The sequence below is a fragment of the Dromiciops gliroides genome, chromosome 3 (assembly GCF_019393635.1).
Source record: "Dromiciops gliroides isolate mDroGli1 chromosome 3, mDroGli1.pri, whole genome shotgun sequence".
In the NCBI taxonomy this organism is placed as follows: domain Eukaryota; kingdom Metazoa; phylum Chordata; class Mammalia; order Microbiotheria; family Microbiotheriidae; genus Dromiciops; species Dromiciops gliroides.
In genome coordinates this window covers 656,128,742-656,191,592 of record NC_057863.1, presented here as the reverse complement: position 1 = coordinate 656,191,592, position 62,851 = coordinate 656,128,742, and the positions used below count along the sequence as shown (strand labels likewise).

The 62,851-nt window shown below is 37.9% G+C and overlaps 1 protein-coding gene across 1 annotated transcript; it reads right to left on the bottom strand.

Moving 5' to 3' along the window:
* Positions 1–7,687: 7,687 nt before the first annotated feature.
* LOC122748332 (vomeronasal type-2 receptor 26-like) lies at positions 7,688–51,044 on the bottom strand. The gene is made up of 6 exons (XM_043993991.1): positions 50,863–51,044; positions 40,643–40,934; positions 36,250–37,056; positions 25,491–25,718; positions 18,585–18,708; positions 7,688–8,631 (listed from the first exon to the last, which is right to left on the bottom strand). Exons 1-6 carry the CDS (start codon positions 51,039–51,041, stop codon positions 7,688–7,690), a joined length of 2,574 nt encoding a protein of 857 aa, XP_043849926.1. The 5' UTR covers positions 51,042–51,044.
* Between the last annotated feature and the right edge of the window lie 11,807 nt (positions 51,045–62,851).

The following is a 62,851-nucleotide window of genomic DNA, read 5'->3' as shown; positions in this document are numbered from 1 at the left end:
AGGTAGGAAGAAGCCAGTTTAAGCTTGATGGAAGATGGGGAACCCTTTTTAACCATCATAACTATTCAACTTAGTGTGGTATGCTTCAGGTGGCAGTAGATTCCTACTCCTTGGAGGTCTCTATGCAGATACTGGATGGCCATTTTGGGGAAGAGTATAGAGAAAATTCTTGTCATAGTCCGAGTTTGATAAGATGGCTTCAGGTGTCCTAACTCTGAGAGATTCTGTAAAAACTGAATCCTCAGTAAGATAATTGTCTCTAGTCTCAAGGTGGAATTCACAAAGTACACTTATTTATACAGCTTTTCCAAGAAGTTTCCTCAGCCCCCATTTTTTCACAGAGTAAAACTTACCATGGTCAGAAAATTCTAAGTTTGACAAAATTTCAGACGATGACACTTCAGAAGGTAACAATTTAGCTTTGACTAACCACAGCATAACCATTTCAATATAAAAGAGAACCTTTAACCAGAAGGACACTCTGCAAAGGTCCCCAAAGCATAAAAGCTCAAAGCTCTAAAGTAGCAGTATTTCTTATACAATGGTTTCTCAAAATTACAATGGGAGAAATAAGTTTATACGGCAAACATAAAACAGTACCATGGATTTAAAACATTGATCCCAAACAAAACTTTTTGCTAATCCAGTGATATTAATCCAGCAGAATGCATTTCTTATTTATTTTACATGGAAAAGTAATTTCATCTACCAATTTTTGCATCTCATTGAGAGGCCAGTGTAAAGTAATGAAAAAGAAGATTGTTACTTTTTAAAAGTTTACTTTTGGGGTAGCTAGGTGGCACAGTGGATAAAGCACTGGCTTTATCAGGAGTACCCGAGTTCAAATCCGACCTCAGACACTTAACACTTCCTAGCTATGTGACCCTGGTCAAGTCACTTAACCCCAATTGCCTCAACCTCCCCCCCCAAAAAAAAAACCAAGATAAAAAAAAGTTTACTTTTACTTTCTTTTAGCTTTAACTTTCTGAGGAAGAAATAGAATTGCTACAAGCCATGGTCACAAATTTTCAGACTTGGAAATCTTTCTATTCTCCGGTTATCTAAATCTAAAGCATCATTAAACTTTTTTGGCAACACTCTACTAAAGTTTAGTCTTTTATTTTGGCCTATTCTAGATATTTTGTTGTGAGCAAAAAAACCAGGGTTTTATTACTCCAATTAGATTAAAATTATTAATTCTATATTTTTTCCTTGATCAAGATTGGAATTACCAAGGTGTACATATATTTTGTCATCTTTTCAAGTAAAACACGACCAATCTGATTTCTTTAGAGCTTACAAATTCATGGTCTATTCATATTCCTTAAGGTGACATTTTCTAATTCACCAAAAAGTTCTAAATCATTTACAACAGATACACCTACATGGCTAATAAGCTTCAGTCTTCAAACTGAAAAACCACTTGCCTTGTTTGGAAGATAGAAATTTTATACTTGTTTCAGTTTTATTTAAGGATGAAATATTTTCTGCCTTTCTTGGGGGAAGGGTTAAAGTGACAGGAGTATACTATTTTTGTGAAAATTTGAGAAAGTTAATCCTAGGAAGCTATCACCCCTAAAATCTGCTAGGATATTGCCTCATTTTAAAAAATCATCTTATCTGTCTATTTGCCTTCCTAATTTGGCTAGAAATGTTAGTTAAAACATATTGTTGTTCAGTAGTGTCTGACTTTTTGTGAGTCCCCATTTGGAGTTTTCTTTTTTTTTTTTTTTTTTTTTAGGTCAGGCAATTGGGGTTAAGTGACTTGCCCAGGGTCACACAGCTAGTAAGTGTTAAGTGTCTGAGGCCGGATTTGAACTCAGGTACTCCTGACTCCAGGGCCGGTGCTTATCCACTGCGCCACCTAGCTGCCCTGGAGTTTTCTTAGCAAAGAAAAATGGAGTGTTGCTATTTCCTTGTTCAGCTTGTAGAAATAGAGATACCCTAAATCTCTTGAGCACCCCAGTTATCCAGCTAACCAGAGTACTGTATGAGGACATACCAATAATCCATTGAGGTGGCCAGAAGACCCTCTGAAGCAGTTCAAGCTCATATCAGCTTATCCACAGACCTTCCCTGCCTCTCTCTCACTATTTATATCCAGGCTTGAACTGGCAGATTGGGGATGTAATAAGTTACCCAAGTGTTTCTTGTTATCAGCACAGGTGGCAGATTCCTGATTGAATAGACATTTTGCTTACCAGGAAAAAAAAAAAAAAAACAAGGTCATAAATCTTAACTATATCCCCTAAAACCATGACCTGATATTTAAATGTCCCCTTCTCCAAGTGAATGTGGAGGGGTCTCTCTCAAAATTCCCCCATTCATGCATGTCCATCTTCCTGAGGAGAAATAAAATGGGTGCATATCTATATAATTGTGCTTCACTCTGTTTTTCTTTTCTGTGGAGGACAGGTTTCTGTTGTTAACAAGTTCATTTTATAAATGAGGAACCTGAAGCAAATGTGCCCAGGATCACACAACTAGTAAGTTACTGAAGCCTAATTTGAACTTAGGTCTTCACGAATCTAGACCTGGCACTCTGGCTACTTCACAACCCAGCTTATCCCTAATAAAAATATAATCAATAACTAATAAACTTACTAAGCAACTACTGTGTACATTGGGGCATCCAGATGCCTCAGGGATAGAGAACTTAGTCTGGAATCAGGAAGATCTGAGTTCAAATCCATCTCACTATGTAACACAGGGTAAGTCACATAACCACTTTTGGCTTTAATCCACTGAGAAGAAAATGTTGCATTTTTTCAATTTCTAATTTACTCTCAGACCCTGGGATATCAAAGAGTTTTTCCTGATAATTTTTGGAAGTATGATGTGTAGGCTCTTTTTTTGACCATGGCTTTCAGTTAGTCCAAAAATTCTTAAATTTTGCCTCCCAAACATATTTTCCAGATTAGTTGTTTTTCAGTGAAACACTTCACATTTTCTTCTAATTTTCCATTCTTTTGATTTTGTTTTATTTCCTTTTTTGCTAATGTGCTCTTTTTTAATCTTAATATTATTTTATTTTTTCCAGTTATATGTAAAGATAGTTTTCAACATTTTTATCATAAAAGTATTTTCTTATTTTCTAGTTACATGTGGAGATAGTTTTCAACATTTGTTTTTGTAAGATTTCTAGTTCCAAATTTTTCTCCCTCCCTCCCTTCCTTCCCCCCTCCCCAAGACAGTAAGCAATCTGATATAGGTTATATATGTACAATCACGTTAAACATATTTATGGATTAGTCATGCTGTGAAAGAAGAATCAGAGCAAAAGGGAAAAACCTAAAAAAACAAAAACAAAAAAAGTAGAAATAGTATGGTTCAATCTGCATCTAGATTACACATTTCTTTTTTTCTGGATTTAGAAAGCATTTTCCATCATGAGTCCTTTGGAACAATCTTGGACCATTGTATTTCTAAGAAGAGTCAAGTTTATCACAGTTGATCAACACTCAATGTTGTTGATACTGTGTACAATGTTCTCCTGGTTCTGCTCATTTCACTTAGCATCAATTCATGTAAATCCTTCCAGGTTTCTCTGAAATCCACCTGCTCATAATTTCTTTTCTTTCTTTTCTTTTTTTTCTGCTAGTTTCTTTTCTGCTCATCATTTCTTACAGAACAACAGTATTCCATTACATTCATATACCACAGCTTCTTTAGCCATTCCCCAGTTGATGGGCATCCCCATAATTTCCAATTCTCAACATTTGTGTTTATAAGATTTTGAGTTCCAAATTTTTCTCCTTACCTCCCTTCTTTCCCTTCTTCCCAAGACAGAATGCAATCTGATATAGGTGTACAATCATATTAAACATATTTCTGCATTAATCTTGGTGTGAAAGAAGAATCAGAACAAAAGGGAAAAAACTCAAAAGGAAAAAATAAAACAAAAAAGAGTAGAAACAGTATGATTGAATCTGCATTCAGATTCCACAGTCCTTTTTCCTGGATGAGGAGAGCATTTTCCATCATAAGTCCTTTGACATTTTCTTGGATCATTGTATTGTGGAGAGGTGCCAAGTCTATCGCAATTTATCATTGCATAATGTTGCTGTTACTGTGTATGATGTTCTCCTGGTTCTGCTCACTTCACACAGGATCAGTCCACTTAAATCTCTCCAGGTTTTTCTGAAATCTGCCTGTTCATCATTTCTTATAGCACAAGAGTATTCCATTACATGCATATACCACAACGTGTTCAATCATTTACCAATTGATGGGCATCCCCTCAATTTCTAATTTTTTGCTACCACAAAGAGAGTTACTATAAATATGCGAGTTTTTCCCCTTTTATGATATCTTTAGGATACGGACATAGTAGTGGTATTACTGCATCAAATGGTATGAATAGCCCCAAAGCCCTTTGGGCATAGTTCCAAATGGCTATCTAGAATGGTTCACTACTCTGCCAACAATGCATCAGTGTTCCAATTTTTCTGTGGCTTCTTCATTATTTATTAATTTCCCTTTTGTCATATTAGCCAATCTGATAGCTGTGAGGTGGTACCTCAGAGTTGTTTTAATTTGCATTTCTCTAATCAATAGTGATTTAGAGCATTTTTTTCATATGGCAATAGATAGCTTCGTTTTCTTCACCTGAAAACTGCCTGTTCATATCCTGTCACCATTTCTCAATTGGAGAATGACTTGTATTCTTATAAATTTGATTTGGTTCCTTACATATTTTAGAAATGAAGCCTTTATCAGAAACAGTGGTTGTAAAACTTTTTTCCAGCTTTCTGCTTTCCTTCTAATCTTGGCTGCATTGCTTCTGTTTTTACAAAACCTTTTTAATTTAATGTAATCAAAATGATCCATTTTGGGGCAGCTAGGTGGCACAGTGGATAAAGCACTGGCCCTGGATTCAGGAGGACCTAAGTTCAAATCCGGCCTCAGACACTTGACACTTACTAGCTGTGTGACCCTGGGCAAGTCCTTAACCCCCACTGCCCTAAAAAAAAAAGATCCATTTTACATTTCATAATGTTCTCTATCTCTTGTTTGATCATAAATTTTTCTCCTCTCCATAAATCTGAGAAGTAAACTATTCCTTCCTCTCCTAATTTGCCTGTGATATCACCCTTTATGTCTAAATCATGTGCCCATTTTGACCTTATTTTGGAATACTGTGTAAGATGTTGTTCTATGGCTAGTTTCTGTCATACTATCTTTCAGTTTTCTCAGCAGTTTTCGTCAAATAACAAGTTCTTTTCCAAGAAGCTGGAGTTTTGGGGTTTATTAAATAGTAGATTACTATAGTCATTTACTATTATGTCTCCTGTGCCTAGCCTATTCCACTGATCTACCACTCTATTTCTTAGGCAGTACCAAATAGTTTTAATGACTGCTACTTTATAGAATAGATTTGGATTTGGTACTGCTAGCCCACCTTCCTGTGCATTTTTTCATTAGTCCCCTTGATATTCTTGAACTTGTTCTTCCAGATGAATTTTGTTATGATTTTTTCTAGGTCTATAAAATAATTTTAGGTATGTTTTACTGTTTCTTAATGTCTCATGGAGTCATTATCTTCCATGTACCCAATTCTAATTTTTAAAAAAAATTATATTCTTGACTGAGTTTTTGTAATTCCTTTTCCATTTGGCCAATTCTACTTTTTAAGGAGTTATTTTCTTCAATGAACTTTTTTTCCATTTTTTGTGCTATTGACTCTTTTTTCATGAGTGTCTTTCATCACTCTCATTCCCCCCAATTTTTTCTACCTCATTTATTTGATTTTTTAAATCTTTTTTGTGCTCTTCCAGGAATTCTTTTTGGTCCTAAGACCAATTTACATTTTTCTTTGAGATTTTTTATGTAGCTATTTTGACATTGTTGGTCTCAAAACCCAAAAGAATGGTGAATCAGTGGAATAGAACATTGAGCAAAGGCCATAATTAGTATGAGATAAATGAGACTTTGGCCTAGCAAAACAAAATGGGATGAAAGATGTACTTCCTTTGGGGAAATGGGGTGGAAAGGATGTTTTTGCTTTAACATACTGCCATCTTCAGTATTCAGTTTGTGGAACTCAGCCAGATACTGGGTGTCATAACTTCCCCAAGCAATCCCCAGTGTCCTATTCTGGCAAACCCATCCCAGTTTATCCCTTACTCCTTCTCCTAATATAGTTCTACTTAAGTTCAGGTTATCTTATCAGAGGATGACCACTACGCTATCCCTAATAATAGCTATTTTTCACCCATGTTGAAAAATTCCTAGTAATCCCTTGGGCCCAAATTATATATGAACCCTGGTTTTGGTCACAAGAATCAAACCTTTAGCCTCTCTGGTTTATCTTGACTGCTACTGAATATAGAATGAATGGCATGTGAGGAGGAGAATGTCCATGAATACTTGACCTCATGCCTCATGCCTCATGCCTCATTTCTCATTGTGGGAGCTAGTCCTCATGTGGTCCCCACCAGCAATGAGACAATGGGTAAGAAAAAACAGCAGATTTAGTTTGCAAGTATGTGATATTGAACAGAGTATGAGAGCTAATATAAAGCTCATTTTGGAAAATGAGATAAAGAATTAACAATGAAAGCACTGGCCCTGGATTCAGGAGTACCTGAGTTCAAATCCAGCCTCAGACACTTGACACTTACTAGCTGTGTGACCCTGGGCAAGTCACTTAACCCCCATTGCCCCACCAAAAAAACAAACAAAAGAATTAACAATGCAGCTCAGTGTCAAGGAGACACAAAATGCAAGCCATTCTCATTTCTCATTATAATACTAGGACTATGCATTCATAGGATTCATATAAAGAAATAAGTTAGAGTGTAGTGACATAGCACACTGAAAAGAGTGATGACTTTGTAGTAATGGGAACTGCATTAAAACTCTGCTTTTGCCTTTTACTTATATGACCTTAGGCAAAAACACTTCACCTCTCTGGGATTCAGTTTCCACATTGGTCAAATGAGAATGTTGTACTAGATGACCCCTCTGGTCCATTCCAGTTCTATGATCCTATGAAAGAAATAAAATTCATATCTATTCATAAAATATTTGGTAAATGCCCATTAGGAGAAAGACACTGCATGGTGCTAGGGAGGGAAAGACAAAGAAAAAAAAATGGACTTTTTCTTCAAGAAGTTAACACTATAATAGGGAACATAAGTGAAGTGTAAATTAAGTGTGAAAAAGAGTCATCTATGGTAAGCTTCTTGTTTCAGGGCAGGGCCTTCCCCTAAGGTAGGTTCTGTAAGGAGTGACACTTGCCATCTGTCTTAGGTAGAGGTGACTGGGCTACTACTGGGATAAGGACAGTGAGGAATTGTGGTGGCATTGAGAGCAAGGGAGCTGAATAGAAAAACTACTTTGGGGTGGAATTGAACCAGTAAAATTAAGACAGAGGGAGGAGAGATGGAATCTCTATAGGCCAGAAACTCAGACAAGAGGTGATGAAGAAATTGGGTTGGGGAAGGGGTGATTAGCTAGCAATCATTAAGCCCTGGAAGGTCTGAAGGATGTCCAGAATCTGGGGAGTGAAGGGTTATTACATTTTGAAATTTAAGGGTTATACCTAAAGGTCCCGATTCCATTAAAAGCACTGGCAAAGGTTGGAAAGCGTTCCTAACTAGTAAAAGTGAATAAGGGGCAGGTATCACCAAGATATTATATTAGAGTTATTTGCTGTTAATAGAGGTATTTTATTAAGTATTTATCATGCCTCTGAAGGAGCCTCTGGGGCCAAGTTCCTGGCTCTGAAATCTGCTTTATTCCTTAACCATTCTATAGTGTTTCTATCTGGCTTTACTAGGATCACATAGCACTTGGGAGAAAAAATGCAGCCCAGTAACCCAGCACTGGAGGCCAAGATAGCGAAGACCTCCACGGCCACCATGGCCTTCCCCTTGGAACTCTGGTATGTGGGGAGGAAAGAGATCCACACACTGCAGAAGATCAGCATGCTAAAGGTGATGAACTTGGCTTCATTGAAGGTATCAGGAAGGTTCCTGACCAGGAAAGCCACCATGAAAGTGCCAAGGGCCAGGATGCCCATGTAGCCCAGGACACAGTAGAAGGCAGTTACTGAGCCTGCCTTACACTCAAGGATGATGTGGCCAGGTTCAGATTGAGTGTCTGTACCTAGGAAGGGAGGTGAGGTCCCCAGCCAGATTCCACACAGAATCACTTGGATCATGGAGCAGAGCAGGACAAGAGAATTGAACACCTTAGGCTTCACCCATATCCTCATTCTGCTCCCTGGTCTTGTGGACTTGAAGGCCAGAACCACCATGATGGTTTTGGCCAAAATAGAGGAAACTGCCACCGTGAACACGACCGCAAATGTTGTTTGCTGAAGAAGGCAGGTGGCTGTGGTGGGACGACTAATGAAAAGCAAAGAACAGAGGAAGCAAAAGGTGAGAGAGATGAGAAGAGTGTAGCTGAGAACCCTGTTGTTAGCCTTGACAATGGGAGTTTCTTTGTGCTTCACAAAAATAACGAGGATAAGAACAGTGAGGAGAGAGAAGGAGAGAGCCATGCAGGTCAATGTCCATCCCAAAGGTTCTTGAACACTGAGGAAAGTTATGACCTTTTGGAGGCACTGGTCTTTCTCCTTGTTTGGATATTGATCTTCTGGGCACTTCACACAATTGTCCATATCTGCAATTTAGCAACCAAAAAAGCATGTATTAAGAATATGCTATGGGGGTGGCTAGGTGGTGCAGTGGATAAAGCACTGGCCCTGGATTCAGGAGTACCTGAGTTCAAATCTGGTCTCAGATACTTGACACTTACTAGCTGTGTGACCCTGGGCAAGTCATTTAACCCCCACTGCCCCGCAAAAAAAAAAAAAAGAATATGCTATATCCTGGTTCAGACTTAATGAAAAAGTATTCAGTAAAGAGTATGCTATACCTAAGGCCTTGTCATAGGCAGTGGGGAAACAAAGTCCAAAAATACAACAGTCCCTGTCCTCAATAATCTTCTGCTCATTCTCCTTGTGAGATGGGACATATAGAAAAATAAGTAAATTCAAGGAGATAAAATGAGGGCAGGTGAACAAACTGGGCAAGGTGTAGTAAAAGGAAGGTTACATGGACAGTGAAGGAAGATGAAGATATCAATAAAAATGGGAAGCTTTGTGTTGTAGCATGAAGCACAACCTGTGCAAAGTCATAGAGGCCAGTGATAGAAAGTGGAATTTGGGGCCAGGCCAATATTCTAATTTGGATGGAAAGGAGATTTCAAGAAGAGGACTAATATAAGGTAAGGTTTAAGGAGTAGGTAGGCTCTGAGTTATAAGAGAACTTTGAACATTAAGCAGCTAAGTATGATTTGCTTAGCAGCTTTGGAGGGGATGAAATAAAAGAGAGAAAAAGGAAAACCAGTGATCACAAGTTATCAAGATAAGGGAAGAGTTGAGAAAAGCCTGAAGTAGAATCATGGCCATGTCTATTGAGAGAAGGGGATGGACAAGAAAACAAGAGACCATAAAAAGATTTCTTTTTAAAAGTACACAGGAGCGCAGCTAGGTGGCACAGTGGAGAAAGCACTGGCCCTGGATTCATGAGGACCTGAGTTCAAATCCGGCCTCAGACACTTGACACTTACTAGCTATGTGACCCTGGGCAAGTCACTTAACTCTCATTGCCCCACCAAAAAAAAGAAATCAAATGGAAGCTGGTTCTCTTGTCCTCATTAAACCACAATTGGTTGACTCAATTTTATATCTTTTACATCTCATAAGTAGCATGATTATAAGACCTTTTTTGCTAAAAAAAAGAACCAAAACCTTACAAAGTATAGGCTGAGAATGATCTTTTATTAATGTGTGTGTGTGTGTGTGTGTGTGTGTGTGTGTGTGTGTGTGTGTGTGTGTGTGTGTATAAAACCAAAAGCAAGAATCATATGGAATGGGGTTATGCTATCACTTTTCCCAAAAAATATAGGAGTAAAGCAAGGATACCCACTCTCTCCATTATTGTTTGTTATACTTCCAGCAACACTAGCAATAGCAATATGATGAGAAACTAAAATTAAAGGTATAAAAAGAGGTAAAGAGAAAATAAAACTCCCTATTTTCTAATAACATGATTTCCTTAGACCATCCTAGGGAATCATCAAGCATAGTGGAAAAAATTAAGAATAACTTTAAAAGGTAGAGAAATTTTCAGTATTCATGTCTCGGCCATGCTATGATAATGAAAATGACAACCAAAGTGAATTTATATTTGTCATGTTATGACAATCAAATTATCAAAAGAATATTAAACAGAGCTTGATAAAATAATAAAATGCAAAAATCCAAGATCTAGAATATCAAGGTAAAAAATGGAAAGAGGTGAAATTGAAGGGGCATAGTGGAAATATGCAAGTTAATTTAGCATGAGCACCTATAATTTGTTTTAAGTGTCCATTTTGTGAACAATTAGTTGTTATATAAACTACTTTTCTCTAATAAGGTAAGTACCCAAAGGATATAGTTTGGCAATGTTATGTGTGTGTGTCCCCAGATCTGGTAAATAACTACGATTGAATATCTTTCTTTTTATTAATAGTATTCACAACACAGTGCCTGGCACATTACAGTTGCTTAATAAATGTTTCTCAGATTCTTTGTGTGTCTCCCCAAACCAAGAAGTACCTGTTAATAACATGAGTGTCCCAAATCTTGTTAACAACTGATAAACAATTGCTAATGATGTTAACTGTGATCATTTACTTAAATTGTAAGATTAGATAATCAATCACTGATCAGAACTTAGATATAACTTATAAATGCTCTTAGATAGCATTATTAAAAACCACAAGAAACCACTAATATCAGCCTGCTCGTGTCTGGTGTCTTGAACAGATTCCTCTGTTCCTTACATTTGAAAATTTGAGATCCCATGTCTACCATGGAAGAAAAAAATATGTATGCACACATATAACCAGAATACACACACCTATATACATATATACATATATACATTATATATATATATATACACAAGTGTGTGTGCATATGTCTATATGTGCATTATTTATACACACCCTCACACTCACACACACATATCAAAAAACCATTGCCAAAAAATTGAATAGTCAAAGGATATGAACACTCATTGGTCACAATCTCATAGGAATGTTTGACAACAGTGTAGCTCTGAGCCCAGGAGGAAAGCAAAATCATACTTTCTAGCCAAGTCTGAAGCCCACAAAGAAATAAACAGGGCAACAACCCTAGACCAAAGGGTAACTGGTAATTCTGTTACTCAGGACCATCAGTGGTTCCCAGCTTACTGATTTGGGCTATGTTGAACTGCAATCTTCTCTTGCTTAGATTCAAAGGCAGATCAAGGGCTTTTGGAGTTCAGACTGTGGACAGCAATCAGCCTTGGATACAATCACTTTGGGAGCACTGAAAGCTTACAGGTCCTCAGGCTGAGCTCTCCCTGTGAATCTGGAAAAACATAGCACTCAATACCCCAAGAACACAGCAATAGGATGTTCCCAGACATGCTCTCCTGAAGAGTGGAGAGTCTAATCTTAACATCAAGTCAGAGGTCAGAAGATAGTCTAGAAGAATGAACAAAAAACCCAAAAGGAACCCCATATAAACTGGCAAGAAAAAGAAGGGCAGCTGATAAAAGGGAGGGCAGATTGAGGGAGGCAGTGGTCAGAAGCAAAGAACTGGTCAAGTAGAATGGGGGAAAGAAGGGGAAAAAAGGGTACAAAGGGGAAAAGAAGATGGAGGGAAATAAACAGTTAATAATTTTAACTGTGAATGTGAATGGGATGAATGCTTCCATAAAACAGAAGTGAATTGCAGAGTGTATTAAAAACCAGAATCCAATAATATGCTGTTTACAAGAAACACATTTGAAGCAGAGAGATACATACAGAGTAAAGGTAAAAGGCTGGAGCAGAATATATTATGCTTCAGCTAAAGTCAAAAAAGCAGGGGTAGCAATCCTTATCTCAGACAAAGCAAAGGCAAAAATAGATCTAATTTAAAAAGATAAGGAAGGAAACTACATCTTGCTAAAAGGTACTATAGATAATGAAGTGAAAGTAATATTAAACATGGATGCACCAAGTAGTATAGCACCCAAATTCTTAGAGGAGAAGTTAAATGAGTTACAAGAGGAAATAGTAATACTATACTAGTGGAGGATCTGAATCTTCCCCTCTCAGAATTAGATAAATCTAGCCACAAAACAAATAAGAAAGAAGTGAAAGGGGTGAATGGAATACTAGAAAAGTTAGACATGATACATGTCTGGAGAAAATTGAATGGGAATAGAAAGGAATATACAGTTTTCTCAGCAGTACATGGCACATTTTCAAAAATTGACCATGTATTAGGGCATAAAAACAGCATAGTCAAATGTAGAAAGGCAGAAATAGTAAATGCATCCTTCTCAGATCATGATGCAATAAAAATTACATGTAAGAAAGAACCATGGAAAGGTAGACTGAAAATCAATTGCAAATGAAATAATTTCACTCTAAAGAATGAGTGAGTCGAACAACAAATCATAGAAACAATCAATAATTTTATCCAAGAGAATGACAATGACACAACATACCAAAATCTATGGGATGCAACCAAAGGAGTGCTTAGGGGAAATTTTATAGCTCTAACTGCTTATATGAATAAAAAAGAAAGAGGAGATCAATGAATTGGGCATGCAATTTAAAAAGCTAGAAAAAGAAGAAATTAGAAATTCCCAAGTAAATACTAAATTAGAAATCCTGAAAATTAAAGGAGAAATTAATAAAATTGAAAGCAAGAAAACTATAGAATTCATCAATAAAACTAAGAGCTGGTTTTATGAAAAAAAAAACAATAAAATAGATAAACCACTGGTTAATTTGATTTAAAAAAAAGAAAGAAGAAAACCAAATTACCAGTATCAAAAATGAAAGGGGTGATCTTACCACCAATGAATTAAAGCAATAATTAGGAACTGTTTTGCCCAACTGTATGCCAATAAATTTAACAATCTAAATGAAATGGATAAATATTTACAAAAATACAAACTGTCCAGGTTAACTGAAGAGGAAATAAAATCCTTAAATAAGCCCATCTTAGAAAAAAATTGAACAAGCCATTAATGAACTCCCTAAGAAAAATCCCCAGGGCCAGATGGGTTTACAGGTGAATTCTACCAAACATTTAAAGAACAATTAATTCCAATATTATACAAATTATTTGGGAAAATAGGTGAAGAAGGAGTTCTACCAAATTCATTTTATGACACAAATATGGTGGTGATACCAAAACCAGGAAGAGCAAAAACAAAGAAAGAAAATTATAGACCAATTTCCCTAGTGAATATTGATGCTAAAATCTTAAATAAGGTATTAGCAAGGAAATTACAGCAAGTGATCGCCAGGATGCTATACTATGACCAGGTGGGATTTATACCAGGAACGCAGGGCTGGTTCAACATTAGGAAAACTATTAACATAATCAACCACATCGATAAGAAAACTGACCAAAATCATATGATTATCTCAATAGATGCAGAGAAAGTTTTTGACAAAATACAGCATCCATTCCCAATAAAAACACTAGAGAGTTTAGGAATAGGTAGCGCTTTCCTTAAAATAATAAGCAATATCTATGTAAAACCATCCACAAACATTATATGTAATGGAGATAAGTTAGAGGCCTTCCCAATAAGATCAGGGGGAAAACAGGAAGGTCCATTATCACCTCTATTATTTAATATTGTACTAGAATTGTTAGCTTTAGCAATCAGAGAAGAAAAAGGAATTAAGGGAATTAGAATAGGCAAGGAGGAAACAAAACTATCACTCTTTGCAGATGATATAATGGTATACTTAGAGAATCCTAGAGAATCAACAAAAAAATTACTTGAAACAATTAACAACTTTAGCAAAGTAGCAGGATATAAAATAAATCCACATAAATCATCAGCATTTCTTTACATGACCAACAAAGCCCGGCAGCAAGAGATAGAAAGAGAAATTCCATTTAAAGTAATGGTAGATAATATAAAATACTTGGGAGTCTACTTGCCAAGACAAATCCAGGAAGTCTATGAACACAATTACCAAACACTTTTCACACAAATCAAATCAGATCTAAATAATTGGAAAGATATCAAGTACTCATGGATAGGCAGAGCTAATATAATAAAAATGACAATTCTACCTAAATTAATTTACTTATTCAATGCCATACCAATCAGACTACCTAAAATTTATTTTATAGAGCTAGAAAAAATAATAACAAAATTCATCTGGAAAAACAAAAAGTCAAGATATCAAGGGAAATAATGAAAAAAATGCACAGGAAGGTGGGTTAGCTGTACAAAATCTGGAGCTCTATTATAAAGTGGCAGTCATCAAAACCATCTGGTACTGGCTGAGAAATAGAGTGGAGGACCAACAGAATAGGCTAGGCACAGGAGACACAGTAATAAATGACATTAGTAATGTACTGTTTGATAAACCCAAGGACCCCAGCTTCTGGGATACGAATTCAGTATTTGACAAAAACTGCTGGGAAAACTGGAAGATAGTATGGCAGAAATTAGGCATAGACCAACATCTTACACCTTATACTAAAATAAGGTCAAAATGGGTACATGATTTAGGCATAAGAGGTAATACCATAGGTAAATTGGGAGAAGAAGGAATAGTCTGCCTTTCAGATCTTTAGAAAGAAGAGCAGTTTATGACCAAACAAGAGATAGAGAATATTATGAAATGCAAAATAGATTATTTTGATTACATTAAATTAAAAAGGTTTTGTACAAACAAAAGGAATGCATCCAAAATTAGAAGGTATGCAGAAAGCTGGGAAACAATTTTTATGGCCAGTACTTCTGATAAAGGCCTCATTTCTAAAATATATAGGGACTAAATCAAATTTATAAGAATCCAAGTCATTCCCAGTTGAGAAATGGTCAAAGAATATGAACAGGCAGTTTTCTGATGAAGAAACCAAAGCTATCTATTGCCATATGAAAAAATGGTTTAAATCACTATTGATTAGAGAGACGCAAATTAAAACAACTCTGAGGTACCACCTGACACCTATCAAATTGGATCATATGACAAAAACGTAAAATAATAAATGTTGGAGAAGCTGTGGAAAAATTGGAACACTAATGCATTGTTGGTGGAGCTGTGAACTGATCCAACATTTCTGGAGAGAAATTTGAAATTATGCCCAAAGGGCTATAAAGCAGTGCATACCCTTTGACCCAGCAATACCACTTTTGGGTCTTTTCCCAAAGAGGTTATGGAAAAGGGAAAAAGGACCCACGTGTACAAAAATATTTATAGTTGCTCTTTTTGTGGTGGCAAGGAATTGGAAATTGAGGGGTTGCCCATCAATTGGGGAATGGCTGAACAAGTTGTGGTGTATGAATGTAATGGAATTCTATTGTGCTATAAGAAACAATGAGCAGGAGGAGTTCAGAGAAACCTGGAAAGACTCGCATGAACTGATGATTGAAATGAGCAGAACCAGAAGAACATTGTACACAGTATCATCAAGATTATGTGTTGATCAACTGTTATAGACTAGATTCTTCTCACAAATCCAATGGTACAAGAAAGTTCCAAAGGACTCATGATGGAAAAGGCTCTCCAAATCCAGAAAAAAAGGAACTGTGGAATATGGATGCTGATTGGACCATACTATTTCTTTTCTTTTTGGTGCTGTTGGTTTTCTGTTTTGAGGTTTTTCCTTTTTGCTCTGATTCTTTTCTGATGACATGACTAATGCAGAAATATGTTTAATGTTATATAACCTATATCAGATTACCTGCTGTATAGGGGAGAGGGAGAAAAATTTGAAATTTGAAATCTTATATAAACAAATGTTGAAAACTATTTCTACATGTAACTGGAAAATAATAAAATACTTTTATTTAAAAAAAAACAAGCCAAAACACTGAAAAAAATAGAGAAAAATGTTAAGTATTTCATAGCAAAAATAGCTGACTTTAAAAACAGATGGCACAGTGGATAAAGCACTGAACCTGGATTCAGGAGTACCTGAGTTCAAATCCGGCCTCAGACACTTGACACTTACTAGCTGTGTGACGCTGGGCAAGTCGCTTAACCCTCACTGCCCTGCCCCCCCTCCCAAAAAAAACAGATGGAAGAGAAAACATTTAAGAACCATTAGAGCACATGAATGCTATAACCATTAAAAAGACTCTAGGCTTCATATTTCAAGAAATATTAAATGAAAAACTGCCCAGATCTCATATAACAAGAAGGCAAAGTAGAAACAGAAAGAATCCACTAGTACTCTTCTGTAAGAAATGCCAAAATGATGAATTCCACAAACAACATAGCAAAGGGTCAAAGAAAAAAATACTACAGTCAGAAAGAAAGAATTCAAGTACTGAAGGGCCAGTAAGAGTCATACATAATTCAGCAGCCACCACCATAAATGAGTGAAGAACTTGGAATATGATATTCCAGAAGGCAAAAAACTTTACTCTGCAGCACTGAGTATCAACCTGAAGGGGGTAAAATGGACTTTTACTGAAATAGAAAACTTTCAAGCATTCTTGATGAAAAGACTGTAGAAATTTTGAAGTGCTAACATAAGAATTAAGAAAAAAGGTAAAGAGAAACAAAAATGATATGAGGACTAAACAAAGATAGGCTACTTAAAGTCTAATATGAGGAGGTGATGCATGTGTCCCCTCTGAATTCTATCATCACCAGGAGTCATAGAAGTAAAGTAGTCTAATGAGGCCAGATACAGGAATGATTATGTTATATTTTGATGATTTTAAGAGAAAAATCAAGTTATGAAAAGACACTGTTAACTCCAACTCTTTTTTCAGATAATGGAAGTTCATAAGTGTACTTGGCACACATTTCAGAAGTTTTAGACATATTTATCAGTTATTCTGATCATTTTGTCTTTTTATTCTTTTTATTTTTAAAATACTATTATATGGGATGGCTCTCTAGGAGGGGGAATCAGAGGAATACTGGGAGAACTCATTGATATTAAAAAATACATAAAACACTTATTTTGAAAAAAAAGGAATGACAAAGACTATGAATCCAGAGAATTATGGAAAGATCTACATGAACTGATGTAAGGAAAACAATATGCACCATAAATACAAGATAAGTGGAAAGAACAAACAAAAATTAATCAAAAGTGAGTGTTGCCTTATGTGTTGATCAACTGTGATAGACTAGATTCTTCTCACCAATCCAATGGTAGAAGAAAGTTCCAAAGGAATAATTATGGAAAAGGCTCTCCAAATCCAGAAAAAAGGAACTGTGGAATATGGATGCTGATTGGACCATACTATTTCTTTTGTTTTTGGTGTTGTTGTTTTTCTTTTTTTAAGCTTTTTCCTTTTTGCTCTGATTCTTCTCTTATAACATGACTAATGCAGAAATATATTTAATGTTATATAACCTATATCAGATTACCTGCTATCTAGGGGAGGAGGGGAGGAAGGGGAGGGAGGGAGAAAAATTTGAAATTTGAAATCTTATATAAACAAGTGTTGAAAACTATCTCTATATGTAACTGGAAAATAATAAAATACTTTTATTTTTAAAAGTGAGTGTTGCAAAATTATAAGAACACAGTATGAAAAAAAGAGAAAAGACCAAATACCATCACCCCACCATTTTACAAAGGTGGGAGGTCCACAAGTGGTATATATTGCACGTATTTCCCCCCGCCCCCCTTTTTTTTGGCAGGGCAATAAGGGTTAAGTGACTTTCCCAGGGTCACACAGCTAATAAATATCAAGTGTCTGAGGTTGGATTTTAATTCAGATCCTCTTGAATCCAAGGCCAGTGCTTTTTCCACTGTGCCACCAGCTGCCCTATATTGCACATATTTTTTAACTTTGTCAATATTTTGATCAGTTATGCTGATTTTTCTTTTTCTTCTTCTTTATGTAATCTTTTAAAATATTTGTTCTGTGCTATGGCTTTTTTGGTGGGGATAGTAGAAGACATTAGAGAATGCTTCATGGCCTGGCTAATAAAAAATAAATTAATAAAAACTTATTTATTAAAAATATGAGTGAGGTGAAAGGTAACCTTGAGATCGTTAACTTCAGTGGCTGAGAGAATGGTGGTGCCCTCAACAGGAAAAAGGTAGTTTGAACAAGTGGCAGAATAAGGGAAAGATAATAAGATCCACTTTGAACATGCTGCCTTTGAGATGTCAAAGGACCATTCTGGAAGAGATGTCCCACATACAGGTGGCAATACAGGACTCAAGTTTAGAGGAATAGTTAGGAATAAATAAAGAAATCTGGAAATCATCTGAATAGAAATCATCCTTGAGTTTATGGGAGCTGATAAAAGTCCCAAGGGAGAGTGTATGGAGAATAGATACTGAGGGGATTGAAGATAGATTAAAAATCATCAGGCCCTTGAAGTGGGTGCTTCTTTTCCCAGTGCATAGCATAATATTTAGCATATCTTAAGTACTTAATAAGTGCTGACTGAATTGACAACACAGAAAAAGAGTTTGAAAGGGAGTACCTCACCAGATAAAAGGTTAATGACCTTTCCTATTTCTATTGAGGACATCATTATCCCCTTCTCCCATGTTTGCAACTTGAGTGTCATACTCAAATACTTACCCCTCTGGTTGGAAATCTCTCCATCTGGGCACTGGACACAGTTGAAGCAGCATACAGGCTCTCCCTCCTGGGCAACTTTCCTAAATCCAGATCCACAGTTCTCAGTGCACACAGCCTGGAGGGTCTATGCAGTGATAAGTGAAGAAAATACTTCAGGAACTGACTCTGTTCTTGCAGAGTGGAAGTTTTGCTGCTATATGAGACTTAATTATACTAGCTGGGAGTGGTAAAAGATGTTCTTGATGTGATTCTTACAGAAAAGAGTCATTTTTTATTCATCATTTGATACCTTTCTTTGGTGACAAAGAAGATTTTTATATCCTTGGCACCTAGGATAGGGAAATTCACATAGTACTAGATTAACAAACATTTATTGAAGAGCTAAGATGGCAGAATACAGGTAGCAACTCAGTTGAATGCTTTTAAAATTTTCCTCCAAACAATTTTAAAATAATGCCTCAAATTGAATTCTGGAGTGACAGAGCCAACCAAAGGTTGGGGTGATACATTTTGCTGCCCAAGAAAACTTAACTCAACAGGAGAGGTCTATGGTACTAGGGTGGTGGTCAGTCCAGAGCACAGTGCATGCCATGGCAATAACAGTTGTGGGTCTTGGAGGCAGCTCCAGTAGTGGCAGGAACAACTTCAGGAGCTGTCAGCCCACAGATGTCATGGGAATCAGACAACTGGTCAGAAAGAGATTAAAGGAGAACCATTCATGGCACTGTGTGCAGTATCTCATATGCAGTTCTGGATCACAGTTCCAGGTTAAAAAGGAACACTAGCACTTGTGACTACAGGGGAGTAAGGGCCCTTATAACAGTTTTAAAATGGAGAAGAGTCCTTGTGGTGCCTCAGAAAAGAGAAGGAACCCTAGATTGTTTCAAGCAGAAAAAAAACAACAACATTAGTTTGTGGCTGCAGGAGAACAGTGAACATGGACACAGTTTTAGAGCCAAAAGGAAAGAAAGTGCATCTACAGGGGAACAAGGTCCATTCTCTATTCACAGACCAGAAAAACAGTGACTGCACCTCTTCCTGGATTATACCATCTTGGATGCACTAAAAGCTTATAGACCACTAAAACTAGCTCTGAAAATAGTAGCATGAAAAACCTAAAGTTTGGGACAGTTTCTCCCAACTACCTTAAAAGCAGAGCCTAATCTTAACATAAAATCAAGAAACAGGCTTAGAAAATGAATAAACAACAAAATAGCATCTGATTATAAAAGGCTACTATAGTGACAGATCAATTCACAAACTCAGAAGAAGATCCCAATATCAAAACAGCCAGAAGCAAAGATTCAAAGAAAAATTTGAATTGTATACAATGGTATAAGAATTCCTGGAAGAGTTTTAAAAAGGAATTTAAAAATAAGAGAGGTAAAGGAAAAATTGGAAAAAGAAATGAGAGTGATCCAAAAAAATTTAAGAGTCAACAGCTCAGCAAAAGAGGCACAAAAAATACTGAAGTTTAACACCTTAAAAAAGGGGGGGGGGAAGAGTCACAAAAATTTACTGAAGCCAAATGGAAAAAAGGACAAAAATTCACTAAAGAAAACAATACCTCAAAAATTAAAGTTGGGCAAGTGGAATCTACTGACTCCATGAGACATTAAAAAACAATAAACAAAGTCAAAAGATTGAAAAAAGAAGAAAATTTGAACTATCTCATCAGAAAAACAACAGACTTGGAAAATAAATCAAGGAAAGATAATTTAAGAATATTTAGACTACTTGAAAATCATGACAAGAGAGGGAGAGAGAGAGAGAGAGAGAGAGAGAGAGAGAGAGAGAGAGAGACTAGACATTACATTTTAATAAATTATCAAGGAAAACTACTCTTACAACTAGAAGGTAAAATAGAAACTGAAAAAAATACATGGATCATCTCATGAAAGAGATCCCAAAATAAAACTCCCAGGAATATTATAACCAAATCCTAGGGTCTTCGGGTCATGGAGAAAACAATGCAAGCAGCCAGAAATAAATAATTCAAATACTGTGGATCCACAGTCAGCATCACACAAGAATTAGCAGCTTATTCATTAAAGGATTTTAAGACTTGGGATATGATATGCTGGATGGTAAAGCAGTTAGGGTTATAACCAAGAATCACCTATCCAGAAAAACTGAGTATAATGTTTCAGGGGGAAATGACTATTTAATGAAATAGAACATAGGAATAAATGGAGCTTTCCTTCAGATGATAAGTACTATCTATCTAAAACCATCAGGAAGCATTATCTGTAATGAGGATAATCTAGAAACCTCTCCAATGAAATCAGGAGTGAATCAAGGATTCCCATTATCACCCTATTTATTCAGTATTTCACTAGAAATGTTAGCTATATAACAGAAGAAAAAGAAATTGAAATAATCAGCATAGACAATGAGGGGAAAAGATTATGACTTTTTACAGAGAATCTGATGGTATACTTACAGCATCTTAAAGAACCAACTAAAAAGGTACTTTAAAAAATTAAGAACTTTAACAAATTTCAGGATATACACTAAACCCCCATAAATCCCAGGAGCAAAAGATAGAAAGAGAAATTTCATTTTGAATAACTGTAGACAATATAAAATACTTGGGACTCTATCTGATAAGCGAAATGATTTTGGAACTCAGAAGAATAGAAAAATAATGATGAGTGGGAATTTGTAATCCAACTTAAATAATGAGATGCTAGAAGAATACCCCATTTCCTTCAGTGATTTCAAACCACCAGACATGCATGAGCTAAATCTTATGGTGTTGGAAGAACTGAGAGATGTGACTGCTGAGTCACTGTTGTCATTCACTGAAAGATCATCAAGAATTAATTTGGTGCTTTAAGTCTGAAGGGAAGTATTTCCATTTTTATAAAGGAAAACAGATGTGTAAACTATAGGCTGGTGAGCTTGATTTTGCTTCATTGCAAAATCCCAAAACACATTGTTAAAGCACTGTGTTGGTAACTACAAAATATCTTGGTTTCATCAAGAACAGATCATGATGGAAGTTTATAGGCCTACATGATAGCACAACTACATAAGTTCTAAACTGGTTCAGTGGCTGAAGAGTCATAATTAATCAGTTGATATCAACCTGGAGGAAAAATGATCTGTCCTTAACCCTATGCTTTTTAAACTTTATAAACAATTTCAATGAAAGTTTAGTTGGAACACTTATCTAATTTTTAAACTGAGAAGGATAGCTACCATGTTATATGACAGAGTCAGAAAAGAGATCTCAGTAGGGAATAATGTTGGTCCAGTTCTAATGAGATGAAATTGAATCAGATACCATTTAAAGTATTACACTTGGGGGCAGCTAGGTGGTGCAGTGGATAGAGCACTGGCCCTGGAGTCAGGAGGACCTGAGTTCAAATCCGGCCTCAGACACTTAACACTTACTAGCTGTGTGACCCTGGGCAAGTCACTTAAGCCCAATTGCCTCACTAAAAAAAAAATAATTAAAAAAAAAAAGTATTACACTTGAATTAAAAAAATCAACTCTGCAAGTGCATGCTGGGTGCAGCATGGCATCCAGCACAGATATTCACCTGAAAAAAAAACTTGAGATTCAGCATGGTATAGAGATAGTGCAAGGACAGGATTTATTTAGGATATCTGAGTTCAAATCCTGCCTCATGTTTATTAGCTATGTGATGATGAACAGATATACCTTTGGTAAATTATCAGAATCCTAATTTCCTTATCTATATAATGTACTCCCTAACCACAAAGGGTTGTTGTGGAGAGAAAAAGTTTCCAAATCTTAAAACACCATAAAAATGTAAGCTTCTGTCATTTTAATGGACTTCAAACTACAAGCATAATGAGGCAGACAAAATGATTTATTGAATGTGATCTTAGTCTACATTAAGAGGTGGAAGAAATACCTGCATCTGTAGTCCGATGCAGTGAAAATAAACAAACCTGTACCGTAATGAATAATTAACTTCATGGAAGCTTTCAGGAACATTCACTCAATTTAAAGAAACAAATCAATTCAGTGATTTAATTCCATATTGATATCTTCCTGCTCATGCCTTCTCACTAAGATTATCTCCATTTTGTTCTGTATATGTCTTGTATGTACATTATTGCTTACATGTTGTTTCCACGACTTCATGTGCTTGAGACCATGTGTTAATCTTCCTTCTTCTCTTTAGTGAGAACATACTCATCTTTTGCATAGTAGTAATATTTTACAGACTGAGGAAGGGAAAAATGAGTGCCCCAAATGAGTGATTTCATTATTATAGGAAAATCTTAACCTCAATTGCCTCACTAAAGTCACTTAACCTCAATTGCCTCACTAAAAAAAAAAAAATAATGAAAAAGAGGAAAGAGAGAAAGATAGGAAAATGTAACTAGGATCTATGGGAGAGAGAGAAGAAAAAGTTGCCTCCCCCCACAAGTCCCAGGCCACAAAGAGAAAATTCCTGGGCCTGTTAGAGCAGAATCTCCCAGCCAGTCTGGAAGACAGGCATTCCCTACACACAGCTCCAAGCTAATTGGCTGGTAGCATTCAAGTCCACTGATTGCCATGATTTGAAGGCAGTCCATGAGTAGAACATGCTGAGGTCAGAGTTCAGATCCTCTGTCAGGAACAAGGATTTGTGAGGTAACTTCCTGACACGGGGTTGACCTTAAATCAAAGGTCAACCAGGCTCTTTCAGCAGGAGGTGGGCAGGCGCGGGGTTGGGGGGGGGGGGTCCTGGTAATAATTTTCTCACTGGGTGTTGGAAGAACTGAGAGAGGTGACTGCTGAATCACTGTTGTTATTTCCTGTAACATCATGGAGAATGAGTATGACACCTTAGATGAATCACATTCTCTTCAGACAAAGAACAGCATCTCCATGTATATAGAGGAAAGTAGATATGGTCTATAAACTATAGGTTAGTGATCTTGACTTTGATCAATTCCAAAATTCCAAAATATAGTACTAATGGGTTCTGTTGGTCTCTGCAAAGTATCTTGGCATCATTAAGAACAGATGGATAAAGCACTGGCCCTGGAATCAGGAGGACCTGAGTTCAAATCTGGCCTCAGACACTTGACACTTGCTAGTTGTGTGACTCTGGGCAAGTCACTTAACCCCAATTGCTCCACAAAAAAAATAAAATAAAATAAAATAACATGGATAAAGATTTAGATGGAGCACATAGTTGATTTTTGTTGTTGTTGTTTTAAAAGGGACTCAAGGGAAAACAAAAGAAGCTAGGGGCAGGTAAAAGAGGATGATTATTGCTAAAATATTTCCTGTGAGAAGTCAAGAATGCTAAATTTCGGAATGAACTGAATGAGGAATACTAAGGGGAAAGTATCTGGGAAGCTACCATGTTGTATGACAAAATCAGAATTCTAAAGGATATCAATAGGTGAAAACATTGGCCTAAATCTAATGAGATTAAAATTAAATAAGGGCCTTTGTAAAGTGTTATATTTGGATTTAATATAAACTCTGCAAGTGCAGGTTGGGAGAGGCATGGCACCACTGATATTCATCTAGAAACAGTATTGAGATTCAGCATGGTTTAGAGATAATGCAGGTAGTGAATTCACCCAGGATACCTGAATTCAAATCCTGCCTCAGATATCTACTAGCTATGTGATGATGTCACTTTTCAGAGGCTTAGTTTTCTCATCTAGAAAATGTGCTTCCTACTTCAAATGATTATTGTGGGGGTGGAAGTTTCAAAATCTTAAAACACCATAGAAATGTGAGTTGTTGTTTTTTGTTTGTTTGTTTTGGTAAGGCAATTGGGGTCAAGTGACTTGCCCAGGGTCACACAGCTAGTAAGTATCAAGTGTCTGAGGCTGGATTTGAACTCAGGTCCTCTTGAATCCAGGGCCTGTGCTTTATCCACTGTACCACCTAGTTGCCCCATCATTGTTGTTTTAATGGACTATATGATCAATAAGTTAGGAGTGTGATGGGGCAGTGAAAATGGCTTATTGAGTGTGATACCAGACCACGTTGAGAGAACAGCACTGGTGGCTAAAAGGGGTCCAAGGGATAAAAGAAATGTTTCCATCCATAATTCAAATCAGTGAAAATAACCAATCCTTTAAATGGAAAATAATCTCAGCCATCTTTTTGTGGGTTCTGCTGCTCCAGGAGTTGTTTTCTGGCTGTATTTGGAGGGGTTTTTTGGAGTAATTGTGTCAGGAAGTCTGAGTGGTTATGGCCTTTCCTCTGCCATCTTGGCTCTGACCCCAATCTCAAGAAAGAGAAAATAGCCAAGACTTTAACTTAATGGATAATTACCTTCATATGACCTTTATAGAACATTCAGCCAATTTCAGGAAACAAATTGATTCAGTCACTGATTTAAGCTTATATTGGTGCCTTCATGCTCAGGCCTTAACTTTGTGATTATCTCCATTTTATCCTGTATACGTTTTTTATGTATGTGATTGTTTGCACTTTGTCTCCCCAATTTTACGTGCTTTGAAATGGTATCAATCCTAATCCTTCCTTTTGGTGAGGAAGTACTTGTTGCCAAGTATCCAACATATTTTACAAATCTAATTGATATATTGTTATTTAAGATAATAATAATGATTATCTCCATAATTAATATTATTATGCTAATATTATTTTGATTATTTCTTTACCTTCTCAGCATTTGCTGTCAAGGAAAACAGGGAAATAGCTGGGGTTGGGTAGGATAGGATAAATGAATGAATGATGGAGGCAGCTAGGTGGCACAATGGATAAAGCACTGGGCCTGCATTCAGGAGGACCTGAATTCAAATCCGACCTCAGACACTTGACACTTACTAGCTGTGTGACCCTGGGCAAGTCACTTAACCTTCATTGCCCTGAAAGAAAAGATGAATGAATGACTATCTAAATGGGGTTAAAGAGGCTGGAAATATAAAATGGCATTTAGTTTTTGTACTGACCTCCAAATTAACCCAGTTTTGATATAATTTCTTCTCACAAATGGTAAAACCTTGACCAAGTGGAGCCTGAGGGTCAAACTGCCCCACTTTCACCAGAACTTCAACGTCATTAGGCAGCATCCCGAAGTTCATGACATCATATTTAGCCATAGGATTCTTTTCCTCATCCCAAACCACCTGGTCCCCAGCAGTGTTGTTAAAGTTGATGTTCCTCAGAGATGAGTGAAGCTAGATGAAAAGAGAATGTAGTCACCTTTACTATCCATAGGGAAGGGAAACAATACCAAGATCAGTGGGAAAGGAGGAAAACACTAACACACTCACTCATCTATTTACTTATTCTCTCATTCATTCATCCATTTGCTCATGCAACAAATATTTTTCTAGGCACATCCTTTAAATCATGAAGCACCATAGATGTGGAAGTCTCAAGGTCTGAGCATGATGCTATTGTTACAGAACTAATTTTTTCGAGTCCTGCTTTGTCTCCATTTTATTGATGTAAGCAATCAGAGATATAATTTTCCCCCTAAGTAACACTTTGACTGCATCCCATAAATTTTAGCCTCTTGTTTCATTGCTGTCATTTTCATTTCATACCATATACCAAGACAGGGTCAAAAGGGTGCACAATACCATAAGTAAACTAAGAGAGCATAGAATAGTTTGTCTGTCAGATTTATGGATAAGGGAATAATTAGGACCAAAGAAGATATAGAGAGCATTATAAAATGCAAAAAATATAACTGTGATTATATAAAATTAAATAGTTTTGGTACAAAGAAAACCAATGCAACAAACATTATAAGGAAAGCAGAAAACTGAGAAAAAAATTTACAAGTACCTTTGATAAATGCCTCATTTTGTAAATATATATAACTTTGTTGAATTTATAAAAGTACAAATCACTCCCCACCTGATAAAGGGTCAAAGGATATAAACAGGAAGTTATTAGACAAAGAATTCAAAGTTATTAGAGCTACATGAAAAATGTTCTAAATCACTATTGATTAGATTAAAACAACTCTAAAGTATCACCTCATACCTATCAAATTGGCTAATAAAAAAAAAAGGAAAATGTTGAGTGTTAGAAGAGATATGGAAAAACTGGGAACACATCCAACCATTCTGGAGAGCAATTGGTAACTGCCCAAAAGGCTATAAAATTGTGCATATGCTTTGATCCAGCAATACCCCTACTAGGTCTACATTGCAAAGACATAAAAAAGGAAAAGGACCTATTTGTACAGAAATGTTATAGCACCTCTTTTTGTGGTGGCTAAGAATAGTTAATCAAAGGGATGTCAATCAATTGGGGAAGAGCTAAACAAGCCAGGTTATATCATAAAATGGAATATTATTGTGCTATAAGAAATGACAAGCAGGATGATTTCAGAAAAGCCTGGAAAGACTTATATGAACTGATGCTTAGTGAAGTGAACAGAACCAAGAGAACATTGGACACAGTAACAGCAATATTGCTCAATGAAAAACTGTGAATGACTTAGCTAATTCTCAGCAATACCATGATCCAACACAATCCCAAAGAACTAATGATGAAGCATACTATCCACCTCCAGAGAAAGAACTGATATTAATTGAATACAGACTGGAGCAAGATATTTTTCACTTTCATTTTTTTTCTTTTATTCAACCCTTTTTGTGCAAAATGACTAATATGGAAATGCTTTACATAATTGCATATGTATAGCCTATATCTGTTTACTTCTCAGGAAATGGAAACAGAAGGAACGGACCGAGGGATAGAATTTGGAACCAGAAATTTTAAATAAATATGTTTTAATTTTTTAAATTACATTATAAAAAATAGATATTTGAAAAGTGTTAAATATTTAATGAGGTATATTTTGTTATAAAGCAAATAATAATAATACATTTACCTCAAGTGAATTTTCATTTGAAAATTTTTGGCTGTTATGAAACTGCATAGGTTGGTTTAAAGATATAGCTTTAACATATTAATAAATATCAGGTATTTGCTATACATCTGAAGCCCTAGAATATGGCTAGTTTTAATTTATAAGTAAAGGATAAGTGAAAGGTTAACTGTTAAGGAAACATCAAGAAAAACATTCAAGCTCTAAATTGTGTTTAATGAAGTATTCTTTTTAAGGTAAAAATTCTTGGGAATGTAATTTGCTATTGTTTTGAGATTTAATTACAGGGCCCAGTTGTCTAAATTGTCATTAAGCCAGTAATAGAAAATGTCACATGCTGTAGTCTGGGAACTGCTAAAGGTGGATGTTTGTGCCTGGGAAAAGTTCGGGGGAAAACCATGGCATGGCCTAAGGTAGGATTCTTTTGACTTTATTTCCTCATTGATTTCCTTTCTGAAAAGTAAATTTCCCAACCTGCTTAATCCTGAGGTTTGTTTTTTATACCCTTTTACTACATGATTGGCTGTCAAATATGACTCATGCGTGGAAGTAAACTGAGCTAAGAGAGTTTTTCCCCTATAATGTTATATGACATTACTAGAACTATGTCCCTCCTTTCCTTTTATAGCAAATTTCTGTAATCAAGAAATGTTATAAGTGTAATATTGACTCTATTAATTACAGATTGATACTGGAATATCTCCGAGGTACTATAATAGCATGCAAGTATGAACATCATACAATTTTAACTTTTATTTGTGGTTAAATTATAATGGTATCCTCCCAAGGGGAAATGATTAGACAAAGTAATAAGACAAAGATGTAATGCAAAAGTTTCCTAATTAAAACAGATAGTAAATTTTGAGAAAGCAACAGGATTATACTATTTTCTTTAAGGAGTATATAAATGTATATGATTAGAAATTCAGGCCGTGAGTATGTTTTAATAATGACTTCAAAATTGAATCAAGGATTTGACATATAAAATTGTATGGAAAATAGTAAAGGAAGTGAATTTTTTCATTTCTAAAGTGTCTAATAATTGTATAAACCTCATAAATTTTTTAAAGAATCTTATATCAGAGATAGGACTTAGGTAAGGATAGTAATAGCAAACAGTGCCATAGGACAATGCCTGGAGCAGCAAAACTCACAGAAGAATGTGCTGAAATCATCTTCTAACAAAGAATGGCTTGGAAGGTCAGAAGGAGGGAGCTGCTGTGCTGATACAGGAGTGGAACCCAACCCCACAGTCACCCTGACACAGATCCAGTCCCAGGAAGGCCTCACCAGAGAAGGAGACCCCAAAAGACTCTGAATCAGCTGAAGTGGCAGTGTCATCTGGAATTAAGCTCACAGTGTGGTGAGAGGGCTGAGCCATTGGCAGGGGGGAGACTACAGGGGTCTATGCTGGTGCTGAGGCAGAACTTGGGTTTTTCACCCCTGCTGGGAACAAGGAGGTAGGCTTGAGTAGCAGTGGCCCAGGTGGGGGAGGGGCACAGGGTCATCAGAGCTAACAACCACAACACATAAAGCTGGTTGATTAGCAAGTTGGTCTGGGGTCATCTACTCACCAGGGAACAGGCCAGGTGAGTGAAGAACCTGATCGTCCTTAAATCGTACCACCTGGGACTTCTGAAGCTTGGGATACTACAGCCTAGAAACAGTGCCACACTTTAAGGAGCTAAAAGTCAAGTAAAAGAAAGACAAGATGAGCAAACAGAAAAAGGTGAGGACCATAGAAAGTTTCTTCAGTGACAAAGAAGATTGAGATGTATTCTCAGAGGAAGGTGTCAACGTCAGGGCCCCTATATCTAAAGCTTCCAAGAAAAATATGAATTGGTCTCAGGCCATAGAGGTGCTCAAAAAGGACTTTGAAGATAATGTTAGAGAGGTAGAGGAAAAAATGGAAAGAGAAATAGGGGTGATGTCGGAAAGACATGAAAAAAAGTCAACAGCTTGAAAAGCCAAATTGGCCAAATGGAAAAGGGGGCACAAAAGCTCTCTGATGAAAATAATTGCCTAATAATTAGGATTGAACAAATGGAAGCCAGTGACTTTATGAGAAACCAAGATACAATAAAGCAAATCCAAATGAATAAAAAAGTAGAGGGCAATGTGAAATATCTTCTTGGAAAAACTGCTGACCTGGAAAATAGGTCCAGGAGAGATAATTTGAAAATTATTGGTCTACCTGGAAACCATGATCAAGGAAAGAGCTTAGATACCATCTTCCAAGAAATTTTCGGGGAAAAATTGCCCTGATATTCTAGAAGAAGAAGGTAAAATAGAAATTGAAAGAATCCACCAATCACTCCTGAGATTCCAAAAGGAAAACTCGTAGGAATATTATAGCCAAATTCCAGAGCTCTCAGAGAGAAAATATTGCAAGCTGCCAAAAAGAAAGAATTCAAGTACTGTGGAGCCCCAGTCAGGATAGCACAAGATCTAGCAGCTTCTACATTAAAGGACAATGCCATAGGACCAGAGGGCATGGAATATGATATTCCAGAGGGCAAAGGAAATGGGATTACAACCAAGAATCACCTACCCAGCAAAACTCATCATAATAATCTTCCAGAGGAAAAAATGAGACTTTAATGAAAAAGAGAATTTTTAGGTATTTGTGATGAAAAGACCTGAACTGAATGGCACATTTGACTTTCAAATACAAGACCCTAGAGAACCATAAAAAATTAGAGTTGAGGGACAGAACTGGGGTTGTGCAGTGGGTGACTGTCTTGTGTCTGAGGCGAGGTGTTGGCTGGGATCCCCCTGGATGCTTTGTCCATTGTGTCACCTAGCTGCCCCATGATGACATCTTTTGGGTTAAATTGTGGGGTGAGAGGAATGCACTGGGGGAAGGGGAAGGGCAGAGGTAACATGGGGTGAAATCCTACATGAAAGAAACAGGAAAGGGCTTATGGAGTGGGGGAAGATATGGGGGAGGATCAGGGCAGTAAATGAATTTTACACTCATCAGAAAAGGCTCAAAGACCTTAAACTCCTCAGAGTTGCCCCAATGAGGGATTAACATACACACCCAATTGGGTGGAGTAATCTATTTAATCTGGGCAGTAAATGAGCCTAACACTCCTGAGATTTGGCTCTAAAACCTCAATCTCATTAGAATTGGCTCAAGGAGGGAATAATGTACACACTCAATTGGGTGGAGTAATCTCTCTAACCCTGCAGGAAAATAGGAGGGGAAGGGGATAAAGAGAGAGGGGCAAAAGAAGGAAGGGCAGAGTGGGAGAGGGGACAGACAGAGGCAAATTCCTTTTGAAGAGGGATAGGATGAAAGAAGATGCATAATAGAATAAATATCATGGGGGTGGAGGGCTGCTAGGTGGTGCAGTGGATAAAGCACCAGCCCTGGATTCAGGAGGACCTGAGTTCAAATCTGGCCTCAGACACTTGACACTTACTAGCTGTATAACCCTGGGCAAGTCACTTAACTCCAATTGCCTCACAAAAAATAAATATCATGGGGAAGGGAATAGGATGGGAGGGAAACAGTTAACAATAGTAATCATGATAAAGAGAAGTGGGGGGGGATTGTATAAAAAAATATTTATAGCAACTCTTTGTGGTAGCTAAGAATTGAGAATCAAGGAAATATCCATCAATTGAGGAATGACTGAAGAAGCTGTGGTATATGATTATAGTGGAATGGCTTTGTGTTATAGGAAATGACCAACAGGATGATCCCCGAAAAACCTGGAAAGACTCATGAACTGATGTATAGTGAAGTGAGCAGAGCTGGGAGGACATTGTGCATAGTGACAGCAGTATTGTTCAACGAGCAATTGTGAATGACTTAACTACTCTCAGCAATACAATGATCCAAGACAATCCCAAGGGACTAATGACAAAGCTTACTATCCACCCCCATAGAAAGAACTGATAACAAGAGTACTTGTGGATTGTACATATATAACCTGGTTGCTCTATTGTGGAGGTGGGGAGGAAAGGGAGGGAGGGAGGGAGAAAAATTTGGAACTCTAAATATTATGAAAATGAATGTTGAAAAGTACCCTTACATGTAACTGGAAAAAATAAAATAAATGTTTGTTATAAAAAAAGAAATAAATAGCAAATTTTATATAAACAAATTCTCAGAAGTTTCAAGATCAGAAAACCAAATTTACTAAATTGTATTTTCTTTTTCCTAGCAGAATTGCCTAGGAAGTAGAGAAGCAGAGCTCTCCTTTAAAGCTGTCCTGAGAATAAAACCTATTTTTTAAAAAGCTATCTAGGAACCAGACTACTACATGAGACATCTGGGACTGAAAATGTGCTGCTTAATGGACATTGAGAATGGGTTACTAGGATATAAGGAGACTTGATGCTGATTAATATTGGTGATAATTATTGTATTGCTTTGGTCTTTTGTTTCATGATTTTTATGTTTCAGTTTTCTTGGTTACCTTAGTGACATGTGACTCAAACTTTTCAAAATTAGTCTATTGTGAGACCTCTGAGTAGGTTGATCTATAACCTGACATTAATGCCACCTAATTAATGTAATTATGACTATGAATTCATGAAAAACCTTATAGTTTTCTCTTATGGTGAATTGGAGGGATTGGTTAATAGTGGGAACTAAGTGAACCATATTGACTCTATATTGTGACGTAATCCTAAAACCAGCTTAATATCTATTCAATTATGTGTCTAGTCCAACTTCTGTTTTGTGACAAAATTTATTCACTTGTGGGAAGTAGGGGGAAACTTATTGCATTGTTTAAACCTAGCCCTGGGTAGCTGTGAAACTGGACAATCTCTATATACTGTTTAGAAACCCTTGTAACGATTGGAATAATGCCACCTGCTGGAGACTTACTGTAGAAGAGTTCCGCCCATGAAGCAAAGGTCTTTGAGGGCAAGACCAGGAGTCCTTTCTTTGGCATCAGGAAGTGACGCAGGCTAGTGGGAGGAGGAAGGAAGAGACTGGCGCTCAGTCTCAGGCTCTTTCCTTTGGACTCTGGTGGAGAGCGGAGCTAGAAATGTGCTCTCCCTTTAATAGATAGGAATCTAGGCCTTTCTCTCTCTTTACCAAAATTCTTATTCTCCTTAATAAATGCTTAAAAGTCTAACTCTTGCTAAAGCTTATAATTTATTGGCGACCACTCATTGGATATTTTAGACAGACTAGCTAGAATTTTAACCCTTAACACCCTTAACCAAGGAACAATGTTTTGCTGACCAGAAACTCACTCAGATCCAAAGATTGATGCAAGGAGTTTTCTCCCAAATTTACATCTCAAGCAACCCATATGTCTTATCTGAAAACAGCCCCAAAATTGATCAACCAGTCATTGGATACATACATGTTAAAGATATTTTGGTAATAGGACACCTCTTTTCCTGAATTCATGAAATTGCACCTGTTTACTCCCTACTCTCACAGCTGCCAACCTTGTAGATGTGGACTCCTGGAATATCTAAAGAAAGCCCCCAATCCTGATGAACAGCAGAACCCTCTAGGGACCTGAAGGTTTGTCTAATATGGACCCAGAAGCAGTCAACATCCAGATGAGATAGATGTCCCAAGATTCCTGATGAGGGTAGAGTACACTGTCCTAGTGTTTTTTCTCTTTCCTTTTTCAAGGTGCCCATCCACCAAGGCCCTGATTTAAATATGTGCTGGAATTGTCTCCCTCTCCATTCTTGTATTTGCTTGTAAGCAACAACAGCTAGGCAAGACCAATTTCTCCACATCTGCTTATGCTCTTTGCCCCACTAGGAGTTTCTCAAAGCTACCTGGGATGTGCTTCCCACATAATCCCCTCAAGGAACTAACCTCGTGGGGTAAAAATGCCAGTCTATCCTTGCTTAGGGGGAGGGGCTAACAAATTGTTGGATTTGCCACTTCAATCCTTAAACTCACTGATCTAATCCCACAGCTGTCCCTTCCTTATTAAACATTTAGCATGTGTCAAACACTGTGGTAAATGCTGGTGATACAAATACAAAAGTAGACAGCCCTTGTATTCAAGGAGCTTATATTCTAATTATGAAAATTACCCACATTGAGTATGGAGACTTCTGTGTCAAGATAATGGAATGTGATAGATGAGATTTAGCAGATACTCAGGGGCCCACCTGGAGATTAAATTATACTGATTGGATTGCATAAAGTGGCTGACTCCTGAATGGATTACTGGCTGACTTCTAGTTAAGCACATCTGGCTGGTACTTAAGGGTCCTTAAGAAAGCATGGTTCTCAGAAGCTGAAAAACCTTTGAACTTTGAATTTGAATGACACTAGGCAATCAGTTTGAAGAACCTCCCATTTCTGGGAGGGGAACATGAAGCAAGAAGGAGACACTTAGTCAGGCTGTTCACTTTCTTGGGCTGTGAGACATTGGTGTGGTGGCAGGGAACTTCACAGGGGAGTTTAGGAAGGTGAGGATTTCAGGCTATAAGAAATCTGTTCACCATCTTTCTTTTTCTTTTACTAACTTTCAATAAACCCTTAAAAAACCTAAACTCATTTATCAGTGATTTTAGTCAGTTCTCACATTTAGAAATTTAAATTATACACTTCAGGGGAGGAAAAAGACTAGGCAGAGTGGAGATATTCCTAACCCATAGCATCAGAATATTCCGTCCTTTGGAAGACCAAGAGCACTTTGGGCCAGAAAGCTATAAGGATGGTGAGTGGAGCCACAGGTGGACAATTGACAAAGCCCAACCAGGAATAATGGCAGACCTGGTAGGGTCATGGTTCATGGTTCTAGAAGTGAAAGGGGAAAGGGAAGAGAGGAAACAGAGACAACTTTATTTTAAAGAAAAACAATATTGAATGACATCACAGTTTGGATCAATGCAATGACTAGCCTTGATTGCAGAGGATTGATGGGAAAATTACTCCATTCCTCTTGTTAGAGGGGTAGTGGATGGAGTCTAGGGACAGAAAGAGACATACATTGCCAGATGTGGTCAGTGGGTAAATTTGTTTTAGTCAACTCTGATTCTTAGTAACAAGGCTACAGTCTGTTGTTGAAAGGTCATCAAAATATGACATTAATTTTTCTAAAAGCATAATTAAATCTGTTTTTAAGAATGGCAATATTTTTTAAAGTGAAGATCATGCCGTACTTCAATGAAATCTCAGAACAGTACTAGGGAAGTGGATAGGATTTCTATAAAACATGGTTTCTTAACCTCTTCAGCAGCATGCTTCTCTTTGCAGAAGAGCCTGTGGATCCTTTCTCAAAACCATATTTGTTCCTGTGTACATTTTAATTAGAAGTTAGTGAAAATAAAATTGACTTTTTTCCATCCATTTTCACAGATCCCCTGAATTTGAATCATGGTCACTTGGGAGGTATCTATCAATGTACTCTGGTTAAGAACCCATCATCTAAAATAATGACTCCAATTCTCCATGTGATTCTCACAAAGATATTTTGTGGAAACCTATGTTTCATTCAAAGAATGGGTTGTCACCTAGAAGGGTTTCTATAAAAAGGGAAAAGGACCCATATGTACAAAAATATTTATAGCAGGTCCCTTTGTGGTGGCAAAAAATTAGAAATAGCAGAATGCCCAGCAAATGGGAAATGCCTGAACAAGTTGTAGTATAGGGATATAATGGAATACTATTGTTCTGTAAGAAAAGATGAGCAGGCATATTTCAGAAAAACCTGGAAAGACTTAAGTGGACTGATGCTAAGAAAAATTAGAAGAACCTGGAGAACATTGTAAACAGTAACAGAAACATTGTGTGATGATCAACTGTGACAGACTTGACTCTTCTCAGCAATACAATGATCCAAGACAATTCCAAAGAACTCATGATGGAAAATGTTCTCCACATTCAGAAAAAAGAACTGTGGATTCTGAATGCAGATTGAACCATTCTGTTTTTACTTTTTGGTTGTCTTTTTTTGTTTTTGAGGTTTTTCCCTTTTGTTCTGATTCTTCTTTGACAATATGACTAATGCAAAAATAGGTTTAATGTGATTGCATATATGTATGTATGTACTTATATGTGTATATATGTATATGTATGTGTGTAGATGTGTGTGTATATATGTGTATGTATGTGTATGTGTGTGTATGTATGTATATATGTGTGTATATATGTGTATGTGTGTATATATATATCAGATTGCTTTCTGTCTTGAGGAGGAGGAGGGGAGGGAGGGAGGAAAATTTGGAAATAAACTTATGAAAACAAATGTTGAAAAATACCTTTACATCTAAATGAAAAATACTAAAAATACTTTTATGATAGAAGAGTTTCTATAAAGGGCTCCATCCCAAACCAGATAGAATAAAAAAAGAAGGAATTCCCTGAAAGAGTGGAATTAGTGCTATATAGGGAGGGCAGTTAAATGTCATCAGGTTCCTGAATCCAAAAATTTGGTCATGGTTTTTTAACAAATAATTTGACACATATTATACATTTGGTGCAGAGTACTCTCCTAGGCACCAGACTTCAGAAAAACTTTCCTGAATCTCTGGTGGGAAGACCTAACACTTCAGAAAGAAAGGATCCAGTACAATAACAATTAGTAATTATGGATAAGTTCCCAGTATGATGCTATATCCACAGTTCTGTGTCTGAAATAGCTCTGAAGGAGTTTCCCCATTAGACTGTGAGCTTCTTGATGAAAGGGACTCTCTTTTCCCTCTTTTTGCTACCCTAACACTTATGATAGTAGGTGGAAGGTGTTTAATAAACATTCATTAATAGGTTGAAAGCATTAAAACTCAATCAAACTTAGGAATGTCCACCTGGGAGCCTGGGGAATTTCAGTGAAAGCTTAAGAAAATCCCAATGACAAGGAAAGCCAGAAAACCAAGAAATAGCCATCTAGATCTAACAATGGCTATCACCTCATTACCTGCCAGGGTTGAGGCACCAGGCACCCTTCGTCTCTCACAGATCCCATTTCCAATCTGCTCTGGAGAATGCCATGAAGAGCCCAGGCCACAGCATACACAGCATTGTAGAGGAAGTAACTGAGGCTAGACATGGTCATGTCAAAATAGTGCAGAGGCAGCATCTCCAAGGAAGTATTCAGTGAACAGTCCTCTTGCTCAAGTTTTTCTGACACATCTGGACAGTCAAATGCTGAGACCCAGAAACTCTTAAGGAAAATGTCTCCAGGGTATTTGGCTGGGGTGACTGTCCTGAGAAAAGCTTTGAAACCAGGAATCTCCCTTGTCTGGTGTGAAAATATGAGAGCTCCATGAAAAGAATAAGCATCAATAATACTATGGGGCCTCATGGTGACATCCCAGTGTGAGGTGATTATCCAAACCTTGAAAAATGGAATAGCTGGTGGCTGTGAATACCTCAGGATCATCAGTGAGTCTGTGTCTCCATGGATGATGATCACCTTAGCTGATGATGCCACGATTCTGGGCATGAAATCCACCTGGGATTCAGCATGGCGTCTCTCACTGACAGGGATCTTCTCTGTGAAGGCCACACAGGCTTTGTTCCTCCTCATCTCTTCTCCCATGTCCCAGAGGAACTTCTCACCTCTCATGTCATCTGGGACAACCAGCCCCACCCAGGTCCAGCCAAAGTGTAACAGCAGCTGGACAATTCCCAGGTGCAGGGAGTACTCCTGAGGGGCCATCTGGTAGAGGGAGGGAAACTGAGCCTTGTCACTCAGGGCAGGATCAAATGGGCCATAGCTTATCTGGATGGGAAAGAAAGATGGATCTCACTGGACTATATTAAAGTGATGCTGATGCATAGCAACAAATTTCAATACATTAATGAATCTACTGAGCTTCATTAAAATGAAAAAAACCAATGTGGACTGTTCTAGGTATAGTGAGGGAAATCTGATCACCCCAAGATTAGTTCAGCTGAAAATCAATGAGTAGATAACAAGATTCTGATGGTTCTAAATACTTCAATGCCTTTGAACCTCCATGACTGCTTTCCTATATAGAATAGGGCTTCTCCTGACTTACTATCCCTGTTTGTGGCCCCAAAACAAACTTCTTTGGTAAAATTGATACATCGTTACTATTTGTTGGAGATGTTGGTAGTTGAAGTGAAGCTTTCTTCAAGCAAGGTGGTATTCCTCAGGACGATGTTGCTAAGACCTAAGTGCCTGGTGAATAGACATATGCTCACATATATGAAGCAGCTAGGTAGATTGAACACTAGACCTAGAGGCAGGAGGATCTAAGTTCAAATCCATCCTTAGACACTTAGTAAGGTGTGCATTCCTGGGCAAGTCACTTGCACCCTTTCTGCCTCAACTGAAAAATGGGCTTAATAATAGCACTCAATTAAGGGCAGCTAGGTGGCGAAGTAGATAGAGCACCAGCCCTGGAGTCAGGAGTACCTGAGTTCAAATCCAGTCTCAGACACTTAACACTTACTAGCTGTGTGACCCTGGGCAAGTCACTTAACCCCAATTGCCTCACTAAAAAAAAAAATAAATAAATAAATTTTAAAAATAAAAAAATAAATAATAGCACTCAATTCCCAAAGGTATTATATGGCTCAAAGAAGATAATATTTCTAAATTGCTTTGTGAGACTTGAAATGCAATTTAACAGCCAATCATTATTTTTAATAATTGAAATAATGAGTTCACTTATTTTTGCAACACTGATGACTAATATTGAAGTAATACAAGTTACAAGGATAGAGACGAGATCTCTTTAATCATTGGAGTGACTTTCATGTTTTGCATAGGTACACATGTATAACTTACATTGAATTGCTTGCCTTCTCAAAGGGATGGTGAGGAGGGAGGGAGGGAGAGAATTGGGAACACAACATTTAAAAATGAATGTTAAAAATTATTTTTACATATAATTGGGAAAAAGTAAAATGCTAAATAAATATATATAAACAAACAAATAAACAAATGAATGGATAGATGGATTGATGGATGGATGAAAAAGAAACTCTCTACCATTGCAAGCCAGCACTTTCTCTGCAACAACTAGGTTTAGAATTACCTAGAGCATGGAGAGTTTAGGTGATTTACCCAGAGCCATGCTGCCAGGTCATAGTCTAGGACCTTGACTCACTCTCCCAACTCCCAACTCCCAACACAGGAAGGCCGGATTCCCAGAGGGAAACTGGATACTTCTCATCTCAGGCTTCTAGGGGTAACTCTGAGAGACTGGGTATGTATTTCTAATACCATGGCTCATTAGTTTCTACAATGAGTCTTCCCACTATGCATTATTACTTGATATCAATTAGCCATCTAGGGTTAATTAGCTTTTTTTTGGGGGGGGGTGAGGCAATTGGGGTTAAGTGACTTGCCCAGGGTCACACAACTAGTAAGTGTTAAGTGTCTGAGGCCGGATTTGAACTCAGGTACTCCTGAATCCAGGGCCAGTGCTCTATCCACTGCGCCACCTAGCTGCCCCCGTTAATTAGCTTTTACAACAGATTATTAAATAAGGTCATATAATAAGAATATCTGGTATGACCATTCTTCCTGAGAGTTAATAAAGAACAGTGAATAGCCCAAACTCTAACACTAAAAGTGAGAGTTCACACAAGTCATTTAAAATTCCCTGAACATCAGTTTCTTTTGTCTTTAAAGTAGGATAATCAGGTTACATTATTTGTGAGTACTCTTCCAGGTCTAACAGGCAAATTGTGAAATAGGATTCATTTGGTCCCCTCCTCTATTCTCATCAGTATTAATCAGTTAGATTTCCATTGAGATAGTGATTACAAGTTCAATATTTTAAGCCCCAGAGCTATGAACTACATATTGTAAATTCTCTTGCTTAATATCAGCAAACTAACTAAAGGCCCTCCAAACTGGTTTTCCTTATACTGACCAAGCCCAGTGTGGTGAAGGTGACTTAATTACGTGGAAAATCCCCCAACTTATACGTGTAGCTTTGGACCACTATCTCTTTTCCAATAAGAACAGGCAATTATGGGGCAGCTAGATGGCGTAGTGGATAGAGCACTGGCCCTAGAGTCAGGAGTACCTGAGTTCAAATCCAGTCTCAGACACTTAACACTTACTAGCTGTGTGACCCTGGGCAAGTCACTTAACCCCAATTGCCTCACTAAAAAAAAAAAAAGAACAGGCAATTATTTTATCACCACCTTATGACCACTTAATCAGGAGAAATGTCCCATGCTTAACCCAACCTGAGGCCCCACACTCTGATATCATTTCTAGTTGACACATCATTTTTGGCCCTTGAAGCAAGGTCTATGAACCAATGGGGTTCTTTATTTTATATAGTCCCTCTATAGTGTTTAAGGATCAAATCTGAAATCAAGCCTTATAAAAAATATGGTCCTGGAAGAATTCCTCAGACCTCATATTGTGAAGAACTGTGGTCCATTTTGTTAGAGGGGAACATGGACCGATTAATAAAGTGCCAACAGCTCAGAGCCTGAGTGGTTTTATGAGCAGATAAGACAATTTTAAGTTGTTTTATAAACTACAGTTTTCCCCTAGATTCATGGTGCTTGGATGTGAAAGAAAGCCTGAAGTTTCCAAGGCCATGCCAGCAGAATTAAGGTGAAAAGACAAGACTTAACAAGAAAGGCTGACAGAGTTGGAACAAACTGGACCAAAAAGTTGGCCACCTGGGGGCAACTAGATGGCACAGTGGATAAAGCACCGGCCCTGGATTCAGGAGGACCTGAGTTCAAATCTGGCTTCAGACACTTGACACTTACTAGCTGTGTAACCCTGGGCAAGTCACTTAACCCTCATTGCCCCACTAAAAAAAAAAAAAAGTTGGCCACCAGCTAAGGGGTTTTCTTGGCAATAATAACTACTAAACACCAGTGACATTAAGATCTGGGATGGAAAAGAGAGTGGGGCATTGCCAATCATGCCAATGATAGGCTCTTTGAAGTATGAATTTTATTCTGGCTGCCCTGCCCCATAGAGTTGCAATTGGAGTAGGAAAGTCCTCAGTTCACATCCTTTCTGAACACTTAATAGCTATGTGGCATCTAGTTGGTTTAGTGACTAGAGTTCAGGGCCTGGGGACAGAAAGACCTGAATTCAAGTCTAGCCTCAGTCAGTGACTAGCTGTGACCCTAGGCTTGTCACTTAACTTCTCTCTGCTACAACTATAAAAGGGAGATTAATAATAGCACCTACCTTCCAGGGTGGTTCTAAGGGTCAAATTATATTTGTAAAACCTTTATCACAGTGTGCACAGCACATAGTAGGTACTTAATAAAACCTATATCTTTCTTCCCTTCTGTCTGGTATAATGCTGGACAAGTCAATTCAGCTGATAGAAAGGAAAAAGAATCTCCACCTGTGGGAATCTGTAGCACTCCAGAAGGGTCCCCATCTGGACAGAGAGGGCAGATGTGGCTCCTCCTATAACAGCCATGGACTTGTCCTGTCTCTCACAGCTATAATTTGGGATAGTCTGGCCCCATCCTGAAAGCCACCTCAGGGAGCTCTCCAAGGTCCTGGCATCACTGTGGTAGCTGTTGTAGATGTGATATCCCAGGGTAGTATTAGGGAGCAGCCAGGGGTCTCTGTTGATCTCTTCCACAGCAAACATCAGGGCCAGAACTTGCTGGTAATGTTTGTGCAACCACCTTTAGGGAGAGAAGAGAAGATCAGAAGATAGCAACCGATCCTAGAACTCATTGCCTGCAGGACCTGAATCACTCAGCCATTTCATTCAACAAATGCTTTAAGGAGACCCAGCCAGCCAGGCCAAGTTCAGAGCACAGAGGCTGAGGCAGCCTGACAGGGATCACAAACATCTTTTTTCATATGACCTGCACCCCTTCATTATTGACCCTCCTGAAATTTGAAGTATGGGTGATGGAGGGACAACTTCTCCAAAACTCCTACTGCAGCTGAGTACCCAGAATTGTCACCTTACTCAGCTCTACCTCCTAGCCTCTTTGCCTTCCTTCATGATTCAGCTTAAATCTCTCCTGATAAAAGAGACCCCGACATTCCCCTAAGAGCTTGTGTTTTCCTTCTTAGGATATCTCCTCATACATAGTCTATGTCTTGTATCGACTTAGCTGTTTCAAGGTTGTCTCCTCCCTTAGAATATTAGCTCATTAAAGGCATGGACCAATATTTTAACTTTCTTTCTATCTCCAACACTTGGTAGAATGCGTGGCATATAGTAAGCACTTAACAAATGCTTGTTGACTGATTGCCTGCAGGACCTGAATCACTCAGCCATTTCATTCAACAAATGTATAATGACCAGTTACTGTGTGCAAAGCAATATCCAAATAAGGTTGGCTCCCTGGCCTCAGTCTTATAATCTCATTCACAATACACACCCATCAATAACCACACTCTCAGTCAGTCTATGATAAATGCCACATTCGTAGTATTACACATACTAGCAGTTCAAGGAAGGCAGATGTACTCTGATTCACTGTCTCCTTTCAAGAGGCAACTTTTACACCCTGGAAAAGCTTCCCAGGGAGAAGCTGAGCATGGATAAAGTATCTGTTCCCAGTTCATGGGAACCTGTTTCATTCAACAAAGTGTTTTTGTCAGTTTTGTCCCTTGAGGAAAACTCTAACAGGCTCTGAGTCTCCAAAGAGGCAAGAACAAGAGCATGCTCACTGAGCCAAGGCTAGGAACTCTTGTGCTCATCAGCCTATCTGGTCTCATTTTCTTAGGTCTTGTCTAACAGAATCTTTTCTTGGATTGCTCTCTTAGAGCCCATTCCCTTTCCAATGTCTAATTTTTTTCATGGATACCAACCATGCGTCCTATCTCTGACTAATTTTTGCTCTGTACTTGTACTGGTTGTAATAAAAATGGGCCTCTAGTTTGAACAGAACACTCCTTAGTTGCATCCCTTCATAACAGAGTGATTGCTGTTGCCATTGGCCCACCCACACTGTGCCAGCTTATACTAGAGTTTTTTCATCAGAAAATGCTTGGAATCAGTCCATCCTACTTTCTCTTCCCCTCACTACTTCTTCCTGACTCTTCTGGCATACACAGGACCCAGAGAAAGATCCTGTGCATTGTTAACTAAGGCTAGAGAAAGGGGAATATGAAAAGGTTACTTTTCTTCATGAGTGAGACCTAAAATTCCAGTGAACCAGTGAAGGAAAGGGGCAGGGGTACTGGAAACAGTCATATTCAAGACAGTTAAGCTAAGACTTTATCAATATGGGGAGAAGTAAATTCATCTCCTCACATCTAGCCTTTATGAGCACTCTAGAGGTAGCAAAGCTTTCTGTATAAGGCATCCCAACCCCAAATTGTATGAACCAAACAATTGTCAAGTTTTATCTTCCCTTGGAGAAAGCCAAGGGCAAGCAATTCATCCTGCCCTATTTTCCCTGTCCATTGCCTTTTCCATATAAAGAGGCTTTGGGCACCACCATTCATTCTGGTTCTTGATGCCCCAGGGGCTTCCCAGGCTTTCACACCAGAACCAGGGCGTGCCTTAAGCACCACTGCAAGTACCAAACCAGTCCAGCCTATGTCACATACAACTCTAATAGGCTCATTCTAATCTAAGGACAAGTTGTAGCTCCAAGAACTCAAATCCACAGAGGTTCTCTTTTCAGAAAGTTCCAAACACCTAGTGTTTCTTTGTACCTACACACATATAAATGGGACAATCAATGGAGCTCTCCATGATTGCTCTGGCTGGAGCTTTTCCCAAGAATTGATTGTGAATTCTTGCCCCTGAAAAGGAACAGCCCCTTGCTTAAAAGAACTTCCATGTTTAGAAATTTTTATTTGGTCCTCACATGCATCTGACATCTGGAACTGGTAACTGTATTAAAGAGGACTGGCTCTCGCAATCCAGAAGAAAAAAAAAAAGAACTGTGGAATATGGATGCTGATTGAACCATATGATTTCTTTTGTCTTTGGTGCTATCATTTTTCTATTTTGAGGTTTTTCCTCATTGCTCTGATTCTTCTCTTATGGCATGACTGAAGCAGAAATATGTTTAATGTTGTTATGTATATATATATATATATGTATGTGTGTGTGTATATATATATATATATATACATATATACATATATACATATATATGTAAAACCTATATCAGATTTCCTGCTGTCTGGGGGAGGGAAGAGGGAGGGGAGGGAGGAAGAAAATTTTGAAATTGGAAATCTTATGTAAATAAATGCTGAAAGCTATCTCTACATGTAACTAGAAAATAATAAAATACTTTTATTTTAAAAAAATTTACAGGTGTGGTAAAAAGTTTCCTATCAGTCGGTTAGTGAATACGGAAAGACGCCAGTTTTTGAAGGACCACCCTTTCGGGGAGGAGACCGACGGCCGTGCATGGGCTACGCACACCAGCCCGGCTGCTAAGCACTCCACTTCCGGGGTTCGAGCTTAAAAGGCAAGGAGAGAACAGAAGTGAGATCTCTTGCCTGCTCTCCTGGTCCAATGACTGTGCTGCTCAGACAGATGCTGACTGGAATTGGACACGGCCCGGCTCGCCGTTAGCAGCACGTGCCTGATGCAGCTCTCCTCCCCGAAAGGTGGCCTTGGGCTTTTGGTGAGTTTTATACGGAATATAGACTAAGCTTAGACTTAAGACTATTTGTTTTGTATTTCTACTTTCCTATCTCTCTAATCAACATCACCTTGTAACTACCACACAATAAAAGCTCTAACTAGAGACCAGAAGCTTCTTCCATTTACTAGTCTGGGAGATAAATTAAGGGAAAGGTTAAAGAGGGGAAATTAATGCTCTAGTATCCAATTTTAAATCTCACACAGGAAATATAATTTGGTTTACCAATTTTAATAGACAAATATGAATGATTAAGACAGAGTCATTTCCTGGTAGGCCACACAAGAATAACAACAAAAAGTAAAATATCAGAAGAAATATGAAAAATAGGACTTGTAATAATAAATGTGAAGGATTCTACATAAATTAATCTATTATTCTACTTAAATTAATCTATTTCTTTAGTTCCATGCTAGACAAATTACCAAAAGATTATTTTATAGAGCTAGAAAAAAAATAACAAAATTCATCTGGAAGAAAAAAGGTCAAGGAGATAAAGGAAATCAATGAAATAATGTAAAGAAAATGTTCTAAATCTCAAACTGGAATATAAAGGGGTAATTATCAAAATAGCCTAGTATTGGCAAGAATAGTGGAGGGTCAGCTAGGTGGTTCAGTGGATAGAGCATTGGCCTGGAGTCAGAAGGACCTGAGTTCAAATCCAGCCTCAGACACTTGACACTTACTAGCTGTGTGAACCTGGCAAGCCATTTAACCCTCATTGCCCCACCCCTCCTACAAAAAACAATTCTGAAGTACCACCTCATACCTATCAGGTGGGCTAATATGATAAAAAAAAAAGGAAAAGTAAAATAATAAACATTTGAGTGGATGTAGGAAAATTGGGACACTAATGCATTGCTGTTAGAGTTGTGAATTGATCCAACAATTCTGCAACTATACCCATCCATTTTGTAACTATACCCAAAGGCCCATAAAAGTGTGCATGCCCTTTGATCCAGTAATGCCACTGCTAGGAATATATCCCAAAGACATCCAAAAAGGGCCGGGGGGGGGCTTATTTGTACAAAAATATTTATAGAAGATCTCTTTGTACAGGCTAAGAATTGGAAATCAAGAGCATGTCCATCAATTGTGGCATGGCTAACCAAGCTGTGGTATATGACTGTGATGGAATGCTATTATACCATAAGAAATGACAAGCAGGACTATTTCAGAAAAAACCTGGAAAGACCTAAATGAACTGGTGCAAAGAGAAGTGAGAAGAACCAGGAGAATGTTGTACACAGTAAGAGCAATATTGTGGGCAGCTAGATGATGCAGTGGATAGAGCACTGGCCCTGGATTCAGGAAGACCTGAGTTCAAATCCAGCCACAGACACTTAACTTACTAGCTGTGTGACCCTGGGCAAATCACTTAACCCCAATTGCCTCACCAAAAAAAAAAGAAAAACAACAACAAAAAAAAACCAAGAGCAATATTGTATGATAAAGAACTGTGAATGACTTGGCTATTCTCAGCAATACAATGTTCTAAGACAATCCCAAAGGACTGATAATGAAGCAAACTATAGATCTCCAGAGAAAGAACTGATATTAATTGAATACATACTAAACCATGCTATTTTTTACTTTTTTTCTTTCTTCCTTTCTTTTTCTCCATCCCAGTCTTGTACAAAATAGCTAAGATGGAAATGCTTCACATTATTACACATGTATGAACTATATCACATTGCTTATGATTTGGGGAAGAAGGAAGAGGAAAGAGACAGGGAAAGATAGAATTTGGAACTCCAAGCTTTTAAAAAAGGTTTTTAAATTTTGTTTTCACATCTAATTGAGGAGAGAAATAAAATATTATATTAAAAATAAATGTGAAGTTAAAATTTTCTTACTAAAACAAAAAGTTAAATAATGGATTATGAAGCAATTCATTTGGTCTGGAGGTAGGTTTGGAGCTTTACTTATAAATCTGTTTTTGGGGTTTTTTTGGCAGGGCAATGAGGGTTTAGCGACTTGCCCAGGGTCACACAGCTAGTTAAGTATCAAGTGTCTGAGGCTGGATTTGAACTCAGGTCCCCCTGAATCCAGGACCAAGGCTTTATCCACTGTGCCCGCTACCAGCCCCCTTGTAGATCTGGAGACTCTATTATATGCAATGCTGGAAGAAAGACTGGGTGAAGTACACAGAAAAAGGAAATCCTGAAAAAGCTGTTTTCATTATATCATGTGAGGAAATATTTTTATAGAGATTTTTTCAAGTTAGCTACTCTCGGGGCAGCTAGGTGGTGCAGTGGTTAGAGCACTGGCCCTGGAGTCAAGAGTACCTGAGTTCAAATCCAGCCTCAGACATTTAACACTTACTAGCTGTGTGGCCCTGGGCAAGTCACTTAACCCCAATTGCTTCACTAAAAAAAAAAAAAAATTTTTTTAATTAAAAAAAAAAAAGTTAGCTACTCTCCTGAGAAAGCTGAATGGTGGGACTGTATTTCCAGAACTAAGGAGAAAACAATTGCAGCAAATGTGCCTTTGGCTGTGATGATTCCTGAGATAATGTAAATGATTTTTTATAATTTTGTTTTATTGTACCTGTTAGTAAATAATATAGGCAGTAACTTTGATATTTTTAAGCCTAGGAGATGAAGATTTTGAGATTCTATATTATATATGTATAATGTACATATATGCATATATATTAAGTACAGAGAGAGGGGAGATAGAGAGATTAACTAACATTTTGGAGAAATTTCACTAGTTTACTTTATAAAAGTTATATATAAATATAAATAAAATAAATAATATTTAAGCTGGGTTGGGGACTTATATTTGATTATATAATTAATGAGGAAAAGGCTATAATTTCAGTCACACCTTTGAATTACCTTAAAACTCAGGATTCTGAGAGTTATTTAAGGTACCAAATGAAGTAACGAAGCTCGCTCGGTGAAACAGTGGATGGAATCACAGACCTTAAGTCAGGAAGACATCTTCCTGAGTTCAAATCTGGTCTCGGACACTTACTAGCTGTGTGACCCTGAACTAGTCACTTAACTTTGTTTGCTTCAGTTTCCTCATCTGTAAAATGAGAAGAAAATTGCAATTTGCTCAAGTATCTTTGCCAAGAAAACCTCAAATGGAGTCAAGGAGAGTCAGACATGACTGAAAATGACTGAACAACCAAGTTGAGGGGCTACTTAAGGTGAACCTCCTCTCGCCCCATACAGGCCACACATTAATTGGCCAACCTTCAACCCTTGCTATATGTTTACTGTTAATGGTTCTTTTGCAGATACCACCATTCTTCTAGTCACTCAGGTTTATGTCCCAAATATCATACACTACTCTTGATATTCACTCTTACCCATTGAATGAGTTGTCAAATTGATTCTATTTCCTCAACCAACCTGGATGTGATCCCTTTTTGATCATTCATGCCACAACTTCTCTAGTGCAAGATTTTATAAGCTCTTGCCTAGAATACCATAATAGTCTCTGAGGCGATCTCCTTGCATTTATTCATTCCCCTCTCAGATCCATCCTTCATAAAGGAGACTTGTGTCCATCTCACTTCTCTATTCAAGAAGCTTCACTAATTTACCATTGCCTCTAAAGTAAAAAACAAATCCCTCTGTTTAACATTGAAAGTCCCTTGCAATCTGGGCACAAATGATTTCTCTAGCCAATGCAAATTGCATTGAACAAACTTGCCTCCTGATTTTTTCCCCATCACATGACATTCTGCACCTTTGTAAATCATGCCTGAGTTTTTCTCCCTCTTCACCTCAGCCTCTTGGAACCTCTCACTCCCTTGCAAGATCTTCTAACATGCCTCCTCCTACAACAGTTCTTTCTTGATGATTCCAGTTGGCAGACTCCTCCCCTTTGCTTTTTTGTTTAATTATCATATATCTTGAATTTACTTATCTTTGGATACATAGCATCCTTCCCACCCACCACCCACCCCTCAGGTCCTTGGGCAGAGACTAGTTTGTTTCCTGTGTATCTAACACAATGTCTGGCACATAGTACTAATAATGAAATAATAATAACAATAATAGCCAACATTTATAAAGCACTTTTGTGCTAGGCAATGGGCTGAGCACGTTTCACTATTAACTCATTTTATCTTGAACAATATAAAAAGGTAAGTGCTTTGATGATCCTCATTTTCAGAAGAGGAAACAGAGGCAAACAGAAGTTAAGTGACTTGCTCATAGTCACCAGCTATTGTGTGCTTGAGGACAGACTGGAACTCAGGTTTTCCTGACTCTAATCACAGCATTCTGTCCACAGCAGTACTTAGTTGGCCGTTTTATATGTGTGTGTGTGTGTGTGTGTGTGTGTGTGTGTGTGTATGTATGTGTGTGTGTGTGTATGTTTCTGTTGTCAGGAACATAGATTTGCAGAGCCCCAGAAAACTCACTAAATACAGAGTTGCAGCTTGGCATCAGTGAAGAATTTTCCCACCATAAGTTCCTTATTTCATTGAAATAACATGTAGATGACTGCAAATGTATAACTTATATTGAGTTGCTTGATTTCTTAGGGAGGGGCTAGGATGGAGGAAGGAAGAAAATTTGGAACACAGAGTTTGAAAAAATTGGGGGTTTTTTAACATGTAACTTGGGGAAAGTTCTGAATAAATAAATAAATTTTAAAAACATGAAGAAAAAGAAATAACATTCTAGACCAATTATTCATCATTTTCCAATGAAGGCTGATTCCTCTCAGCACACACACACACACACACACACACACGCATGCATACAACTGGAACCCAAAGTCATGTCTGAGTACCATCAGTGAAACTGGCATGGGAAGGGTTGCCCCAGAGAGGGATTCAAGACCTTTTTTTTTAACTTAACCTCATCTTTCTGAGAAAGTGCATGGCGACTGCTCAGTTAAATGTGTTTTCACAGAAGTTCAGTACCTGCTCTGTCATCCTGCCTTTTCCCATCAGGGACAGAGCAGGCAGGCACTATTTACCTCTGACACAAAGCTTCCAACCAGTGCCCACACCATCAGCATGAAGTAGAACAAGATCCAGAGAAAAAGTCAGGCACCAGACGACCAGCCCAGCTGAAGCAGGTAAGGTGATTCTATGCCAAGTTGCAAGTTCACACAAAGAGAAAGCACAAAGCTCTTGAAGCCTCTAAAAGTTCAATTACAGATTTCAGAAACAACATCATGAAGCCAAAGGTAGAAAAGACCTAAGAGGCCATCTCCTCTGAGCCGTTCATTTAATCATAACACCAAGAGCGTATGTGGCCCATCCAGCATGTTGTACATCATTTCTTACTTGATCTTCACAACATCCCTGGGAGTGAGACACTATTTTACAGAGCAGGAAGCTGAAGCTAAGAAAGGGTTAGTGACATGCCCAGGATAACACAACTCAGAAATATGCAGAACATAATTTGAACTCAGGTCTTCCTGACTCCAATTCCAGCATCCTATCCACTCACTCCATTTCTTCCTCTCTGATGAGGAAATTGAGGCCAGCAAGCTTAAATGCTTGCTCAAAATCACCAAGCTAATGAGGATCAGAGGCAGATTTTGGACGCAGGACCTCGGATTTTTGAGCCAGGACATTTCTTCAGCATAGAGTTTGTCTATCCATCCTTGATGCTTCCATTGGTGTGACTCTGGGGGGACTCTTGGGGAGAAATCTATTTGGGGAGCTCATTTAGGGAGCACAAATGACAAGACTAGTGGCAGGAGCCTAGTTACCTTGGTTGTGTCCCCCCAGCCTATCTTTAAAAGTGCCATGGGGCTCAAAGAAGAATCTGATGGGGCAATGAACCCCTCCTCATCAGTGGAGGACTCTGCACACAGCATTGTCTAATGATTTGGGAGAGAAGCCACCTTCCTTTGATCTTCTTAAGTGAAAGAAAGCACATAACTGTTTCTCACCTTCGCCTGTTATCAAAGGCTGCATTCATTCAGTCTTTGTTAAGCATGCCTAGGAAGGGCATTGGTCTTAGTCTCAGAAAACCTTCCTGTCCAGGCTCTCTTGGAGGCTCAATTTCCCTATCTGTGAAATGTGCATAATAATGATAATAAGCAGGATCCCTGCCCCACAAGGAATGCTTAGAATACAGGCGTGCGCGCACGCACGCACACACACACACACACACACACACACACCTAGGGATAAATGGGAGAAATTCTGTGTTGACCATTTTTCTGGGCAGGTTTGCTAACAGGAAAATAAAGGATTTCATTATTTGGTTGTATCCAATGATGTGGCACAAGTGCTCATTGCCTGGGATGGGTGCCCATACCAAATATCCTGTTCACAGAATGAAAAAAAAAATTATTTTTAAATTGATGTTTTCATGATACCTTAAGGTGACAAAAAAACCTTTATATACATTATGCCATTTGATGGTCACAATCCCTTAGGAGATAAGCACTAATATTATTCCCATTTTCCCATGAAGAAATGGGCTCAGTAAAGTTAAGCGATCATAAAGGACACTGCAAAACTTAAAGTGCTATATAAAATCTATTATTGTCCTCATCATTATTACTGTTGCTCTTAAACACACAGAGCAAGTCCCTGAGGCTGGATTTGAACCCACATCTTCCTTCCTCTATGTCCAGCACTGGAAAAGGGAAAGCTGCTGATTCTAGTGCCAGATAGCCTCCTGCTTGTGTATGGAGTGCCTTAGGACTTTCCTTTATCCTTTCTATCACAGATAGCATCACAGTCACTGCAGGGAAGACAGCTGGACCTTGTCCAAGACAATGAGATAAAGGACAAGTCCTTCCTGTTTCTGGGACTTCAGCAGCCACAGGGAAGATACAAGTGGCAATGAGGGAGCCCCTCCTAGGCCCTAGGTCCTAAGTCCTAAGTGAGTGAAAGGGTTTTTCTTGTCTATAGATTTTAAGAAGAGACAAAAGGATGAAAAAGATAAAAGAGCTGTCATAGACAAGAGAATAGGAAAAGTCGGAACCAGGGGCTGAATACTCAGACTTGCTCATCTCTTTCCTAAGAGAAGAGTTCAGGCAACTCTCCACTTACTGGTGTGGATTACAAGCCTTGTAGGGGTTCTCAGCTCCTGTGAAATCCTTCACTGCCATTAAATACAAGGGGAAAAACCCCCCAACAAGCAGGTCTCCGTTTCTGTGGACTCGTGGCTTGATTTGCTCAAAGCAGGGGAAGTTTTCTTTCTTGAATAAAGAAGGTAAGAATAGAGCCATCAGAATGAACACTGAAGCCTGTGTCCTGAGCATTGCCGCAAATTCCAAGCCTGTGAACAGTCAAGGCAACCAAAGCCACTTTTTAACTCATACTTTAAGGGGGAAAGTATTCTTTATCTGATGGGTGCTTTCTCTGGACAGACACTGGGCTGTCTCTGACACTGGACAGAAGTTCCATTCCTGTGCAGAAGTCAAACTGCGGAAACCAGGTGCCATTTATAAGCTTGGGAAAGATGGGAAGGGGTATGGTCCCTACTTGATGAAAGTGCATGTGTCAAGGGCAAGCTCTAGGGAGCATCCCTGCCTGGGGTTCTGCACCTGCATCTCAGCCTCCAAGGGAAAACCCAAAGACAATTATGATTAGACATCTTCCTTCCCCTTCCCGGCAAATCCTTATGATAATCAGGCAACCTGTTGCCTCAAGGACACTTGCTGAGCCTTGGAAACTTATGTGCAGTCAGAATTCCAAGGCTCAGGGGGAAATGGGAGTTGGATCAGGTGTGACCAGCCCAGACTTAGTGAGAAGGGGGGAGAATGACAGTGGGACTGCCTGCCCCCCAAACCTAGCCACTAACCTTCCATGAGCTGGGCAACAGACATCTTCCTGCATCAGGGCCTGGAAAAAATGCTCTTCAAGGCTTTTCCATGAATAGGGTCCTCACACTGGGCCCAAGCTCTCTCACACTGCTGCCTGGACCACACACTGACCCAAGGAGTCTTCCCTTGGGTTTGCCCAATTCCTGACTACTCTTGGGGGTCAATGTCACTATCCCTGATGGAATGGAGGATTCTTTATGACAGAGTTTCATTTGGTCTTTTTCTCCCCAGCATTTAGTCCACAGCCTGTTCACAGTAGACATTTAGTCAATGCCTATTGATTGAACTATTCTAGTCAGCCTTTCCTGGTCCCCACTCCTAAGCATGTCACTGCTAGTATCTTCCAATCTCAGTCCCTTCAGTACATTTCAGTTGCTCTGTATATATGTTCTATCAACCTATTTGTTCTCATGTCTCCCATTTTAGTATGTGTGCTCCTGAAAGGAGAGGATTGTGATTGTGCTTGACAACACATCTGGCACCTAGTAAGCTTGTACTTCTTGACTGCTTCATTTCTTCCTTTGTGTTCCCAGCACCTGCCCAGTGCCCGGCAGATTGAATGGTTATCGGGCTAAGTCCAGTGGCTACTGAGGTAACTTTCAACTCTGAAATTCAGTGATTCTCAGGTTTCTAGGAGCCACAATGTAAGAAGATAATAATAAGTTTGAATGTCCAGTGGCCAGTCAGGATGCCCAAGGACCTCAAGCTTTTTCTTCATGAGGATCAACTGCCCCAAATAGGGATGCTGAGCCTGGGGAGGACTTGGGTGGACATAGCCATTCAATACAAGTATTGGAAGGATAATCACATGAAAGAAGAATTCAGTTTACGCTGCTTAGTCACAAATAATTGAACTAGGACAAATGGAAAAAAGTGCTAATGAAGACAATTTAAGCAGGAAGCAGAGAAGAAAAAACCCTTTGTAAACATTGTGGTGCTGTCTACTTCAGGTGGTAGTGAGTACCTTCTCCTTGGAAGTCTCCATCCGGATGTTGGATAACCATTATTGGGAGGTGGAGACAGTAATTCTTTTCCCAGTTTAGGTTGGACTAGATGATGCCTCCACCTCCAAAGAGAGATCTGATATTGATGGAACACAGACTGAAGCAGGCGCTTTTTCATTTTCTCTCATTTTTTTTCTTTTATTCAAGTTTCCTTGTACAAAATGACAAATATGGGGCGGCTAGGTGGCGCAGTGGATAGAGCACCGGCCCTGGAGTCAGGAGTAACTGGGTTCAAATGCGGCCTCAGACACTTAACACTTACTAGCTGTGTGACCCTGGGCAAGTCACTTAACCCCAATTGCCTCACTTAAAAAATAAATAAATAAATAAAAATAAAAAATAAAAAAATAAAAAACAAAATGACAAATATGGTCATGTTTACATAACCATAAGCCTGTGAACACTTATGTATAAAAAATAGAAGTATAAACTATATATGATTGTTTACCACCTCAGGGAAGAGTCAGGGGAGGGAGGAAAGGAGGGATAAAAATTGGAATCCAAAACTATAAATAAAAATGTTTATTACTTTAAAGAAATAGGGGCAGCTAGGTGGCACAGTGGATAGGGCAGTGGCCCTGGAGTCAGGAAGACCTGAGTTCAAATCCGGCCTCAGACACTTAAGACTTACTAGCTATGTGACCCTGGGCAAGTCACTTAACCCCAATTCCCTAACCAAAATAATAATAATAATAATAAATAAGTTATACTAGATGGCCCCAGGTGTGCTAACTCTGAGAGAGTTTGTGAAAACTTAGTTCTCAGTAGGGTTTTTCTCTAATCTAAGGATGGAAATTGCAAAAGACTCCCATTTACATACCCTCTCCAAGCAGTCTCCATTCTCTTTTTTTTTTTTTTGATTCACAGAGTAAATCTTATGAGGGCAGCTAGGTGGCACCATAGTGGATAGAGTGCCAAGCCTGGAGTCAGGAAGACTTTTCTTCCTGAGTCAAATCTGGTCTCAGACACCAGCTGTGTGACCCTGGGCAGGTTACAACCTTATTTACCTCAATTTCTTTATTTGTAAAATGAGCTGGAGAAGGAAATAGCAAACCACTCTAGTTTCTTTGCCAAGAAAACCCCAAATGTGGTCACAAAGAGTACAACACCACTGAAAAATGACCAAACAACAAAATTTTGCCACGGTCAAGAAATTTGGAACTATGCCTAAAGGATTATAGAACTGGACATACCCTTTGGTCCAGCAATAAAACTGCTAGGTTTATATCCCAAAGACATCCCCAAAAAGAGAAAAAGACCTATTTGTACAAAAATATTTATAGCTGCTCTTTTTGTGGTGGCTAAGAATTGAAAATCAAAGGAATGCCCATCAATTGGGGAATAGCTAAACAAACTGTGGTATATGTTGGTGATGGAATATTATTATACTATAAGAAATGACAAGCAGGATGATTTCAGAAAGGCCTGGAAAGACATGTATAGGGAGGTAGGTAGGCCTCCACCAGTCGTGGATGACCATGGATCAGCGCCTTGAAGAGCCACAGTCCACAGTGTGGCTGTGCAGTCCGATACGGGAGCCACAACTCCTGAGTGACTTCTAACTGGTAACTGCCACATCCCATGTTGTATCTACCCTATGAGGAGGAGCTGGAGTGTCCTCTCCAGGGTGCTGGCCTGGGCAGATCAATATGGAAAACAAGCTGTTGCCCATGCAGCAAGTTTTCCCTCTCCACGACATTGGTGGATCCAAAGGAGAGGCAGAGCCAATACAGTTTGGCACCAGTGCCACCACAGGAGTTACCAGAGGGATGTGATGTCCAATATATGAAATTATAATATATGAAATTACATATAGTGAAGTCAGCAGAACCAAGTGAACATTGTGCACAGAGACAGCAATATTGTTTGAAGAAGAACTGTGAATGACTTGACTATTCTCAACAATACAATGATCCAAGACAATCCCAAAAGATTATTGACGAAACATACTATTCTTCTCCAAAGAAAGAACTGATATTGACAGAACAGACTGAAGCATGCCATTTTTCACTTTCTTTTTTTTTCTTTTAAGCAAGTTTTCTTGTACAGAATGACAAATATGGTAATGTTTTACATAATCATACATGTATAACCCATATCTGATTATTTGCTGCCTCAGGGAGGGGGGAGGGAAAAGAGAGAAAGAGGGATAAAAATTGGAATGCAAAACTATAAATAAAAATGTTTATCCAATTTTTAAAAAGAAAGAAATTTAGAGTGTGGCAAAATCTCAGTCAATGAAACTTCAAAAGGTAACAACTTAGCTTTGACCAACCACAGCATACCTATCTGAATATGAAAGACAACCTTTAACCAGAAGGATACTCTGTAGAGGTCTCCAAAAAGTAAAAGTTCAAAGCTATAAAATAATGGCATTTCTTATACAATGTTTCTAAACATTACAATGGGAAAAACAAGCATAGCACTAACAACATAAAACAGCACCATAGATTTAAAACAGACCCACAGGGGCAGCTAGGTGGCACAGTGGCTAAAGCACTGGCCCTGGATTCAGGAGTTCCTGAGTTCAAATCCAGCCTCAGACACTTGATACTTACTAGCTGTGTGACCCTGGGCAAGTCACTTAACCCTCATTGCCCCGCAAAACAAACAAATAAAACAAACAAAACAAAACAAACAAAAAAAAACACACATAAAACAGACCCACAATGAAACATTTTGCTAAGCCAATGATATTAATCCAGGAGAATGCATTTCTTAATTAATCTTACATGGAAAAATCATTTATCTACCAGTTTTTGCATTGTATTACATTAAATTGAGGGACCAATCTAATGCAATGAAAACCCAAACTAGTTTTAACTTTCTGAGGAGGAAACAAGAATTTCTACAAGCCAAGTTCACAAATTTTCTGACCTGCAAATCTTCCCATTCTCTTGGTATCTAAATGAAATCTAAAGTTTCCTTACATTTTTCTGCAATATGCTACTAAATTGTATACTTTTATCTATCTATATTTTATTTATCTACATTAGATATTTTGATATGTAACAAAAATTAGGGCTTTATTGTTCCAATTACATTAAAATGACTAATTCTATAGTCTTTCCTTCATCAACGTAGAAATTTCCAAAATGTACAGACATTTTCTCATCCTGCCAAGAGCTTACAAATTCATGGTCTATTCCGATTCCTTTTCATGACTGAGCCTCTAATTCACTTAGGCAATTAAGTTCTAAATCATTCACAGCAAACACACCTAGGTGGATAATAAGCTTCAAACTTAAAATCCACTCTCCCGATTGAGTTTTGTTGGTTATATATAGGAATGTTGATGATTTATGTAGATTGATCTTGCAGCCTGCAGGTGTGCTGAAATTATTAATTATTTCAACTAACTTTAGTTGACTCTTTAAGGCACTCTAAGTATGCCATTACATTATCTTCAAATGTGATAATTTCTGTTTCTTCTTTGCCTATACTTATTCCCTCACTTTCTTTTTCTTTTACAATTTCTTTTTTTTTTTTTAGTGAGGCAATTGGGGTTAAGTGACTTGCCCAGGGTCACACAGCTAGTAAGTGTTAAGTGTCTGAGGTCAGATTTGAACTCAGGTAGTCCTGAATCCAGGGCTGGTGCTTTATCCACTGCACCACCTAGCTGCCCCTTTTTTTTATCATTTCTATACCTAGCATTTATAGTACAATGTTAAATAGTAGTGGTGACAATGGGTACCCTTAATTTACTTCTGATTTTATGGAAAGGGCTTCTATTTTCCATTACATATAACATTTCTCTCATTTACAAATAAATAATCTATTTCTTTTTTTGTTCAACTAAGGCTTTTATATTTTTGTGAGTATTCATCTATTTCCTCTAAGTTATCAGTTTTATTAGCATATAATTGGGGGAAATGGTTTCTTTTCTTTATTTATTTTTTTATTTTTTGCAGGGCAATGGGAGTTAAGTGATTTGCCCAAGGTCACATAGCTAGTAAGTGTCAAGTGTCTGAGTCCATATTTGAACTCAGGTCCTCCTGAATCCAGGGCTGGTGTTTTATCCACTGTGCCATCTAGCTGTCCAGGGACATAGTTTCTGATGATTTCCTTTACTTCCTGTAAAATTGTTGTGAGTTCTTTTTAATTTTTGATATGGACAACTTCGTTTCATTTTTTCTTTTAAATATATCAAGTTAGCTTATAGTTTATTTCTAGTTTCTTCAAAAACAACTCCTATTTTATCAATTCAATGTTTCTTTTTGTTTCAATTTTATTAATCTCTTTAATTTTCAGAATTTCCACTTTTTATTTAATTGGGGATTTTTTATTTGTTGAAGTTTTTTTAATTGCATACCTAATCCACTGAATTGTTATTTCTCTCTTTGGTTGAGGAAAGCATTTAGAGATATGAATTTCCCCCCAACAGAACTACTGTAGGTGCATCTCAAAAGTTTTGGTATTTTGAAATTTTGTCTCATTGCTGACATTTTCTTTCACGAAATTTTCTAATTTTCTGTAATTTTATTCTTTGATTTACAAATTCTTTATAATTATGTTACTTGACCTACAATTGCTTTTTAATTCTTTAAAGACTATTTATTGAATTTTTGCATTTTAATTACTAATTTTGTGTTTGTTATTTCTCCATTTTTGTGAGAGTTTTATGCCTCAATACATGGTCTGATAAATTATTTATGTATTTATGTATGTATGTATTTGTTTGTTTTGAAGAACAATGAGGGTTAAGTGACTTTCCCAGGGTCACACACCTAGTGTCAAGTGTCTGAGGCTAGATTTGAACTCAGGTCCTCCTGAATACAGGGTCGGTGCTTTATCCACTACGCCATCCAGCTTCCCTTCTGATAATTTTTTTATAAAGGTCCTGGGTAGGGAGCAGCTAGATGGTACAGTGGCTAGAGCACCAGCCCTGGATTCAGGAGGACCTGAGTTCAAATCCAGCCTCAGACACTTGACACTTACTAGCTTGTGACCTTGGGTAAGTCACTTAACCCTCATTGCCCTGCCCCCAAAAAATAAAGGTCCCGAGTACACCAAATGCATGAGAAATAATTAAATTTCTTTCTCTTCCAACTCAATAATTGCTAGCAATCTATTATCTCTACTTTTTCTAGAATTCTAGTCATTTCATTACCTTCTTTTTTGTTCATCATTTGGTCAGATTTGTTTAGTTCTGGTTTCCCACTATTAAGTTTTATTATTTCTTCCTCTAATTCAATTAATTTTTCCCTTAGTAATTTATATGACATGTTATTAGGGTTAAGTATTTCTCTATGGGGCCTTTAAGCATAATGTTGTTCCTTGCTCATTTCTTTTTGTCATGTCTGGATTTGCTGTCACCTTATCTGAAATGATTGCTACCCTTTCTTTAAAAAAAAAAATTCAATGGAAGCATAGATTTTCCTGCAGCTTCTTATTTTAACTATTTGTGAATCTTTGTGTTTCAAGGGTGTTTTAGATAAACAACTGTTATAGTATTCTGCTTTCTGATCCATTCTCTCTTCTTCCCTATCCCTCTTCTTTTATTGGTGACTTCATCCCCTTCACATTTATGATTGCGGTATATTTCCCTCCATCCTGTCCTCTTGTACTTTTCCCTCACTTTTCTTCCTCTTCCCTATTTACAAATAATTTGGTAGAAGAGAGGGAGTTTAAACTGTCTTGTGGGTACACTTGTGATCTTCTAAGTGAAATAACCAATTTCCTCTTTAATATAGGGCTTCCCTTCTCCTTAACCTGCCCCTGATCCCAGGTTTTTACTTTCTTCCTTTCCTTTTAATTTTCTCTTGAACATTCAAGTTTGTTTTTTTATCACTATTCCTTTTCTTGATCCTGTCCCTTATTTCTTCTTTTAGTTTAATATTTTACTTTACCAAAATCTCTAAGTAAGTATTTGTATAATTGTGTTCAATTTTTACTGTTTCAGATAAAATTAAGGTTAATGGGATGTTTGTTCCCCACCCCATGATTACATGTTCCTCGGCTTATGCATATCTATTATGCAATACTGATTTTGCTCCCCTTCTTCTTCCTTTCTTCCCAAGTATAGTCTCCAATCCCTCTCATTTTTTGTCTTCTTCAAAAAACATTAAAATAGAACAAAATCTCTCACAGACCCAAAATCTAAATTTAAAGAGGGAGTTCAGGACCAAATCTATTCATTTCCCATCTGGCTGAACTATTACTTTGACCTCTCCACCATCTACCTCCTGCTTTTCAGCGTCCTTTTGTGTAGTGTCTTCACCTATTGGATTGTAAGCTCCTTGGGAGCAGGGACTGTCTTTCTTTTTCATATTTGTATCTCTAGCACTGAGAACAGTGCCTGGTTTATTGTAGGTGCTTAATAGATGTTAATTCACTTACTGACCCTCTGTTATTTATACTTTTCTCTATGACTCTTAATGACATTAGGTTTCTGAGATCCTGTTTGTTTCTTCTCCTTCTATTAACATGTAAATTATTCTTCTCCAGATATTCCCTTTCAATTAAACAAATATGTGTGCCTATGTTTCTTTTGGTGTCTGTTACTATTTCTAAATGTTTACTCACTTCTGGTCTTTTCATCATAAATGTTTAGAAATCCTGTATTCCATTAAAGATTCATTTTCCACCTAATGGGTTATACTTGTTTTTGCTGAATTGGTTAACTTAGTTATTCTTAGCCTTTACCTCTTGCCTTTTGGAATATTATTTTCCAAAGTATCAAAGAAAAACCAGTTTTCCCACAAGATTAATTTGAATTCCTAGAAGAAATGAAGAAGGAGTTTTAAATATTATAAATTAAATGAGAGGGCTAGAGGAATGAATTAGAAAAGAATGAGCACTCCAAAAGGCAGAATCGCAAAGAGGATTAATAGCTTAACAAAAAAAGTACAAATCCCTAGTGTGTAATTTAAAATTCTAAATATGGGTTCTAATCTGTCCCCCCCCAATTTGGGGGGGGGACTGGCTAAAATCACTGATAAATGAGTTTAGGTTTTTAAGGGTTTATTAAAAGATATAAAAAAGTAAAGAAAGAAAAAGATTGAGAACAGATTTCTTAAAGCATGGAAATCCTACCTTCCTAAACCTCCCACTTCTGAAGTCCTCTGCCACCACACTGATGTCACACCAAAAAAGAGAGAACTCTTCTGCCAGCGTTCACTTCCTCCTTCATGTTCTCCACCCAGAAATGGGAGGTTCTTCAAGCTGATTGGCTAGCATCATTCAAATTCATTGGTTCACTGGACCAGAAGGTGGTCTCGATGTAAAGTTCAAAGTTTTTAGCTTCTGAGAACAATATCCTCTTAAGTACCAGCCAGATGTGCTTACAAGCATGTCAGAAGTCAGTCACTCTCACCCAATTCAATCAGTTTAGATCAATCTCCAGGTGGGTCCAAGTATCTGCTAAATCCCCTCATTAGCCACATTCCATTATCTTGACACATTAGCCAAGTAAATTTCCTGAAAATTCTAATGAACCAAATAGATAATGATTCCATAAAACAAGAAATATTAAAACAAAGTCAAAAGATTGAAAAAATAGATCTAAGTTATTTTATATTAAAAACAAATGAGGGGCAGCTAGGTGGTGCAGTGGATAGAGCACCGGCCCTGGATTCAGGAGGACCTGAGTTCAAATCCGGCCTCAGACACTTAACATTTACTAGCTGTGTGACCCTGGGCAAGTCACTTAACCCCAATTGCCTCACTAAAAACAAACAAAAAAACCCAAATGACCAGGGGCAGCTAGATGACACAGTGAATAAAGCACTAGCCCTGGATTCAGGAGGACCTGAGTTCAAATCCCGTCTCAGATACTTGACACTTACTCACTATGTGACACTGGGCAAATCACTTAACCCTTATTGTCCTGCCAAAACAAAAACAAAAACAACTAGAAAGTAGATCAAGGAGGGGTAATTTAAGAATCATTGGACTACTTTAAATCCATGACTATGAAACTAGTCTGAATATCATATTACAAGAATTCATGAAAGAAAACTGCCCAGATATCGCAGAACAAAAGGATAAAGAATCCACCAGACTTGTGCTAGGACAAATTGATGTGAACAAACATTACATGAAGGGCAATGATATGAAACTACTTGGGGAATCCAAGTCATGGAGGATCATGAACACCAAGCTAAGGAAATTGAATTTTGTTCTAGAAGCAAAAGGAAGCCCTCAAAGATTTTTAAGCAGTCAGGTCTTAGTTATTTACTAAGTTATCACTATGTGCTAGCCATCTTGCCAAGCACTAAGGATAGAAAGGCAAAAGTATCTATCATTCCTGCCCTCAAGAAAGTCTTATTCTAATGGGAGAGATGTGTCAACAACTATCTACATACAAGATACATATAGTGCAAAGGGGAGGCAATCAGTCTCAAAGAGAAAACACTCACAGATGAGTGACAAGATCACTTGTTTTTTATTAAGATTATTTTGGCAATGGTACAACAGATCCATTTTGTGGGACAAAGACTAGGACCAGGAAGACTCAGAAAGTGCTGCAATAGGCTAAACTAGAAGTGATGAGAGTTTAGGTTATCTCAGTTGGCTACATTAGTGTAGAGAAGGGGACAGAAGTGAGACACTATGGAGGTTGGAAAGACATGTGATTGTTGTCAAAATAACATGCAAATTGACTTCATGTGTATAGTGGGTATAATACTGCTTGTCTTCTCAATGGGGAGGTAGCATGCATGGCTGGAAGAAAGGAGAGAATTTGGAACTCAATTTCTAAAAAGAATGTTGGGGGGAGCAGCTAGATGGTGCAGTGGATAAAGCACCGGCCCTGGATTCAGGAGGACGTGAGTTCAAATCCAGCCTCAGACACCTGACATTTACTAGCTGTGCGACCCTGGGCAAGTCACTTAACCCCCACTTCCCCACCCAAAAAAAAAAAGTCAGAGGCAGCTAGGTGGCGCAGTGGATAAAGCACTGGCCCTAGATTCAGGAGTACCTGAGTTCAAATCCGGCTTCAGACACTTGACACTTATTAGCTGTGTGACCCTGGTCAAGTCACCTAAACCTCATTGCCCCACAAAAAAAAAAAGAATGCTAAAACAAAAACATGCAATTGATTGAATATGAAGAGAGAGGGCCTGGGAAGAGTCAAGGATGACTTATAGTTTGTGAAGTTGGGTTATGGGAAATATGATTATATTCTAAACAGAAACTGGGAAATATGGACAAGTAATTTTTCAGGGAGACAATCAGTTCTATTTTGGCTATGGTGAGTTTGAAACACATGCCAGACATCTAGGCAGAAGTGCCCAGCAAGCAGCAATCTTGAGAACAATTGGGGCTGAAAACAGATTTGGAAGACATCTGTGCAATTATAATTGGATCCAAGAAACCAGATACAAATTACCATTTAGCCAATTTTTTTTTGTCAAAATTATTTTAAAATGTTTTACTGATACTTTGGATTTTTTTACACTGGGCCCTTTACAATTATGCCTCTCCCCACACCCTGCCCAAGGCCCCAGAATGGAACCTTCAATTATAATAAAAAAACAGTTGATCATATACAAAACATTCTATACTGATAGTCCATCATGGAAGTGCTTCATAATCTGACTTCCAAAACTAAGATCATTCACTGAATTAAAGAGGATTGATGGAATCTTGTAGTAATGTCATTTATATTATTGTAGTCATTGTGCACATGTTGTCCTCATAATGTCCCTTTTCTTCACTCTTTTTGAACTCATAAAAGTCTTCCCATAATTCACTGAATGTCACATAGCGGTCATTTTTTAAAAATTGTTTTTTTTAGTGAGGCAATTGGGGTTAAGTGACTTGCCCAGGGTCACACAGCTAATAAGTGTTAAGTGTCTGAGGCCGGATTTGAACTCAGGTACTCCTGACTCCAGGGCAGGTGCTCTATCCACTGTGCCACCTAGCTGCCCCAAACATAGTGGTCATTTTTAATGATACAATAACTAACATTCCTATTCAAATACAACAATTTAGTCAATAACAATTCTCAGTTATAGGCACCCACTATGTTTCACATTGTCACCTTAAAAAAGTATCGCCATAAATATGCTATATATGGAACCTTTCCCTCTGTTATCTCCCTGGGGTATATGCTCAGTAACATGAATGCTGGGTAAAGAGATATGAAAAATTCAGCCACGTTTTTGTTTTGTTTTGTTTTGCATAACTCCAAATTGTTTTCCAAAATGTCTGGTTCAAATCAAAGTTCCAACAATAGTATATCAATACACCTGATTTCCAAAGACC

What these genes read in the sequence shown, in the direction of transcription:
- LOC122748332 (XM_043993991.1), bottom strand. Translation starts at nt 51,041, where the DNA reads ATGGCTCTATTCTTACCTTCTTTATTCAAGAAAGAAAACTTCCCCTGC. An exon ending in AGTGCTACAGATTCCCACAG is followed by an intron (nt 37,057 to 40,642) that starts GTGGAGATTCTT and finishes TTTCCCATCCAG; the next exon opens with ATAAGCTATGGCCCATTTGA. An exon ending in AGAGATTTCCAACCAGAGGG is followed by an intron (nt 8,632 to 18,584) that starts GTAAGTATTTGA and finishes GCTAAATTGCAG; the next exon opens with ATATGGACAATTGTGTGAAG.